The sequence below is a fragment of the Pleurodeles waltl genome, chromosome 3_1 (genome assembly GCF_031143425.1).
Source record: "Pleurodeles waltl isolate 20211129_DDA chromosome 3_1, aPleWal1.hap1.20221129, whole genome shotgun sequence".
Lineage (NCBI taxonomy): Eukaryota > Metazoa > Chordata > Amphibia > Caudata > Salamandridae > Pleurodeles > Pleurodeles waltl.
The window spans coordinates 1,121,908,879-1,121,980,967 of NC_090440.1; positions in this window are offsets into that span (position 1 = coordinate 1,121,908,879).

The window sequence follows — 72,089 nt, forward strand, 5'->3', positions numbered from 1 at the left end:
GCATGCACCACCTGGAAACAGTCGAGAAAGCTGGCAGGATGAAGCGATACAAGGTTGCTAGTAGTCGTCTTGCTACTTTGTTGCGGTTTTGCAGGCGTCCTGAGCAGTCAGCGGTCAATCCTTTGGTAGAAGGTGAAGAGGGAGATGCAGAGGAACTCTGATGAGCTCTTGCATTCGTTATCTGGTGAGATCCCCAAAGCAGAGACCCTAAATAGCCAGAAAAGGAGGTTTGGCTACCTAGGAAGGAGGATTGGCTTCCAAGAGAGTTAAGAGCCTATCAGAAGGAGCCTCTGACGTCACCTGCTGCCACTGGCCACTCAGAGCAGTCCAGTGTGCCACAGACACCCCTGTTTCCAAGATGGCAGAGGTCTGGGACACACTGGAGGAGCTCTGGGCACCTCCCCTGGGAGGTGCAGGTCAGGGGAGTGGTCACTCCCCTTTCCTTTGTCCAGTATCGCGCCAGAGCAGGGCTGAGGGATCCCTGAACTGGTGTAGACTGGCTTATGCAGAGATGGGCACCATCTGTGCCCATTAAAGCATTTCCAGAGGCTGGGGGAGGCTACTCCTCCCCAGCCCTCACACCTATTTCCAAAGGGAGAGGGTGTTACACCCTCTCTCAGAGGAAGTCCTTTGTTCTGCCTTCCTGGGCCAGGACTTCCTGGACCCCAGGAGGGCAGAAACCTGTCTGAGGGGTTGGCAGCAGCAGCAGCTGCAGTGGAGACCCCGGAAAGGCAGTTTGGCAGTACCTGGGTTCTTTGCTAGAGACCCGGGAGATCATGGAATTGTCCCCCCAATGCCAGAATGGCATTGGGGTGACCATTCCATGATCTTAGACATGTTACATGGCCATGTTCGGAGTTACCCTGGTGACACTGTACATAGGTAGTGACCTATGTACAGTGCACGCTTGTAATGGTGTCCCCGCACTCACAAAGTCCAGGGAATTTTCCCTGAACGATGTGGGGGCATCTTGGCTAGTGCCAGGGTGCCCACATACTAAATAACTTTGCATCCAACCTTCACCAGGTGAAGGTTAGACATATAGGTGACTTATAAGTTACTTAAGTGCAGTGGTAAATGGCTGTGAAATAACGTGGACGTTATTTCACTCAGGCTGCAGTGGCAGGCCTGTGTAAGAATTGTCAGAGCTCCCTATGGGTGGCACAAGAAATGCTGCAGCCCATAGGGATCTCCTGGAACCCCAATACCCTGGGTACCTCAGTACCATATACTAGGGAATTATATGGGTGTACCAGTATGCCAATGTGAATTGGTAAATGTAGTCACTAGCCTGTTAGTGACAAATTTGTAAAGCAGAGAGAGCATAACCACTGAAGTTCTGGTTAGCAGAGGCTCAGTGAGACAGTTAAGCATCACACAGGGAACACATATATATAGGCCACAAAATTATGAGCACTGGGGTCCTGGCTAGCAGGGTCCCAGTGACACATAACAAACATACTGAAAACATAGGGCTTTCACTATGAGCACTGGGCCCTGGCTAGCAGGATCCCAGTGAGACAGTGAAAACACCCTGACATATACTCACAAACAGGCCAAAAGTGGGGGTAACAAGGCTAGAAAGAGGCTACTTTCTCACAGAAATGCAGGGGTGCGCCGTAATCACTTAAATATGGCGCATCCTAGCATTTCTAAAGTGGCGCAGCGCTGCCAATTTTGGCGAAGCTCCGCGCTGCGCCACTTTTCCTTAACTGTGGCCACAAATTCAGCAAAATAGAAGGGGTGAAGGCAAAAGGTATGGGCCAGTCTCAACAATATTCTATTGAAAGACAGTGGTACTAAACAAACAACATTTATATGTCATATCGTTGATCTGAAGTCATCCTTTGACCTCTAAATACACTCAAAATTGTGGGCTGTCTAAGGTCAAGTTAAGGTCCTGAAACATTCTCTCAGTAAATACAGGATGGCCTTGTGTGGCTTGGTAAATCTCATTTAGGTTTTTGCGTCACCCTTGCGTCCCCTTGCACGTGGTGCAATGGCAATGCAACACCTTGATAAATGTTGGCCCAGATGTTCCTTGATACTGGGGCAGTTAATAATTATGAATGCTCTCATTATCTGTGTTCAATTATTTTTAATCTGTTACTTTGTTAAAAGTGTTTGAGACGGAATGGTTAATTAATGCCTTTGTAATTTCCAGGCTGATGTCTCGGATGAATTGCAGCTCTGCATGGAAAGCTCCAATTGGCAATTGGTTAAATGAAAATGTATTCAACAGCAACAGTAGAAAGAACTTCTTGACAAGCAGCAATTGTTTTTTTAACATATGAGATAACTTTTTTGATTTATAGCAGTGGTTCTTAACTTGTGGTCCAAGGACCCCAAGGGTGCATGAAGCCTTCTCAGGGGGTCTGCAACTGCTTAGAAAATTTAGGCCCATATTTATACTTTTTTAGCGCCGTGTTTGTGCCACTTTTTGACGTAAAGTCAGTGCAAACTTACAAATACAATTGTATTTTGTAAGTTTGCGCCGATTTTGTATAAAAGAACGACGCAAATGCGGCGTTAAAAAAGTATAAATCTGGGCCTTAATATTAACAGACCAGTAAAGTGGATATAAATAAAGAAGCAAAATGTATAATTTAAAGCATTAAAATGTTCTCGAAATGTGAAGGAATTTAATATTGGAGGCTAAAAAGTAAGTTAATAACCTCAGACTGATTTGTGGGCGTGGTGGAAATGCATCAAACAGAACATAGTATGGACAATGAGTGGCTTCAAATGAACTACGAAAAGCTTCAACCTTTTGTGTATTGTTTTGCATTTCAAATCATCAACAATGCTTGGCCTGGGTCACCAATGACTCAGATGGGGTACCCGGAATCCAACAATGATTCAGCAAGGGTCCTCGGTTCCAGTAATGATTATGTGGGGGGTCCACAGAGGTCAAAAGGTTAAGAACCACTGATTTATATGATTAATTAGATTATATCACTTTACTGTAAACTTCAGTACTTTAAGTAATGTTTTTTATTGATAACGTATTTCTGGCAGTTTTGTTATTTTAGTGGGTTGTAAAGAGTAGGTTTTAGTTTATAAATTATTATTTTACCAGCATTATACATGCAGTATAAGTGCTCTAATTTTACCCTTTTTGCCTGTTAAGCTTTTAAGGAAATCCTGTTCTATGCTTTGCTCTGCTACTGCATTCAAACACTTTAATAATGACATTTCAAAAACAAAGGAGCTTGGATGGGTATTCCATGCGTTTCTGTATGCCTTCCAATGTGAAAATAACAGAATCTATTGTCAGTTGTAAGATAAGTTCTCAAGGAGCTAACAGGCCTGCATTTTTACCACAAATATTTCCCTCTAGGCTTTGTATAAAATTATTAATGGAATCCATACCTGTTGAGTGAAGATGACCATACTAAGGGAACACCCATTTTGAAGGAAGCTGAGGATCCTCTTTGGGTCACACAAAGAATGATCCATAATCTTGTTGCAGCATCAAAGGAAACAAGCATTTGGAATGCAATAGGTCTCGCAGTAGCGAGAGTTAGAGCTGTTAGCATTGTAAATGATGATGACAACCTCACATTTGGGACCTTATAAATATTTAGCCATGCAGTACATTAAGGGGCAGATTTATGAAAAGTGGTGCTGCACCTAGTGCAGTGCCACTTTTCTTACACCCTTTAGTGCCCCCCTAACGCTACTATGTGTGTGCCGTATTTAAAATACGGCGCACCATGGCGGTAGGCAGGGGAACTAGCGTCATAATTGTTTACGCTAGTTCGGTGCTTTGTAGGGCTAGCATAAAAAATGATGAGGCTAATTATGCAAAGCACCCATTGAATGTAATGGGAGCTCATTTTAACACCTGCTCTGAGCAGGCATAAAAAATCCCAGAAAAAAGAGGCAAAGAAATCTTTACATTTCTTTGCGCCATTTTTTCAGCCCCCCTAGCGCCAGAACGCCGCCTTACATACATTATGCTTGGTGCAGGCATAATGTGGCGCAAGGGGTTACAAAGTGGTGAAATGCAAGCATTGTGCCACTTTGTAAATATGGTGCTGTGTTTTGTGCCTTCCAACGCCACATTAGTGTCAAAGAAATGAGGCTAATGTGGAGTTGGAATGGCGCAAGGCCCTCTTAAATCTGGGCCTAAACCTTTATCAGAATTTGCGTCATTTTTTGTGACGCAAATTCGGTGCAAAACTAACTTCATATTTACACTTTGGCTGTAGACCCGTCTAGTGGCAAATGTATGGAGTTAAAGTCATTTTTTGGAAGTGGAAACCTACTTTGCATTAATGAGATGCAAAGTAGGCGTTCCCGTGCAAAAAATGACTCTATGGCCTTAGCGCCATATTTATCTCCTTGTGCTAAAATCACGCACAGGAGGGAGGAGGAGTCAAAAAAATTGTGTAAAACTTGCTTTGCCTCATTTTTTAACACATGGGTGAGGGCAGACGTTAGGGGACCAATGGGCCTATTTTCATGGTGGAACACCATGGAATCACCCCACAGGTGCCCTCTGCAGGCCCCAGGGACACCCCCACCCACCCCAGAGGGACAGCGGAGGATGGGGGACTACATCCCAGGTAAGTATAGGTAAGTACAGGTAAGTATTTTTTTTTAAAGTGCCATTGGGGGGGCCTGAAATGGGCCCCCCTACATGGCACTGGGTGCAATGGCAATAACCAGGGGGCCCTGGTCCCCTGTGCTGGCCATTGGGGTGCTGGGCATGACTCCTGTATTTTCTAAGACAGGAGTCATGTGGTATGGATGGTTTTGCGCCCTAAAATGACTCTAGGCAGGTTAGAGTCATTTTTTTACTCTAACCTGCCGAACGTCATTTTTTGGTGCCAAACCACCCCCTTGCATACCGCCAGCCCCACCTGACTAACGTAATTTGGCCCATATTTTTTTTTTTTTGTGCTGCTTTTGCGTCATTTTGAGACGCAAAGCAGCGCAAACTTACAAAATATAATTGTATTTTGTAAGTTTACGCCTCTTTTGCGTCAAAAAGCGATGCAAATGCGGCACAAAAAAAGTATAAATATGGGCCTGAGGGGCATATTTATACTCTTTTTGCACAGAATTTGCATCAAAAGTTTTGACACAAATTTGACGCAAACCTGATACCATATTTATACTTTGACGCCCGACCCCGCGAACGTCAAAGTTCAGCAGTGTGCGTCATTTTCTGGATGCATGAAACCGCCTTGCGTTAATGACTTGCAAAGTAGGCATTCCCGTCCAAAAAAATGACTTTGAGGCATGTGCACCTTCTTTATACTCCAGCGCCATTTTGACGCATAGGAGGGGACGGGCCTCAAAAAATGTCGCTCAGCCTGATTCACGCCTGGGTGAGGGCAGGCGTTACGGGACCTGTGGGCTTATTTCCATGGTCTCTGACCATGGAAGCAGTCCAAAGGTGCCCTTCCCAGCCCCCAGGGACACCCCCTGCCACCCTTGCTCACCCCTGGAGGACACCCATGGATGAGGGGGCCCATCCCAGGTAAGTACATGTAAGTTGAGGTAAGTAATTTTTTCTTTTTTTTTCAAGTGGCATGGGGGGGCCTAACTTGGGCCCCCTACATGCCAATGTGCCCAATGACCATTCCCAGGGGATAGAAGTCCCCTAGGCATGGCCATTGGGCATGGGGGCATGACTCCTGTCTTTCCTAAGACAGGAGTCATTTCAATGGGGGTTGTGCATCACAAAATGGTGCAAGTCCGGTTAGAGCCATGATTTTTTACTCTAAGCTGACTTGCACCACGCTTGTGCTGCCCGGTTAGAGTAATTTTTTTTAAAATCTAACTAGCCCGCAGCGCCGGCTAACGTCAATCCATAAATAAGGCGCCCGCCTGATGCATTGGAATGGCGTTAGTCAGCTGTACATTTTTTATTCTGGTTTGCGTCAAAAAGTGTTAATATGGGCCTTTGGGGCATATTTATACTCTGTTTGCGCCGGATTAGCGTAGTTTTTTTTTCTCGCAAATCCGACGCAAAACTAACTCCATATTTATACTTTGGCGTTAGACCCGTCTAGCGCCAAAGATCTTGGAGTTTGCGTCATTTTTTAGCGTGGACACCTTCCTTGCGTTAATGATATGCAAGGTAGGCGTTCCCTTCTAAAAAATGACTCCGAGGCATGTGCGCCGTATTTATACTCCCGGGCAAAAATGACGCCCGGGAGTGGGCGGGTCCCAAAAAATGACATCCAGCCGCTTTTGCGTCATTTCTTAACGCCTGGTCAGGGCAGGCGTTAAGGGACCTGTGGGCTCGGAAGGAGCCCAGAGGTGCCCTCCCATGCCCCCAGGGACACCCCCTGCCACCCTTGCCCACCCCAGGAGGACGCCCAAGGATGGAGGGACCCATCCCAGGGAACTTAAGGTAACTTCAGGTAAGTATTTTTAAAAAAAACATTTTGTGGCATAGTGGGGCCTGATTTGTGCTCCCCTACATGCCACTATGCCCAATGACCATGCCCAGGGGACAGAAGTCCCCTGGGCATGGCCATTGGGCAAGGGGGCATGAATCCTGTCTTTGCTAAGACAGGAGTCATGTCAATGGAGGGTGGGAGTCAAAAAAAATGGCGCTAATCGGGTTGAGGCATATTTTTTGCCTCAGACCGACATGCCCCATTCTTTGACGCCCCAGCTCCATTTTCCCCTACGCCGGCGCTGCCTGGTGTGGGTAATTTTTTTTTTATGCACACCAGTCAGCTCCGCCGGCTAACGTCATTCCATAAATAAGGCGCCCGCATGGCGCTTTGTAATGGCGTTAGCTGGCATTAAATTTTTTGACGCAAAACTGCGTTGGCGCAGTTGTGCGCCAAAAAGTATAAATACGGCCCTTTGTTTTTTATGCTAGCCTACCCTTTGCACCAGCTTGCACCATTGCATAAATATGGTGCCTGGCTGGTGGACAGAAATGGTGCAATCCGGTGCTAAAATTTTGGGGCATATTTATACTCTGTTTGCACCAAATTAGTGTCATTTTTTTTTTACTCTAATTCGGTGCAAAACTAACTCCATATTTATACTTTGGTGCTAGACCCCTCTAGCACCAAATTTATGGAGTTAAAGTCATTTTTTGAAAGTTCCCGTGCAAAAAATGACTCTATGGCCTTAACACCATATTTAGGGGCATATTTATACTCTGCGGCGTATTTATACTCTGTTTGCACCGAATTAGTGTCATTTTTTTTTACTCTAAGGCCCATATTTATACTTTTTGACGCAAAACTGCGCCATCGCAGTTTTGCGTGAAAAAAAATTGCGCCGTCTAACGCCATTTGGATGCGCCATTCGGGCGTCAAATTTATACTTTGACGTACGGCGGCGCAACCAACAGGTGGGAGTCATTATTTCGTGACGCAAACAGCGTCGGTCTGTCGTAAGGCAAACCCACGTAAAAGTGACGCAAATCACTGTGGGTCGATTTACGACAGCGCTATCGTGAATACGCCGTTTTTTTTACGCTATTGCGTGACATTTTTGCGCGAAAACTGCACTTACAGGAGAGGAGACCCAAAATGGATCCCAGATGCCCCAACAGACCCCAGGAGGATGAGAGCAGACCAGGACCCAGCCAGGAGGAAGCACACAGGAACCAGGACATGTTAAAGAAAAAAAGAAAGTGTCGCTTCAGTGCAGAGGAGCAGGAAATCCTGGTGAAAGAGGTGACGGAACACCAGCACCAACTTTTCATATCCTCAAAATTGCAACTCAGTAGGAGAGAGGCCATCTGGAAAGAAATTGTGGACAAGATAAACAGTGTGGCTGAAGAACGCCGGACAGTCACCGAGTGTAAGAAACGCTGGCATGACTGTAAACGTAGGACCAAAGAGAAAATGGCCAGGAACAGGAAGGCAGCAATGCAGACTGGAGGGGGGAGTCCAGCACAACAGGAGGCTCTGGACCACATGGAGGAGATGGTGGCAGCCGTCATCCCAGAGGAGATCGTCACAGGGATACAAGGACTGGACAGCGCAGACTACCACGACACTACGCACATGCAGGGTAAGTCGCATGGGGAATTACAATGCAATAATGGGGACTGTAAGCAGGGGGGGGATACCTACTACACAATGCATGTAACTTAGCACATATATGAAGTGGCATGGGGAAAGGGGCACGGCAGGGGGGAATGCCCAGTACTGACCATAGCCGGGGCACGACAAAATACTGCCACCACTACAGTCCCATGGGGACATCCTGTAATTACAACAAGAGAGCCAAGGGAAACCAGTGACAGGTGGGAAGGACACTACCCTGAATCCACATCCAGGCACTTGTTTTGCACAAACTATTCCCCATCAACTAGGTCCCTACCTGTAATGCAGTAGCAAATACAACAACTGCAACTTAACTGCCACCACAGTTGACAATAACACCTCTCATCTCTGGGCAGCTATAGTACCAAATGGCAGGAACCCCACCCTGGAACATACATTCCTAAATTAGGGGGTGAGGATGACATCTGCAACTACTCCTAGAAATAAGACAAAGCTACCAGTACACTTAAATGCCGAATGTCCATAACTGACACATACATAAGCCTAAGTAAACAGCAATAGGAGCCACACAGCACTAACGACACACACATGCTGCATACGTCAGGGTCCCTCACGTGCCTGCCTAACAATGCTACATCACAAATGTCATACTGCTCAGACAACAACATTGACGAGGGGACACAGGCAACTGGTCAATGAAACACATCTGCACAGTCTAACCAAAAAATAGGACATTCATACGATAAACAGGCCAATCCAGTAAGACACACATGAGACCCCATCAGATACAAACATCAACAATGTTTACATCCATACCACATCCTAACATTGACATACATAGGTCATGCCACCTAACATGTACAGATCATGCAATGTGAATAAAAAGTGTATGGTGCAGGGCCTGTGAGGCAAGTGTGCTGGCAGGGCAGTCACAACACCCACAGTCAGTCAAAGTGTAGCGTGGCAAGTGAAACGTATACTTTGCGCAATAGCCTCAGGCTGGAGGCCTTTGTGCATCTTACCCTGAATGTACTTATACTCATTTGCTCACATCTAAGTGCCTCAGAGCACTTTGCACTAAATGAATCTCATTGCCCTTCCTATCAGTTAATGTAGCAAATAGTCAGTCCTAAGGTGTTGGCAATTGGTCAAATCACCTTGTTTTGCCTACTTCTGCACTGGAGTTTGCCAGAACATATTCACTCTGTGGCCCAGTCAAGGATACCGTCTGGTTCGTTGATGATAGATGTGGTAGGGGTTAAGGTTTGCCATTCCTGCGTAGGGAAACTTTGTCATCACAATGACATATGTCTTTTAAATTCACTTCCTCGTCCCAAGACACGCATGGGGGAGTTTACAAACAGAAAATCACATCTAGATGCTGCCTGCCTTGCTGCTGATGCACAACCAGATCCCAGCCCATTCCTCTGATATGAGGGATGATGTCTCCCCTGTGATTCAGACAGCCAAGCTCCAAACTTAACATGCAGTGCTATATATAGAACAAGCAGAGGGAGAGTAGAAACTGTTAGGCACCATGATAGCTGTGTACCAATGTATTACTCTCCTGCGGACTATTTCAGTTCTAACTGTGTGTATTGTTTTGGTTATTGGGGCTCACACCGAAATTCCTACAAGTCAGTTGTACAATGAAACTTCATATCCAACAAATACTGTCTGTGTCATTTGTGTATGGGAACATACCGGAAAAGATAGAAATGTGTAGGACCTGAGTGACCACCACTTCCCTGAGAAGTCCCAAAGATGTCATGGGCTTGGACTTCTAAACATTCCTCTGTTGTGGGAGACCAGAGGCACTGCTAGTCTGTCTGAGCTAAATACAATATCTGGGTGACAGAGTTATTTACAAGTGGGTCAAACTTAGTCCCCCACACCATTAGCTATCCTGCTACGTAGAAAGCCAAGAATCACATGTAGGATAATGAGAGCCCACCCAAACAAATGTCCCTCCATAACAATAGTGAAACACCGAGGGAGGAGTAGGACAAAAAAATGCATATTCCAAAATAATTACAAATCAACACCTAGAGATGACCTGGCAGGCATGTCTGATAGCTCCATATCATATATGTGACACACAGGTGGGCCATAGGCCTACAACAATGCCCTATGACAGACAGCAGATACCAAGACAAAATCAGAGTACAAAGTAAAGGCATCCAAAGGCTTGTATCTTAGTGCTAAATGATCTCAACACAGACACACTAATTGTACCCTGTTTCTTTGCAGAGGAACACGGATCTCCTGCCGATATGCCTGTCCATGAGTTCCCTGATGACATGGATGACGAGAACATCAACCTCACACAAGAGACCATTGACATGGTCCTCGAAAGCCTCCAAACCCCCCCTTCAGTAACAAGGAGGAGCCAAGATGAAGCAGCCACCACAGTAGAACCACCCGCCACCCCAATTGTAAGACCTGCCAGCTCCAACACAGCTGAGGACTCTGACGACACTGGCACCAGCTTCGAAAGAACAGTCGTTGGGGTCCAGCGGGAGCTGGCCAAGGAGGTGCGGGTGGGGATGCAAACTATGGCAGCCAGCCTTGAGGGGGTGCGTTCGTGCATGCTGTCAACTGCTGATCAGGCAGCTGCAATGCAAGCCAGAACATCGCTGTTGGAGGAACTTTTAGTAACACAGAAGGCAATCTGCACAGCTGTCATCCAGTTGACCAAACAACTCCAACAGCAAGCCAGTCAGCGTGTGCACAAATGCAACATCGAACCCCTCAGGGCAGACCTGGCTGCCTACCATCGGGATGTGGCTGCCATTCTGAAAAACCAGCACGCTCTCCTTGCTGCAGTACTGCCCTTCATAACTGGACAGGGATCAGCCCCCGGGATGTCTGCCTCCATGTCTTCTGACACTGAGGTGTGTGTTGCCCCTTCAAAACCAACAACAACAAGGACACACCAGGCAACACACACATCAGAAGAAGAAGACATGGAACAGATAACATTCACACGCAAGAGTACCCGGAAGCCCTAGTCCCTGCACCATGCCCCACTCTGACCAAGGTCCTACGTTTTGACACATGCCAGCCTCACTCCAACTACCCTCAATGACTGTTCGGCAATCTACTGTTTAACTTGTCCACATTGGCTGTAAATGTTTCTCTCCTACCATTTGGCAATTCCTGTTCCTCTGCACCGTCTGTGACATCACCCCAGCATGTCAGGAGCATCATCCACACCCTGTAAATAGGATCACCATTTAAGAATGCACCAGAACGGACTCACCTAACATTGTTAATGGACTTTTTGCACTACTCCACCTAAAAATAAATATCACTTGCACACCAATTGTGTCTCTGTGTCATTTCACACTTCAACTGTGCAGTACATAACTCCAAAGTGGCTGTGTGGCAACCATGTTGATTCTCTAGACTACTGTCCTGATTTCATGTATACTGAAACATCTGTGCAGTGGCCAGGATTGCATCATAGCTTTACTAGACTGAGGAAAATAACTGATGTAGGGACTAAGCACACACAATCATGCTGTGTTGGACAGAATGAGGCCCCATCCATAGCTATTCTAGACAACTAATGGTGGATGAGAAATGTAGGCACCTTGCGATACTAACACAATACATTATGCTGTAAAATGAAAGGAATGATAACCAAATTACACTGCATCAATCACCCTTACAGCGTATACTACCATGAAGGAAAGTCATGCTCAAGCAGTACACACATGATGTAGGTCAGCAATGACAGCAACAAGACAAGAGTGTGAACAAATACTCATCTACAAAGCTCTCCCTGAACTTCACAATGCTGTCCGACCTATCTATTTACCTACAAAATCAACTCTGGAAGCACTCTTTGTGAAGTAGGATACATACCAACCCCAAATCTTGATGATCTATGCACACTACCAATGGTGGCTCTCCCACACGGTGGATACTTACCAAGTTAGCACACGGGTAGCTGGCATGTTAAACCTCAATAGCCTGGGGATAGCGAGCATAGGACACAAATGTCTTACTAAAACTTTCTGCTACACTGATGTCAAGGCCATGAAAAGGTAGCACCTAACGCATCTGGTAAAGGGTTAACAAATTTTTTATTTCCAATAAGTAAGAAAAGAGGCAACTAAGGGAAAGATAAACCTACACTAATCTAACCTGACTGCTACTAACCCACAACTGTCCCTAACTAACCTAAGCTAAACTTACTCTACACATGTAACGAAACGATCTAAACATCAACCCCCCACCCACCATTATGAGACAAGACACATGCAGGACAACACTTACTAACCTACACACATACTATACTATCCTAAACAAAGATATATTTTTTTGTATTTTTTTTTTTTGATATATATATATATATATTTTTTTTTTTTATCAAACAGGAATCCCAACATTGCCCCCCACCCACCCACCCACACAAAAATATTAGATAGAAAGTATAAGGACCCCCCACCCTCTTACCTAACACTAACTAAGCTAATTACCTATACTTATCCTACAACTAACCCCCCAAACCCAACTAACAGTATGAAAAGAGGAAAGAGGGGAGAGGGGAGGGGTAAAAGTTCAGGAGGGCAAAATAACTAAGGATTTGCCCTCTGAAGTGTGCGCCGGATGGAGCGCACCTTCTTTTTAACCTCCGCCATGTCCTCCGTCAGGTTGTCAACCTTTTGAATTAACCTGTCCAGTTTCCTAGACAATGCCTGGAAGGCTGCAGGGTCAATTGGAGGGTCACTGCTGGTCTGCGTGCCGGTGGAGATTGTCGCTGGAGTGGAGTGGCCACGGGACAGCCCTGCTCCCAACACACGGCTGGGTCCAGGTCTTGAGGAAGATGGCTGGTCCGTCGCTGGGTCCCCTTGGGCAGACCTGGTGGTTGTAGGTGGCACCGTTGGTGGAGCCTGTGGTGTGGCATACCACGCCCCGGAGGCCCGTTCCGAATTGTATCTGCGGGCCATCCTCCGATACCCACACTGCACCTGCAGGATGTGCCTGTACCTCATTGCACGGCGCTCAAACTGGTTGCGAGCTGCGGCACTCAGGTTTGCAGCTGTGAAGGGAAAAGGCAAATATTGAGCATAGAATTTACAGTGGGTTGAATACCACAATGGGTAATTTGACCATTACTAGCAATGTATTGGTTGCAGCAATTGTTACAACATATTTCACGGGAAGGCTCAGAGGAAGTTCATGTGAATCATGCATACTGAAGGGCATATCACATATAGCATATCCATGTCTCTACATGATGGATGACATCACCCAAAACTACTCCTACAATTCATACCTAAGCCATTATACATTATGGCACCAGCTCGTCCGCATACTGACTTCACTACATATGTCATTCTATGTGATAAGAATCACACTCCTCACTCAATGGCATTTCGAAATAGTTGTGTGCTAAGATTGAACCCCTGGCCATGAATCATATGTCGACACTATGGGCCAGATGTAGGAATTGATGGGAAATCAACTAGCAAATTGCAAAGCTGAACGGTGTCTCTGACACCGTCTGCGAGTCACTATGTGGTCCCTAAATCCCACCTCATGAACATCAATGATGTGGGTTCCAACTTGCACCACCTTAACAACTATGGGCACTCACGGGGATGGAGGCCTGCTGGGAACAGCAGAACTCCATAGACGTGACTGCTTTTAAATGAAGCAAGTTATTTTTCACCAAGTGTAGGCCCTTTATCTGAAAGGAAAATGAGCTGCGATTTGTTTAAATTCACAACAATTGATTGTTCGTAATTTACACAATAATTATTGCTCCCCTAGACCACTGGCTGTTTTGTGCAGGAGTATTTTGGTCCACTCACAAAGGTGAAGGTTCACAATGAGGACCCCTTCCAGTCAGCAAGTTGGTTAGCAGCCACTTCAAGTGGATGATAACAGCTACTCACTTTGCAACCACGTACTCGTTAGCAAATGGGATTGCCTAACACTGTGATTTGCAAGTAGGGCTGGTAAACTCCTTTATTTTTTTACTTTAGAAAAGCATTTTGCGAATATGTACATGACCACCAAAAACATTTCGGATTAGGAAACAGACGTTTGCAACTCACTAACATCAAATTATGCTATTTGCAATGTGGAGACATTTTGCTACATCTGGACCTAGGTACAAACTCAAGTCACAAAAGGTGTTAAGTACGTGTAACATACTGGTTGCTACAGTCCTAGGTACCCTGTTTCACAGTAACATCCCAGTCTTTGTGGGTGGTGTGGGAAGAACAAACAACAATCCCATGATCAATGCACAACCAGGAGTGTACAGAAAGTGCAACAAGCATGTGCCTTCACACACAACACCTATGAAGGGCTAGCAACACGTTGGAGTCAGCCCAACCTTGTCACATCCCAGGTCCACACATGTCAAAATGATATGACTTAGCCAAACATAACATACTATTAGTGAGGCATGTTTTACAACACACACAGAGGAGGTAGAACACCCATTCACATGATTCAACAGAACACCTAGGCCATTGCACTCAAGTCACACACACTTCGAGGTCACCTTGTGGAAGTACATGCCCCCGGAAGATCCGACCTACAGTGTACACAGTCCATCCTCAACTAGGAAGAAGCACTTGTCATCGAAGCCATGTGCCTAAGCTATCTGGGAGACTGTCAGTCTGATTTGCTGACTCAGTTAATGGCAAGTTCCTGACCAAGTCTAACATTGACCAGTGTGTTCAAAATGAGTCATGCTATTCCCAATAGTCGCACTAATTGAATGACCTACTGCCCCTCAATCTGAGAGATGACTAGGGATTGCTTTACCGAAACATTATTCCAATTTGATATCACACCAAAACAACAAAGCCAATGAACGGCCAGCACATCATATCATGAATTGTCCTGAACACACAGTAATCCATCATGCTTCATTTCCAAACAATGTAAATAGCACTTAGGCAACACTCACTGTAGGTATCGGGGTCGTCAAAATGGGCTACCTCACCAACGGTGTACGGGGCTGGTCCACCTGTAAAGCATGAAAGGAAGATTATACTCAGACTGGGTGAACAGACAAATAATTTCTGTTACAATGACAGTGTGTGAATATTACATGGTAATGATACACTTTCACACATGCTCATCCTGCCTGGCTGACTTTGTATTCTAGATTATCATTGGATGAGTCTCCTGCTCCAGTGACACACCCTACTACACTCATGCAGTGGCCAGGACAGTCATGTGTCGTCCAAGTTACTCCTCCATTAGTAGGCCCGAACAATCATGTGATCCATACATCTCAGCATGTGCATCCCAGAGAGAAACATTTCACAACTGGTTCCATGAGGACTGCATGACCACTCACAATCAAACAGGCTATGGGGACAGGTTCAACACACAGCAACCAGACACACATGTGACATATGTGTGGACAACATGACTAACTTCATGTGACGTGAAGGCAACACACAGGTGTTGCATCATCATGTGTTTGCAATTTTCGGTCTAGCTATGGCGTCTACATATGTAGGTATGTTGTTTCTACATGACGTACTCACTGGCCATTATGACCAGTAGAGTACAAATAGAGCAGTTCACGTGTTGCTTTTCAGACACAAATGCAACACTACATTCCATGCAGCTACAGCCATCTGGTATGTGTTGCAAAGATAAGGCATCGGCCTGGTAGCATAGGTCTTCATACACACCCGGCAACAAATACACATTTGGACACATATGTATACCTTTGTAGCGCAGCATTTGCATCATTTTGTGACGCAGAGAGGGGGCTACTTAGCAAAATACAAATAGATGTTGCATTTTACTGCTGTTATTGGGTGTACATGTGTAGCAAAAATGGGGATTTATGTGTATGCCCATGGGCCTAGGTTTCCCTAGTATAACACGCAGTCAGCTACTTATTTTGCAGATTGGCTACCAATCATCACATGTTCACGCACACATTCCTATTATTCCCATGTAATTGATTATTACTCACCAACATAGCCACCAATCTGGAGTCCCAGGTGGTCCAGCAGGTCCTGTTCCCTGCTGATCAGATCTGCCCAGCGGTGCTTGAGTTGATGGACATTCCTCATACTCCCGTAGACCCGGACCAGGTGATGGCGCACCTTCTCCCAACGTATTTTCCTCGCCTCCGTGTGATACCCCTGTATCACACGGCCCCCAGCCTCCAGCATCAGTGGGAGGAAATGGCTTACGAGCCATATGAAGCCCCCCAATTCGTCCTCACCCATCCTGGACAGGCGAGGCCTACCTGACATGATGCGAGGTGTAAAAAAGTACCAAAGAAAAATGAAAGAAAAAGTGGGAAATGGGGAAAGGTAGAGGTGTGAAAGAAAAAGAAGAAGGAGAAAAATAGACCAACTAACACCCCAAACTATGCTACCCACAACAGACTCCCACAGACAATACAAACTATCACAGGTATAGACAAAACAACACTAAACAGACTGAGACAATGTTTGACAACAATAAAAGATTGACACAAAGACAAAATACAAGGCACACAGGACACTAAAGCAGTAAAACACAGGACAACACCTTTCACACAACCACACAGTCTAGATAACTCTGAGACTGCAAAGTGAAAGTGAAAGTCAACTCCCAGTACAGATTTGGTAAACAGGATATCCTATTACATCACTTCCTGCATAAAATGGCCGCCGTTTTTATTTTAGCGTAATCCGTCATATTTTCACGCATACACAGATGTGCGTCATATTTTTTTGACGCATTACAGTGCACATGATGCGGAGTGTAAAAATATGCAATGAATATTAAAATTTCAAATTGTACATGAGATGACCAACATATTGTGCATGTAGCGTCAATTACACCACGCATACATCATGGGCGTCGTTTTTTTTACACGTACAGTGGTGCACATGATGCGGAGTCAAAAAATATGATATGAATATTAATAATTGATAATGTACATGAGATGACCAACATATTGTCCATGTAGCGTCATTTTGACCACGCATACATCATGTGCGTGGTTTTTATTACACGTACAGTGGTGCACATGATGCGGAGTCAAAAAATATGATATGAATATTAATAATTGATAATGTACATGAGATGACCAACATATTGTCCATGTAGCGTCATTTTGACCACGCATACATCATGTGCGTGGTTTTTATTACACGTACAGTGGTGCACATGATGCGGAGTCAAAAAAAATGGTATGAATATTAATAATTAATACTGTACATGAAATGAGCAATATATTGTGCATATAGCGTCATTTTGACCACGCATACATCATGTGCGTGGTTTTTATTACACGTACAGTAGTGCACATGATGCGGAGTCAAAAAAAAATGCTATTAATATTAATAATTAATACTGTACATGAAATGAGCAATATATTGTGCATATAGCGTCATTTTGACCACGCATACATCATGTGCGTGGTTTTTATTACACGTACAGTAGTGCACATGATGCAGAGTCAAAAATATTGTGGATGTAAATAATAATTTGAAGGTGAAATATCAAGACACTTTTGGATACATTTGTATCTGACTCTGCATTGTGTGCACTCATGTACATAAACAAATTATGACGGCCATGCTGTATGCTTAGAATATGGAGCAAATTGATCCAAATGTCTTCATGTGTTTAGCTTTGGAAAGGTGATTTGTCATGGTAAAACGGTGCGATGTGAGACACATTTGTGTTTGTATCTGACAAATGTCCGTACTTTTATGTATAGACGGCCTTCACACTGTGATGTTTGGGATACGTTAACTAATGTATTGACCATATTTGACAACATATTTGGTGTAATTGCTGATGGCTATTTTGAAATGAGGTTTTTGATACCATTATGTATTCCGTCTCCAAAATGTCCCCACCTTTATGATGGGGATGCTTTTATCTGTAGTCCTAACAGGGAGTGGGAGAGTCACTTTCAGTTTTTAGGGGGCTGACCATGTCCCATTATGATTTTGTGTTTCATATTTGTGTAGGACTTGTGACATTGAGGCCACATATGTGCCTTATGCATGTGTTTAGTTCACAAGTACATGATTCCTGTATGTTTTGGGGGTGGTAGAGGTGGAGTTAGTCCCCCAGCACCCTAGGATTTGACCATCCAGAATAGCTACTGTATCCATGGAGTATTTTTATCATATCCTGGCAAACCTGCAGCAGCGGGCGAATGTAAGGCCATATGGTATGAATGACTGTTGACCATTTATTCATCTCATTAGCCCATTTGACGTTTGCAGTATTGATGATTTGGAGCTAAGTTGCATACCATTTTCATATGACTAAGGGGGTCATTCTGACCGCGGCGGGCGGCGGTTGCCGCCCGCCAAGCGGTTCCCGCCGAAAGACCGCGGCGGTCATTCTGGCTTTCCCACTGGGCTGGCGGGCAACCGCCAAAAGTCCGCCCGCCAGCCCAGCGGGAAACACCCATCCCACGAGGACGCCGGCTCAGAATGGAGCCGGCGGAGTGGGAAGGTGCCACGGGTGCAGTTGCACCCGTGGCGAATTTCTGTGTCTGCAAAGCAGACACTGAAATTCTTTGTGGGTCCCTCTTACGGGGGCCCCTGCAGTGCCCATGCCATTGGCATGGGCACTGCAGGGGCCCCCAGGGGCCCCGCGGCACCCCCTACCGCCATCCTGTTCCTGGCGGAAGACCCGCCAGGAACAGGATGGCGGTAGGGGGTGTCAGAATCCCCATGGCGGCGGAGCGCGCTCCGCCGCCATGGCAGATTCTCAAGGGCAGCGGGAAGTCCGTTTCTGGCCGCGGCTGAACCGCAGCGGTCAGAATGCCCATCGGTGCACCGCCAGCCTGTTGGCGGTGCTACCGCCGACCTCCGCCAGGGCGGTAATTACCGCCAGGGTCCGAATGACCCCCTAAGTTTGCAAGACTCTCAGCGTTCACGATGTGATAATGCGAAGATTGTTTTGCTTGTCTGTGTCCCTTTCTGCATAAACTGGTTTAGTGTCATGTTACAATCTTCCTGCTAGGTTCAAACTGGGACACAACTGTGATGGTCTACTTTCAAATATTAGGTTGGTTGTATGACATATGTGTACATGTGTGTGGGAATGTGGATCCAGTATGACCTGTCTGTGTGTATGTTGTCACTGTAACTTCAAGGTCTCCTCCTGAGTTAGTGGCAGCTGATGTTGTTGCAATTGTGTATTGCTCACATCATACACTTGAGAGAAGCCATTGATGACATGTTCACGTACACATGGATGGTCCCACCCTGTCTCTGAACCCGTGTGATGTGACTTTCAAATGATCTCCAATTTTGGGCTGGATGAGAGACTGTTTCAGTTGTTTGGATCGGCATGTCTAATTGTCACATTTGTACTCTTGTTGGGCTCTGTGTATGGTAATGTAACATGTCACATCCTACCCTCTGTGCATACAGTTGTGATGTTTATTTTTGGTGTGATGATTTTTAATGGCATTCTTGATCAATGAGACGACATTCATCTTCAGCTATTTCAAACTAAAGGTGGTCAGAAATGAATAGGCCAAAGCATGATGTGGTGTTTGTGATCTGTGTTTATTTACAAGTGTGGAATACTAATGATTATAATGACTTAAGTAAAAAAATTGTTCACAAGCTGTTGGCGCCTACGCACTCCTGCTGCGGTGTTAGGTTGTTCCCCCTCCTGTTGCAGGCCAGCATCCTCCTCATCATCATCCTCAGGCATGTCTGGGTCCGGTTCAAGGAGGGGAATGTTCCTTTGTACACAAATATTGTGTAATATGGCACAAGTGAGTATCATTTTGCATACCATCTCTGGGGAGTATAGTAGGCTTCCGCCAGTGATGTCAAGGCAGCGGAACCTTGAATTTAGGATCCCAAAGGTCCTCTCCACAATGCTGCGTGTCCTCTTGTGGGCGTCATTGTATGCCCGCTCAGCAGCAGTATTTGGGTTCCCATATGGTGTCATTATCCAAGGCTGGATGCCATACCCCTGATCAGCTGAAAGAGAAACACAGAATGGTATCAATTAGATGTAGGAGGCACTGTTGTACGTATCTTTGATGGCAGTAGTTGTGTTGTGTTGTCTGTGACTATTTTGTGTACTAATGTGACAACCTATGGTTGTTGGTGGAAACTTTGGCATTGTTTTTTTTCCTTGGCTGAGCAAGTGTTTGTTGTCTAACTGTTTGTCAGCAGGATGTATTGGTTTCTCAAGTACAGTGTGCCCTCCCTTGCATTGTGACTTGTGACACAGGTGTCCGTGTGTCCTCACTGGGGGTGTGATGATAGTTCCATGCAGAGTTGAAACATGAAAGGGTATTAGAAACGTCCATATGAACATAGCCAGGCCATCCCATCCCTTAAAAGTTATGCATTGTATTAGTGTACAGATTATTGTGAGACTTCCAATTTGCAAGGTGACATTTAGGCAACCACAGTCATGAATGTCTTCACACTAAGCTGTGGAGTAAATTCAAATGTGTGAGAGGTTCAATGGTGACTTGTGACACAGGGCTAGTGATGTGAGTACCTCAGTGTGTTCCTGTCTAGGTGTTGCTATTGTGGTGTATGTGTTGTTTATCCTAGAGGGTTTCTGTGCAGTGAGTATATAAGTAGATTTTTGTCCTTACCAACAAGTAGTCCATTGCCATACCGTCCATCCTGGAAGTGTTGGTTGATGGTGCAGTGACGGAAGATGAATGCATCATGTACACTCCCAGGATATTTAGCCACGATGTTGCTGATCAGTCCTTGGTGATCGACTATGGCCTGCACGTTGATGGAATGTGTGTGCTTCCTGTTGCGGTAGAGGTGTTCACTCGCAGCAGGTGGCACAAGGCGTACGTGTGTGCAGTCGATTGCACCAAGGACGTGCGGAAAGCCACTGATGGCGTAGAACCCCTGTTTTGTTTCCTGCTGCTTCTGCAGTGTGTTAGGGAAGCAGATGTGGCGGGGTGTCAGTCCAATGATGGCATCCAGTACTTTAGGCAGGAATGCGGAGAAAGATGGTTGTGAGATTCCACCAACCAGGGCACCAGTTGTCTGAAAGGAGCCACTTGCCAGCAGGTGAAGTACGGCAAGCAGCTTTGTTTCTGTGTTACATAGTGCGTGGAGTCACTAAAGTGGGGGCCAATTGCTGTTCAATATTTGTAGCAGCTGCTGAATGGCCTGCCAGTTCAACCGGTACCTCTGGATGATGTCTCGTTCCCTGAGGCCATGCAGGGTTGTTCTTGGGCGGAATATCCTCTCCTGCCTTCTGCGCTGTCTTTGGGGTCCCTGCTGTTGTTGTTGTGGCTGCTGTTGTTGCTGCAGGGCTCTGCGTCTACGTGCACGTTGAAGAAAAAGCACCTCCATGTCTCCCTGTTGCTGCTCTGCTGCTCTGTTGTTTGTTCTGTGTGTTCTGATTAAGTACAGGTGTGTTTGCCCCATTTTAACGCCTGCCCTGACCCAGGCGTTAAAATTTCACGCTATTCATGCTTTGCGCCATTTTTTTGCGCCGCCTGCCGCGCGGGAGTGATTTTTGCCCTGGAGCATAAATACCACGCACCGCTATGTGCGTCTGTTTTTAGACGGGAACGCCTTCCTTGCATCTCATTAACGCAAGGAAGGCGTTCACGCCAAAAAATGACGCTATTTGCCCATACTTTGGCGCTAGACGCGTCTAACGCCAAAGTATAAATATGGCGTTGGTTTTGCGCCAATTTTGCGTCGAAAAAAACGACGCAAATTCGGCGCAAACGAAGTATAAATACGGGCCTAATTCGGTGCAAAACTAACTCCATATTTATACTTTGGTGCTAGACCCATCTAGCACCAAGGCCCTGATTTAAACTTTTTTTGCACCGCATTAACGTCATTTTATGACACAAAAGTGGCGCAAACTTACAAAATATTGGCCCTTATTTATACTTTTTGCTGCAAAACTGCACTAACTCAGTTTTGCACCAAAAAGTTGAGCACCGGCTTGCACCATTTCTGTGCACCAGCCGGGCACCATATTTATGGAATGGTGCAAGCCGGTGCAAAGGGTAGGCTAGAGTTTTAAAAAATGACTTTAGTCGGGTGGGGCTGGCAGTATAGAAGAAGAGGGTTTAGCACCAAAAAATGGCTTTAGGCAGGTTAGAGTAAAAATAAATGACTCTAACCAGATTAGCGTCATTTTATGGTGCTAAACCTACCATGCCACATGACTCCTGCCTTAGGAAAGGCAGGAGTCATGCCCACCACCCCAGTGGCCAGCACAAAGGACAGGGGTCCCCTGGGCATGGCCATTGCACCCGGTGCCATATATGGGGGCCCATTTCAGGGCCCCCTATGGCACTTTCAAAAATAAAATGCACTTACCTGTACTTACCTGGGATGTGGTCCCCCATCCTCGCAGTCCCTCTAGTGTGGGTGGGGGTGCCCCTAGGGCCTAGGGAGGGCACCTCTGGGCTTATTCCATGGTGTTCCACCATGGAAATAGGGCCACAGGTCCCCTAAGACCTGCCCTGACCCAGGTCTTAAAAAATGGGGCAAAGCAAGCTTTGCCCCATTTTTTGACCCTTCCTCCCTCCTTTGCACCATTTTTACATGGGAGTATAAATATGGTGTTAAGGCCATAGAGTCATTTTTTTGCACGGGAACGCCTACCTTGCATCTCATTAAGGCAAGGTAGGTTTCCACTTCCAAAAAATGACTTTAACTCCATAAATTTGGTGCTAGATGGGTCTAGCACCAAAGTATAAATATGGAGTTAGTTTTGCACTGAATTAGAGTTGAAAAAAATGACGCTAATTCATTGCAAACAGAGTATAAATACGCCCCTTAGCGTCAAAAAATGATGCTAATCTGGTCAGAATCATTTATTTTGACTCAAAACTGCCTAACGTAATTTTTTTTTTAAGCTAGCCTACCCTTTGCACCGGCTTGCACCATTCCATAAATATGGTGCCCAGCTGGTGCTAAAAAATGGTGCAAGCCGGTGCAAAACTTTTTGGGGCAAAACTGCCTTAGTGCAGTTTTGCACCAAAAAGTATAAATAAGGCCCTTTGGGTGCAAAACTGCATTAGTGCAGTTTTGCACCAAAAAGTATAAATCAGGGCCATAGTCATAAAACTATATATTCAGCCCCTAGAGGGCATAATCACATAAAAAAGAATTCTAACGAACATTGCAGTGTAACCATATAATCAGCAACTTGAGGGCACAGTGTATTACACATTTTCAGGCCTAGCAGGCCTTTTAAATATCATTTAACTATGGAGTCAGTGGCACAAGGGTGCTGTGCCGCAGGTGATTACTAGATGTCCCTCTAGAGTCAACAGCAGAAGGTGCAGTACCACTGGTCATGGCTAGATGTCCCTGTAGGATCAATAGTAAAAGGTACAGTACCACTGGTTATAGCTAGATGTCCCTGTAGTCAACAGCAGAAGGTGCATTACCACTGGCCGTGGCTCGATGTCCATGTAGAGTCAACAGCAGAAGGTGCAGTACCACTGGCTGTGGATAGATGTTCCTGTAGAGTCAACAGAAGAAGGTGCAATACCACTAGTTGTGGCTAGATGTCCCTGTGGAGCCAAAAGCGCTGAGAGTACAGTGTCACAGAACACTGCCAGAACTTCTTTGACGTCAGAAGCTCAGAATGTCCCCCAAACCTGGAAACAGCTGGAGAAGTACCAGGTCCTGAGTGAAATGGCTGAATTATTTAGCGATGCTGTACATTAAGGGGCATATTTATACTCCGTTTGCGCCGAATTTGCGTCGTTTTTTTCGACGCAAATTCGACGCAAAACTAACTCCATATTTATACTTTGGCGTTAGACGCGTCTAGCGCCAAAGTTCATGGAGTTAGCGTCATTTTTTTGCGTGAACACCTTCCTTGCGTTAATGATATGCAAGGTAGGCGTTCCCGTCTTAAAAAATGACTGCGATGCATATGCGTCGTATTTATACTCCCGGGCAAAAATGACGCCCGGGAGTGAGCGGGACTAAAAAACCCGCATTTGCGCCGGATTTTAGCGCCTGGGTCAGGGCAGGCGTTAAGGGACCTGTGGGCTCAGAATGAGCCCAGAGGTGCCCTCCCAAGCTCCCAGGGACACCCCCTGCCACCCTTGCCCACCCCAGGAGGACACCCAAGGGTGGAGGGACCCACCCCAGGGACATTAAGGTAAGTCCAGGTAAGTATTTTTTTTTTTTTTGTGGCATAGGGGGGCCTGATTTGTGCCCCCCTACATGCCACTATGCCCAATGACAATGCCCAGGGGACAGAAGTCCCCTGGGCATGGCCATTGGGCAAGGGGGCATGACTCCTGTCTTTGCTAAAACAGGAGTCATTTCAATGGGGGATGGGCGTCGTAAAAAAATGGCGCAAATCGGGTTGTGGCGAATTTTTTGCCTCAGCCTGACTTGCACCATTTCTGGACGCCCATACGCCATTTTCCCCCTACGCCGGCGCTGCCTGGTGTACGTCGTTTTTTTAACGCACACCAGACAGCGCCGGCGGCTAACGCGGGCTAACGTCATTCAATAAATCCGGCGCCCGCATGGTGCTTCAGAATGGCATTAGCCGGCGCAAATTTTTTTGACGCAAAACTGCGTTGGCGCAGTTTTGCATCAAAAAGTATAAATATGGGCCTAAACCTTTATCAGAAATAAACTGTGTTTGTGCATTAGCAGAAGGTGCAATACTACTGGTCATGGCAAGTTGTCCCTGTAGAGCCTGCTGAATTAGTAGTGCCTTGGGGCAATTATCATTGTCCAACCCTTGGAGAGCATAGCGCATTACACATTTGCACACCAAGCAAGGCTGTCAGAATATTGTTACAAACAAAACCTTTACAGCACAAACTCCTCTTAGCTATATATATATATTTTTTTTAAAAGGCCCATATTTATACTTTTTGACGCACAACTGCGCCAACGCAGTTGTGCGTAAAAACTTTTACCGCCGGCTAACGCCATTCCAAAGCGCCATGCGGGCGCCTTATTTATTGAATTACGTTAGCCGGCGCTGCGGACTGGTGTGCGTAAAAAAAAATGACTTTCACCAGGCAGCGCCGGCGTAGGGGAAAATGGAGCATGGGCGTCAAAAAATGGGGCAAGTCAGGTCTGAGGCAAAATTTTGGCCTCAACCCAATTTGCGCCATTTTTTTTGCCGCCCAACCCCCATTGAAATGACTCCTGTCTTAGCAAAGACAGGAGTCATGCCCCCTTGCCCAATGACCATGCCCAGGGGACTTATGTCCCCTGGGCATGGTCATTGGGCATAGTGGCATGTAGGGGGGCACAAATCAGGCCCCCTATGCCACAAAAAAAAAACAGGAAAAAAAAAACGGAAAAAAAAACTTACCTGAACTTACCTTAACTTCCCTGGGATGGGTCCCTCCATCCTTTGGTGTCCTCCTGGGGTGGGCAAGGGTGGCAGGGGGTGTCCCTGGGGGCATGGGAGGGCACCTCTGGGCTCCTTTTGAGCCCACAGGTCCCTTAACGCCTGCCCTGACCCAGGCGTTAAAAAATGGCACCCATCAGGCTGGGCGCCGTTTTTTAAGGCCTGCCCCCTCCTGTGCGTCAAAATGACGTCACAGTATAAATAAGGCGCACAGGCCTTAAAGTCATTTTTTGGAAGGGAACGCCTACCTTGCATATAATTAACGCAAGGCTGGTTCCCCCTTCCAAAAAATGTCGCACATGGTGGAACTTTGACGCCCGCGGGGTCGGACGTCAAAGTATAAATATGGGGCAGGGTTTGCGCTGATTGTGCGTCAAAAATTTTGACGCACATTCGGCGCAAAGAGAGTATAAATAGGCCCCAAAAAGTTCCAACTATAAGAAAGTTCAAACATGCACTGAATGGTGAAAGAAGTTATGATTTTTGGGCTCCCAATAACCTAGTGTTATCCACATATGGCAGGGACAAAAGGAGCACATTGTTCAAAATGTTTTAGTGGTGATCCCATTTCCCTAGGACCAACACAGGCTCAGTAATGGGCAAAGGTTTGCTGTAAAAGAAATGCCTGCAAAGCATTATGGGGTGAGTTTCCGTGCATACATTAAACCTCTATCAAAAATACACTTTTTTGTGCATTAGCAGAAAGTGCAATGCCACTGGTCGTGGCAAAAAAATTGCTGTAGAGCCAAATGAGCTAGTAGTGTATCAGGACAATTATCATCTTTCAGGCTTTGGAGAATATAGCACAATACACATATACAGATTGAACAAGGATGGCAGAATACTATTACAAGCAAGGACTTTAAAACACAAACACCTCTCAAATGCATCTTAAAAAAAAATAATTCTAGCTATTCAAAAGCTTAAATAAGCAAGGAATGCTGGGAGAGGTAATGATTATTTGGGCCACCTCTAACCTAGTGTGACCCACAAGATGTCCTGGACAGAAAGAGCACATAATTCTGAATGTTTTGGTGGTGGTCCCATTGGCCTAGGACCATCACAGGCTGAGTTATGAGCAGGATTGCGTTGTAAAAGGAAAGCCTGCAAAGCATTATGGTGTGAGTTTCTATGCATACATTAAACCTTTAACAGAAATAAACTGTGTTTGTGCATTGGCAGAAGGTGCAATACCACTGGCCGTAGCTAGATGTCCCTCTGGAGCCAACTGAGTTAGTAGTGCCCAGAGCAATTATCATCCTTCAGCCCTTGGAGAGCATTGTGCATTACACATTTGCAGCCAAGCAAGGCTTTCAGAACATTATTACAAACAATGCCGTTATAACACAAACTCCTCTCAGCTGTATAAATAAAGGTTCACCTATACTCCAGCTATAGGAGAATTTAAATATGGTGGAAGCGGTTATGATTTTTTGACCCCCAATACCTAGTGTGACCCGCTAGATGGCCTGGATAGAAAGAGCACATTGTTCTGAATGTTTTAGTGGTGGTCCCATTGCCCTACAGCCACCGCAGGCTGAGTTCTGGAAAGAAATGTCCTCCCTGGACCAGAAACAAGAATCCTGAGACCGGTTTCAGGGTATCATTCTTCATCAGACAGGCTAGCTTGAATCCAGTGGCACAGTGAGCAGGGGACCCACGTCTGGGCATACCCTTCCGACTTAGGACGCCTTATTTATCCTCCCATGCAAAAATGGTGCACGGGAGGAAGGTGGGCCTAACTAATAGCGCTAAGCCTGCTTAGCGTGATTAGTTAACACCTGGGTTGGGTCAGGTGTTAGGGGGCCTGTGGACCCATTTCCATGGTCAAACACCATGTAAAGAGCCCACAAGTGCCCACCCCAAGCCCCAGGAACACACCCACCCACACCAGAGGGACACCAGAGGATGGGGGGACCCCATCCCAGGTAAGTAGCATGAGGATAGGTAAGTATGTTTAAAAAAAAAAAATAAGTGCCACTGGGGGCCTTAAAATGGCCCCCTCTATATTGCACTGGGTGCAATGGCCAAGCCCAGGGGACCCTTGTCCCCTGTGCTGGCCATTGGGGTGGTGGGCATGACTCCTGTCTTTTATAAGACAGGAGTCATTACTTTCAAATTGTTCCAGTCTATTCTGAAGGGCCTGTTCAGAATCTTTCAAAGCCTGAATGTCGACTTTGTTCACTTCAATGTCCTCTTTCAAAGTCCCCACCGTGGCTTCCAGGGCCTGTGTTCTTAATGACAGGAGATCCAATTATTTTTCCAAAGCCTCGCAGACCTCTCTAATCTCTGCCTGATTTTTTTCCGAAGTAGAGAACCCATTCCAGATATCCTTCGAGAGGGAGAATAACATCGCTTCTACTGAAGGCTCCTTGGCAGAAGCCTGTCGAGGAGGACCCGACTGATCAGCCGGAACCTGACACGGGATACCACCCTCCACAGAGCTTTGTGTTACCTTAGCAGGAGGGTCCTCGCTGCCAGTAGCCTGAGGAGAGGGGACCCCCCCGCTGGACTGACTATACACCAAAGTGTTTTGGGGTCTCAATTACTTGAGGGGGGCCCCCTAATCCACAACACCTTGTATCCGATTGCTCCTGCATCTCACTAGTGCCTTGGGAATCCCTTTCCAGCATGGACTCTAATGGAAAAGCGTCCACCGCAGGCTTAAGTTTAAAGAAGGATCTCACGGAGGGGGTGATTTTAGGGGCAGCGCTGTTATTATTTTTTTTGCCACACAGCCGTCCAGACCGTTTTTAAAAAGTCAGGCCCCCACCTCAGTGGTATTAACTTAATCCCCAAGGCTCCGAAGCGCTCCACTTTCAACTAGACATGCAGAGTTAGGGAGAGGATCAACAATCTCCAAGCAAACCGAGTCCAAGACCTTCCTACCTTGTGGTTGAGCCCCACTCCACGTGTTCCACAGCAAAGTCCATCCTTGTTGGGCCCCTGAAGACTTTTCAGGCCCTTCCGGCACTCCACTCCCACCCCTCACCTTCCTGCAGCCTCCTAGGTGGGCATTGGGGCGACTGGGGCTGAGCCAGCTTTTGCCTGTGCTGGCTCTGCCCCTGCCTGCTTCTCACCGGAGGGGGGCCTGTGCAATGGCCCTCTGCGAGCGCCGAAGCTCCAGGGCTCTCACCTCCATACTGCCCCTGGGGAGCCAATCTGCAATACCCGAACCGGCTCACAACTCCTGCGGCACGTGAAGTCGGAGAGATCCGGCCGACAAATTTGGCGTGAGGGAGCTCTTGCCCGCCCCCTCCCTAACCCGGAAGACGCGACGCTTAGAGTGCAGCAGCGCTGCTGCGGCCCGCCATGTCCTCTCTCTGGTTTTGTGTCAGGAAATAACGCTTGGGCTGGTTAAAGGCATTTTTTTGCCTCTAACTAGCCTATCGTCATTTTTTGGTGCAAAACCCCCCTCCCCCATAACGCCACCCCAACTCGGTTAACATCATTTCCCCACACGTTAGCCCACCCTTAGCGCAGCTTGCAGGATTCCATAAATTTGGCACCTGGCTGGTGCTTTGTAATGACGCAAACCGAGGCTATACTTTCTGACACAAAACAGCATTTGTGCAGTTTTGCATCAAAAAGTATAAATATAGGCCTATAACTCCTTGCCTAAAGTTACTTTCTAGCACGAGTGATAGTTTCTTCAGATAATGTGAATTTACATGTTTTTTTTTAACTAAACATAAAATCAAATTACCACATGTTATACACCTACTGCTGTGCACTGCGCCTGCATGCACCCAAAACCATGCAGCACCCAGCCAATTGCCATGCGCAGCAAGTTTTGATGTTTTAATGGCTGTGGGTTTTTTCATTTTTTTTTTATCTGAAGATCCTTCATGATTTTACACTGGGGACCTTGTTGATCATTGGGGCAGATCCATGGATCGTCCGAAAAAGAAAATTGTCAATTTTATGATCACGAGGGAACCCTAAGGAAATACTCCATGTGTCCTGGGGGGCCAGAATACCTACATCATGGACCCTTATATGTTTTTACACTGTGTTTTTCCCATGCCCCAACCACTGCAAGAAACAAAATGGCAGCCGCAACGTTTCTGTCAGCTTACAGCCAGCCAATCATGGCCTTGCTTTTCCCCAGGATCCCGGGTCATCCGTGAGTGGGTCAATCGATAACTATATTTTTTAACTTTAAATAACTCAGGAACTACAGAACAGATTTACTCCAAATCACTGAACGCACTAAAATCTGCAACCAAGTTCTAGCTTCTTGCCAAATTTGGTGTAATTCCATTCAGCGGTTCAGGCTGTAGTAGGTGTGTATAAATGCAAAATCCCCATGGAACAGAATGGGGAAAAAGTGTTTCGGGATCTCCCCTTACTCTCAACCCTCGCTTGACAAATCACTCCAAAACTGCTGAACTGACTGTATCAGTTTGGCAAATTTGTGAAGATTCATAAAACTGCACCAAAGTTATTGGCAAAACAAAAATTGCTCTGTCTATGGAAAACATTGGTTCTAACCAGAACTACCTGCTGCCGGTCTCTAGTAGGGAGTTATAGCTAGGACCATGTTTCCATAGGAAAAGCATCTTTTGACTTTCCTATATCTATGGCGCCATTTGGCAGATCTTCACAAAATTTTTCCTAAAAAGTGTGCCGGTAATTCTTGTTGAGCATGGAAAGTTTCGGGGTGATCCGTCAAGCGGGGCTGAGGAAAAAAAGGGAGGGGGCATGTAAAAGAAAGTGCATTCTCGTGTTGATTCCCATAGGAGTTTTGAACACAACTACAGACTGAACCACTGGATGGAATTACACCAAATTTGGCACAAAGCTAGATTTTGTTCTGCAGATTATGCTTTGTTATTTGGTGTCAATTCGTTTAGTAGATTTCAAGATAATAAAGGGAAAATAAATTTGTATATCAAGGGCTGCAGTTTCTTAGTGACGTTTTCACATTTATCACATTCCAACAGGAATGCCTGTATTTGGGTAGCCGCAACCTGAGCAGAAAGATCCAGCCGCCATTTTAGGTAACAGGACAGAGTCCCTGGGGCTGAAAATTAATATCAAAAGCACTATAAGGGGTTAGGGTAGAGGTATCCTGACCCCATGACTGGAATTTAGGGGTCTTTGAGGGCCCCCTGATGTGTATCATATGTCGAAAAACAGGCCTTTTGTGAGATATTCGTGAATTTGTCACGAGCGCCAGCATGGCCCCTGTGTGCCGGTGCAACTAATTTCTGATTGTTAGCAAAAAAAATACATTTCAAGACTCATTCAGACCCTTATACATTCACTCATAGGTGCACCCAACGACTCAGGCACCCACTCACGCACTAACTCAGAGACTCATGCTCACTCAAACACACTCTCACAGACCCACTCAGAGACTCACACACCAACTTTCAGACCCACTTAGACACTCACGCACCCACTCACAGGCCCACTCAGAAACTCATGCACGCACTCACATGCCCTCACATACCCACTCACAGACCCACTCAGACACTAAGATACTCATGCACACATTCACCGTACCACTCAGAGGCTTATGCATGCTGGGTTGGGTGGTTTTAGGGAGTGCAGCCAACCCCGCCATGCATGGGCAAAGGACATGCATGGCATGGGATCGGGTAGTTGTAGCGGGCTGGCAATGCGGCCAACCCCCTCTGCACACAGCCAAAGACTGTGTGCTGCAGTCATTCCATTAACGAATAGTAATTAAAATTACTTTTAGGTTAAAAAAAACATCGAAATTCTCTAAAAAACAAAGCTTACATGGACATTATAGTTAGGAGATAGAATTTAAAAAAAACATAGAAATTCACTTAAAAATCAAAGGTTACTGGGATGCTATATTTTGGATCTGAATTTACTCACACAATGCCATAGAAATTCAGCAGTTATAGTTATGGTTAGGTCAGGAAACTATAACTCGTGCCCTAAGGTAACTCTAACCCATGCCCTCGCCATGCACTGGTAACTACCCTACATATTACATCACTCATGACATCTTTGATAACATCTTTGATAATATCAATATAACATTTGCAGTAAAACTGCTTAGCAGAAAACTGTGCATAGTGGAGGTCTAAATTATAGTTAACTTAGGGCACAAGTTATAATTACTTGAGCTTACCATAACTATAACTGCCGAGTTTCTATCAAAAACGAAACTCTCATTAATACACAAGAGTTTGCCACTCCATCAGTGGCTACAATATAAAAAACTGCTGTTATTAGCTGCAACACTGACAACACGTTTTGGCTTGCACCTTGGTCACATGAGCCAAACTCTTTTGCATTCACAGGAGTTTCTTCTTTGATGTTCAATATGTAAGGCAGGGGCGGTGGTGGCACCACCAATGTGTAAGCGCAATGATAGTCCCACAAGCCAGCAAAAAGCGCTATATATATATATATATATATATATATATATATATATATATATATATATATATATATATATATAAATACATATATACATTTCAGGCTTAGAGTGACGCCTAAATTATAGAAAAAAAGAAGAGAGAACTCTGGGTAGTTCTCAGGTTTAGGTGGAGAGCAGCACCAGTACAAATCACCCAACAACACCAGCAACACTCTAAATTTGCTCACCGCAAATGTCTGTTTCTCTAGCAATGTTTTTAAGCATAGGATTAGTGCAGTGACATCCACCCTGATTTACAACTCTGTGCAGTGGTTACTTTGTCACAATGGTGACAGATATCCCTTCTGCAGAAATCTAAATCCCATTCTATCCTATGGGATTTAGATTTCGGAGGATGGCTTATCCGTCACTATTATGACAGAGTAACCTGTCTGCTGAGTTCTAAATCAGGCCCAAAGTCTTTTGCCATTTATACACAAATTCCTTAAGCATAGGAACAGCACAGTGCCATCCTTGTCAAGCTCTTCACTACTCCAGGCACAGTATTACAGTTCTGGATTGGTAAAATACCATCCCACCCAACCCACAATGAGGAAAACCAACCCCTAAGAAATGTTTCACTATCATTATAGCTCTTCAGAGAGCATTAGCTTTATCCAGACACAAGGGAGCAAAAGTCTAAATCAAAACAATACCATTTCAGGCTTAGAGTGATGCATAAACTATGCAAAAAAAGATAGAACTCTGGGTAGTTCCTGCATTTAGGTGGAGAGCAGCTCCAAGATAAAGCACCCTACAACACCAGTGACACTCTAACTTTGCTCACTTCATTTTTGAATATGTTCACATTTTACACAAAAAAACAGAATTTCAGCAGTTATTGTTAGACTTATAGTTATAATTCTGTAAAGAAACTATAACTCATAGTCTAAAGTTACTTTCTGACACGAGTCATAGTTTCTTTAGATGTATCACAATAAGATAAAATTGTATGTGAAAAAAGATGCATTCACTGAAAAAAGGTTAAAGAGGAGTTAAATGTAAGTAAAGTGTTAGGATTTTAACTTACGTTAAAAAACTTTATACATTCACTGAAAAAACCAAAGGTTAAAGTGGGGTTATATGTAGGTATCCTAATAATATAAACAACTGTTTTAAACCCTCAATGAACACTGAAATGCACCCGTTATACATATATAATCGAAATGAGTATAACTTGCACAGCGATGATCTATTGCTTATGACCTGACCTCATGTACTACATCACTGCTGAGATCTGAAATCTATGACGGGGCAAGTTATATATATGTAATATATCAATATTACCTAGTGGCGTTTGCCATTAGGAAGGTATAGTTAGGATCATATCTGCATAGTTAAAGTGATTTTTGACTTCCCTATAACTTTGGTACTATTTGATGAATCTTCCCGAAATGTTTCCCAAAAAAAGTGCCCCAGTGATTGTTTTGCACAGAAAGTTTTGGGGTGATCCATCAAGTGGGGGTCGAGAAATTGGGGGGGGGGGCGAAAATGTTGTGTTTTCCATGTTAATTCCCATTGGACCTTTAGACAAGACTACAGAACAAACCACTGAATGGATTACACCAAATTTTGCGGAAAGCTAGCTTTCCGTATACAGATTACGCTTTTGCTTGTTTAGTGCAAATCTGTCAAGTAGCTTCGGAGATATTAAAGGGAAAACAAATTTGGATATCTCTGGTCGTGCCAACTTTGAGAAGACTTCACAAATAATGACGAGCTCGTGCAGGGAAATGCACAGCTCTGATTGGCTGCCTACACTTTAACCAGGAAGTATTGGCAGCTATCTTGGGACTCAGCTTCATCAGAGTCCAACAAAAGAGTAAAAAATAAAAAATAAAGACAAGTGGCCATGGCAGAGTCACTCTGACCCCTTAGCTCTGGTGCTGGGATCCCAGAGGGACCCTCCTAGGGCTTAAAAACACTTTCAAGAAAAATGTTTGCTGCCATTTCGCGACATAGCAAATTTGCTGAAAAATGAAAAAAGAGAAGCGGGTGAGCCAGGTCCCGGGGGCATTCATATTTTGGATGCAGGGAGCACCTGCTCCCCCCAACCACAGCCTCGGGGACTGCCACCTCCCCAGTGTGAATTACAAAATAGATGTGGGAGAGCTGCCCAAGCACCCCTGCAGCCCCAGGGACCACCACCTCCCAGGAGCGATTTACAAAATGGATGCATGAGGGCCGCCGGGCACCCTCCTCGCAGCCCTGGGGATGTCACCTCCCCAGGGCATTAATAAAATGAGGGGGGCCTGTTTTGAACCCAAGCAGCCCCAAAGACCACCACCTCCCTGTGGCTTTAATTAAATAAAGATCGGGAGCTGCATGCCCTCCCCCCCACAGCCCGGGGGACCACCACCTCCCCAGGCCATTAATAAAAAATGAGGGGGGGGGTAATTTTAGACCCCTGCAGCCCCAGAGACCACCACCTCCCCGGGACTTTCATTAAATACAGTGGGGGGGAATGCACGGGGGACCATCAGCACCTTCCCAGGGCATCAATAAAATTATGAGGGGGGTCCATTACAGACCTCCACAGCACTTCATGGGGCATTAATAAAATGAGGGGTGTCTGTTTCTGACCCAGACAGCCCTAGAGACCGCCACTTTCCCGGGGTTTTCATTAAATACAGTGGGGGGGACTGCACGGCTCCAGGGACCACCACCTCCCCATAATTAAATAAATATTGCGGACCGCATGGCCCCCCACATCCTGGGGGACCGCCACCTCAATGAGGCATTTATAAAATAATGAGGGGGGGGCCGTTTTGGACCCCTGCATCCCAGTGGGGGCAAAACACATTGAAGGGGTCCGTGAGCCCCCCCCATCAAGGAGCCATATATGGCCCTGGGGACCTCCACTTCCTCAGCCCTGCGGGTGCCCACCCTGCTACATACCTGTTTGTTCTGGTTCTGCGTGAGCTTTGATAGCTCCCTCCAAGTCAGAGCAAACACTTCACTTTCCGCAAGTGAGAGCTGTCAAGCAACTCTCACTTGCGGAAAGTGAAGTATTCTTCTGTTTTCCTGCTAGCAAATATGTGATGAAAACATTGGTCACACAAGCAGGGAGCTGCTATTTAAAACGGCTCCCTGCTTGTGGGAGAAATGCCGGCTCCCACAGGACGCAGGGAGCAGACTAGAACCACAGGGACCTTGAGGCTCCCAAAGCTGTCATGTCGCGCTCTCTCTCTCTCTCTCTCTCTCTCTCTCTCTCTCTCTCTCTCTCTCTCTCTCTCTCTCTCTCTCTCTCTCTCTCTCTCTCTCTCTTTGTCTCTCTCTCTTTCTCTGTATCTTCCATCCCATAATGGGATGGAAGAGAGAGTGAGACATGGTCTTTGCAATGTCTCTCCATCCAATGACTTCTAAAAGTTAAAGGTTCAAATCACAGTATGACATAGCAGTGTGGAACATTCACATGTCCTCCCTATTAAAATCTTTGGGTTGACTGTCATACATATGTCTGGAGACAGCATAGTAAGGAGTCACCTGTAGCATAATGTTGAAGGTCTCAGACCTTTACACAGAAAGTTGAAGGTTCTAGTCCAGGTGTGTCTGTGGTTATTGCCCTACTTTAATTTGCTTTCAACTTCAAATGTTTAATGTTCATACTGAAATAAGTTTTCCCTCATTTTAATTGACAAATACACTTGTCTTTTCAATTTTGCCTGACGCGCAACAATGAGTGGCTATGGGGATGGTGATCACACAGCAGTTGCACAGCGGCGGTTGGATTAATTTATAGTAATGAAAATTACTTCACACCAAAAAAAAATTAGAAATCCACTGAAAAAAACTAAGGTTACAGGGATGTTATAGTTAGGAAATAGAATTTAGAATTCATAGAAATTCACTTAAATCAAAGGTTATAGGGACATTATAGTTAGGCTCACATTTTAAACGTACAAAACCATGGAAATTCACCTGTTGTAGTTAGAGTTATCTCAAATAACTATAACTCGTGCCCTAAGGTAACTGTAATTCACGCCCTCTCCATGCACTGCTAATTACCCCACCAATAACAGCACTCATGACACCTTTGATAACATCACCGATAATATCAATGTAATATTTGCACTCACATTTTTTACGAAAAAAACTGTGCCTGGAGGGGGCACAAGTTATAGTATAACTAGAACGTCCCTGTTACATTTGGATTTTTGGTGAATTACAAAGGTTTTTTTAATTCTATTTTCAGTGAATTTTTTGTTTTTTAATGTAATGTAATATTTAATTATCATATGTTAATCCAACCGCCCCACATGCAGCTCACTCCACGCACCCAACCCCTGAGGGGGGTCCCATCTCTCAGGAACAGATATATTACAAATGGGGCAGGCAGCCATCCTCCCCTGATGAATAATAGCCCCTGGAACTCCATCCCCGGGACCTATCAAATTATTAATTGGGGTGGGGGCTACTTGCCCCCGGCTGATTTTGGCCACAGGGACACCATCTCCCAGGGGCTGGCCACTGGGCCAATTCCCTTGTGACCTTTGTTTATTTAAGTGCATTTTTAAGGTATTTTTCATTAAATTTCATAACTATAACTTCCCTGTAACCTTTGTTTTTTTTCAGTGAATTGCTATGAGTTCTTTAACGTAAAGTAATTTTCATTACTATATTTCGATTACTGTCCATAGATTTGGGGGCAGGGAAACAGATGAAACAATTGCTTTGGCAGATAAGTAGCATCTTTAGCAGCACCCTGTGTGCAAAAGCAATTCCAGCATCCGCAGGAGGGGGGGAGCTGTGTGGGACCGTGTCCCCCTCCGATTCCATTGCACACTGGATGCCCTGCGGGGCACCCAAGACTGATGGTCAGGCCCTGGACTATAGGATCCCTGGGGCTGAGAACAGGGATGAGGCTGCATGACCCTCCCCTCCCAAAATAAATTAAATATATTAAGTCTGGGCCCTGGGGCCCAACACCCACAAAATATAAAAAATGTATAATGCTGGGCCATGGGGGATGGGGTCCCTGGGGCCGAAATCAGCTCAGGGAGGTGGGCTACTTGGCCCCGCCTATTGATTTGTAGCAAATCCTGGGGAATGGGGTCCCTGGGACAGAAAAGAGCTGGGGTAGAGGGGCGGTGTGGCCCCCTCCCCCACACTAGACATTGAACCAACGAGGTAGAACTTACTAACTAACCCATAGAAAGTGCTCCAGTAGGATAAACATTTTTTTTGCAAAACTGTGGACTCTTGTTGGATAAACCAGCAGGTGAACTTCCATTCTGGCCATGATGCTCATTTCCCAGGAATTAAACCTCACCAGGATTCACTTACAAATATAAACAAAGCAAGTGCCCCAGTTGAAGCTCCACTTCTGGAAAGGACAAATGATCCTAACTCTTGGGAGTGGCGAAGGCAAAGCAAGTGTGTTTTTTGGCAATTCCATGTTGATAAACAATCTGAAAGCCTTCGAGGAGGTGAATGCATTGTTGATATAGTTCAGCACTATCTGTATGTGACTGTGACGATTGGGTTCCTTCTTGTCCTCTTTTGGTGACAGCAGAGTCCAAGGTTCAAAATTGTTGTGAATATGCGAATGTGTAAACTACCTGGAAGCTTCACCTGCTTGGCCCTGTGCCATCCACCTTCGTAGTATGCAAAGATCTTTCTGCATTTTGCCAGGATGATAGACAGCTTACCAAAGGGCACCCCAGTGTGTTTTCCGCCAATATGGTTGCTGGTGCGTTCTTGATGCTGAGGAATATGAGGACATCTCACAAAACAAAGAAGCACTTACCTCATATAACTAAAAGAAAGGACCCTGGTTTGGTGGAGATTCACATCTTTGTAGCCTTGTTGGTGTCTCTACAGGAGGATTCATATTATCACAAAATTTTAGAGAAAGGCGCACCAGGAACAATCATGTTGCCAAAACTCACAGAACGTCACTGTGACATTTCCTTGTGCTCCATTACATAGCTGCAGTGTAGCATACATACTGGACATTTACCCAAGGAGGCAGAAGGAACTCTACTTAAGTAGATTTTTTGTGAAAAGCTGTAGACTCTTGTTGGATAAGAGGGCATGTGAGGTTGCTCTGTGGCCAAGTCACTCACATAGCTAATGAGATACCCACACAGACACTCACATACCTACTCACAGATGCACTCAGACACTCACTCAGACATTGATGCACCCACTCACAGATCTTTTCACAGACTCATGTATTCACTCACAGACCCACTCAGACACTCATGCAGCCACTTACAGGCCCATTTAGACACTCATGTACCCACTCACAGACCATCTTAGACATTCATGCACTCATTCACAGACCTACTCAGGCTCATGCACCCACTCACAGACCCATTAGGAGACTCATGCCCTCACTCACAGACTCATTAAGAAACTCAGACACTCACAGACCCACTCAGACTGTCACGCACCCATTCACAGACCCAATCAGACACCCACTCACAAACCCACTCTGACCCTCACTCACCCATTCACATACCCACTCAGACACTAATGCACATAATCATATGCACACTCAGACAATCACGTACAGAATCAGAGATCCATTCAGACAGTCATGCATCCACTCACTGACCTATGCAAAGAGTCATGTATCCACTCAGAGACTCATGCACCCACTCAGAGACCCATGCACCCACTGGCAAACCCACTGAAGTACTCTAGCACACGCTCACAGTCCCACTCAAAGGCTAATGCATGCAGGGTTGGGTGGTTAAAGAGGTTTAGTGGCAGTCCCTCCCGTGCATGGCCATAGGTCATTCATGGTGAGGTGTCGAGCATTGGGTTGTGGTAGGAGTTTGGTGGCAGGGCCTGGCATGTGGCTAACCCTGCTGTGCATCGTTGAGTGCCATGCATGTCATGGGGTTGGGTAGTTAAAGCAGGTTGGCCGCATGGTCTGGCCACAGGCCAGGCATTGCGGCCTACCCAACCATGCACAGCCTAATGCCACGCACAGTGGTGCTTGGATTAACGTATAGTAATTAATATTATTTTATGTTAAAAAAGCATAGAAATTCACTGAATAAAGGACGTTATAGTTAGGAAATAGATTTTTATTTTTAAATATAGAAATTCACTTAAAAAAACAAAGGTTACAGAGATGTTATAGTTAAAATCTGAATTTATGTGCACAAAACCATAGAAATTCAGAAGTTACAGTTATGGTTTGCTCAAGTAATATAACCCGTACCATAAGGTCATCCTTTTTGCCCTGGTCGCCTCGAAACGTTTTGACTGATACTGGTGGTTACTGACTCTGACTGTGCCCTGGACCCTGCTAAACAGCCCCAGGGGCAGTGCTCTGTTAAAAATGGTGTATGCAAAGTAGTCTAATTGTAATTGGCTCTGACAACCTACCTATAAGTCCCTAGTATATGGTAGGGCATGTATGTTTAGTGACCCCAGTATAGCTGGTGAACCTATAAGACCACTGCTGTGGTGTCCAGTCTCATTTTAAAGACAGGCCTGCATTGCTGGCTGCTTTTAAGTTATGGTTAAACCAGAATTCGACTTTTGAATTAAAAGGTCTTCCAAAGTCTCAGACTACCTTATTTTTGCATATAAGTCACCTCTAAGGTCTGGCCTAGGTGTCCCCAGGGCTGGTTGCAATGTGTAAATATAAGCAGGGCCTTTATAAAAGATGTTTTATAAGCCCTGGTGAGGAAATATAGGCTACCATGAGGAGACTTTATTTTCAAAATAATAAAGTCTTATTTCCAAAAGATATGAGCCAAATATAACATGTTTGGCACCAAATAAAGTTTTATAATAAATCCAACAACTTGTCAACGTTAAATGTAATATAAATAGCACAGGGAAAAAGTTTAATAACTCTTTCTGAAAGTTACCAAATTCAGCCCTCTAGTGCACTTTCCTGACTGGTCAGCCACTGGCAGCCTGAGCCGGGCTAACTTAATGAGGTGTGAAGTGTCCTGAGCTGACACAAAGGAAGCATCTTGGAGGCGAAGAGCTGCTACAGCAGATGGCAGTGCTGGATGAGGGAAGGGCAGCCAAAATTGTCTTCAAAGGAGGAAACCCCACTTGGGACAGAAAATGGACCTACCCCATTTCCTGCATCCCCAAGGGAGCCCCACTGATTAGATTAAGAGAGGGTCTGGAAGGGGTGTCTTAGGAGAACTTAGCCACACCAGTGGGTGGACTCAGCCAGATCTAAAATCTAAGGATGAATCTTTTCCATCTTTGATTTTTGGAGAATGTTGCTCCCTGGGATTGATTTTTGCCACATTTCACCTGGACACTGCACTCACTCACAAGGACTGCACCAGCTTCACACTTTGGGCATCAACAAGAAAAAGTCCTTGCCTTGCTTCAGGAGTGGACCCACTGTAAGATACAGGATGTCCAGAGTCCCCTGCATCAAGTCGTACAGGAAGAGCCCAGCTGACCAATGTCCAATGACCATTTGAGGATTCGGACCAGATACATTCTGAAAACTGTAGTCCCAGCTTCCAAGGAGCAACTCAGAGCTTCCGGAACCTTGGATCAAGTTTGTGGACACTTCAAGGACCCACAAAGTACTCTGGAAGAAGATCCAGAAGTTTGGAGAAACTTTGGAAAAAAGCTCCAAATGTGGACCGACCCATTGCAGAGTCAAGCCGGCTATTTTCAACCGTGACCCAGCCTGAATATCAGGTTTGTGCAGCTGAAGAGCTCCAAAGCTCCAGACTTCCAAGATTTGACCGGGGCTCGCGTAAAGGCAATTCAATACCACTGCATTGAAATTGGCTTGCTGAGGAGGACTGCATTCGTTGAGGAACAAAATCTAAAAAAAAGTGACTAAGGGCCTAACTGTGACCTCGGCAGATGGGTTACTCCATAACAAATCTGATAGATATCCTACCCACATTTTTACAAGTCCCATTGGATATAATGGAACTTGCTAAATGGCGGACATAATATCCATCATGTTTGTGATGGAGTATCTCATCTGCCAAGGTCGTACTCAGGCCCTAACTCCCAAGGTAAAGATTTGTTGGAGGCCTCCCGCTAAGTGTAGCTAAGCAGGGCTCTAACGTGGTCAGCCTTTACTTTTGACTTTGCCCTCTGACCAGATGCCCCCGGTTAGCGCTTTCGGTTTGTATGCTGCAGAGTTCCACAGGGCTCCTCCCTGAGCCCCTCACTCTTCAACATCTACATGGCCCCGCTTGCATCCATCGTCAGGGACCACAGACTGAACAACCTCTCCTACGCCGACGATACCCAGCTGATCATCTCACTGACCGAAAACCCCACTACTACCAAGAAGAATCTCCACAATGGAATGGAAGCCATCACTGCCTGGATGAAGGACAGCTGCCTCAATCTCAACTCTGACAAGACCAAGATCTTCATCCTGGGACAATCAACCTCAGCCTGGGATGACTCCTGGTGGCTTTCGCCCCTCGGCAGCCTCCCCCACCCCAAAAAAACACACATGCATCCTTGGCTTCATCACGGACTCATCGCTCACCATGACCCACCAAGTGAACTCAGTCACATCTTCCTGCTTTCACACACTCCAACTTCTCTGGAAGATCTACAAATGGATTGCAAATGACTGCCACAAAAGCATAAACCATGCCCTTGTTACCAATAGACTCGACCATGGCAATGCCCTCTACACCAGTACAACCCAGAAGAACATGAAGAAAGTACAGCACGTCCAAAACACCTCCATCTGACTCATCCTGGACATCCCCCACTGCGAACATGATCTCCAATTACCTAAAAGACCTTCACTGACTTCCTATTGAGAAAATAATTACCTTCAAGATCCTAGTCCATGCTTAACGGCCCTCAACGACGTGGGACCCATCCACTTCAACCACCACATCACCTTCTACTCCCCCACCACACGTCTCCGCTCCGCTCAAAAAGCACTAGCCACCACACCCCCACATACAAAAGACCTCAGCTGGAAGATCCTTTGCCTGTCTCATGGCAAAGAGCTGTAGCACCCTGTCCGTGCACCTCAGGCAGCCACCATTGCTACATCAATTCAGAAAAAGACATTAACCCCTTCGCTGCCAGGCCTTTTCCCCCTCCTGTGCAGAGCCTTTTTTTGGCTATTTGGTGCAGTTCGCGCTTAGGCCCTCATAACTTTTTGATCACATAAGCTACCCACGTCAAATTTGCGTCCTTTTTTTCCAACATCCGAGGGATTCTAGAGGTACCCAGACTTTGTGGGTTCCCCAGAAGGAGGCCAAGAAATTAGCCAAAATACAGTGAAAATTTCATTTTTTTTTTTAAATGGGAAAAGGGGGCTGCAGAAGAAGGCTTGTTTTTTCCCTGAAAATGGCATCAACAAAGGGTTTGCGGTGCTAAAATCACCAGCTTCCCAGCTTTCAGGAACAGGCAGACTTGAATCAGAAAACCCAATTTTTCAACACAATTTTGGCATTTTACTGGGACATACCCCATGTTTATGACTTTTTGTGCTTTCAGCCTCCTTCCAGTCAGTGACAGAAATGGGCATGAAACCAATGCTGGATCCCAGAAACCGCAACATTTCTGAAAAGTAGATAAAATTCTGAATTCAGCAAGGGGTAATTTGTGTAGATCCTACAAGGCTTTCCTAAAGAAAATAACAACTGAAAAAGAAAAATATTGAAATTGAGGTGAAGAAAACATCAATTTTTCTCTACGTTTTACTCTGTAACTTTTTCCTGCAATGTCATATTTTCGAAAGCAATATACCGTTATGTCTGCTGGACTCCTCTGGTTGTGGGGATATATAGGGCTTGTAGGTTCATCAAGAACTCTAGGTACCCAGAGCCAATAAATGAGCTGCAGCCTGCAGTGCGTTTTCATTGTATACCGGGTATACAGCAATTCATTTGCTGAAATATAAAGAGTGAAAAATAGCTATCAAGAAAACCTTTGTATTTCCAAAAAGGGCACAAGATAAGGTGTTGAGGAGCAGTGGTTATTTGCACTTCTCTGAATTCCGGGGTGACCATATTAGCATGTGAATTACAGGGCATTTCTCAAATAGATGTCTTTTTTACACACTCTCTTATATTTGGAAGGAAAAAATGTAGAGAAAGACAAGGGGCAATAACACTTGTTTTGCTAATCTATGTTCCCCCAAGTCTCCCAATAAAAATGATACCTCACTTGTGTGGGTAGGCCTAGCGCCCGCGACAGGAAATGCTCCAAAACGCAACGTGGACACATCACATTTTTTGAAAGAAAACAGAGGTGTTTTTTGCAAAGTGCCTACCTGTAGATTTTGGCCTCTAGCTCAGCCGGCACCTAAGGAAACCTACCAAACCTGTGCATTTTTTAAAACTAGAGACCTAGGGGAATCCAAGATGGGGTGACTTGTGGGGCTCTGACCAGGTTCTGTTACCCAGAATCCTTTGCAAACCTCAAACTTTGGATAAAAAAAACACATTTTCCTCAAATGTTGGTGATAGAAAGTTCTGGAATCAGAGAGGAGCCACAAATTTCCCTCCACCCAGCGTTCCCTCAGGTCTCCCGATACAAATGATACCTCACTTGTGTGGGTAGGCCTAGCGCCCGCGACAGGAAATGCCCCAAAACGCAACGTGGACACATCAAATTTTTTGAAAGAAAACAGAGGTGTTTTTTGCAAAGTGCCTACCTGTAGATTATGGCCTCTACCTCAGCCGGAACCTAGGGAAACATACCAAACCTGTGCATTTTTTAAATCTAGAGACCTAGGGGAATCCAAGATGGGGTGACTTGTGGGGCTCGGACCAGGTTCTGTTACCCAGAATCCTTTGCAAACCTCAAAATGTGGCTAAAAAAACACATTTTCCTCACATTTCGGTGACAAAAAGTTCTGGAATCTGAGAGGAGCTACAAATTTCCTTCCACCCAGCGTTCCCCCACGTCTCCTGATAAAAAATGATACCTCACTTGTGTGGGTAGGCCTAGCGCCCGTGACAGGAAACGCCCCAAAACACAACATGGACACATCACATTTTTTTAAACAAAACAGAGGTGTTTTTTGCAAAGTGCCTACCTGTAGATTTTGGCCTCTAGCTCAGCCGGCACCTAGGGAAACCTACCAAACCAGTACATTTTTGAAAACTAGAGACCTAGGGGAATGCAAGATGGGGTGACTTGTGGGGCTCTGACCAGGTTCTGTTACCCAGAATCCTTTGCAAACCTCAAAGTTTGGCTAAAATAACACATTTTCCTCACATTTCGGTGACAGAAAGTTCTGGAATCTGAGAGGAGCCACAAATTTCCTTCCACCCAGCGTTCCCCCAAGTCTCCCGATAAAAATGATACCTCACTTGTGCGGGTAGGCCTAGCGCCCACAACAGGTAATGGCCCAAAACACAACGTGGACACATCAAATTGTTTCATAGAAAACCGTGCCTACCTGTGGATTTTGGCCTCTAGCTCAGCCGGCACCTGGGGAAACCTAGCAAACTAGCACATTTCTGAAAACTAGAAACCCAGGGGAATCCAAGATGGGGTGACTTGTGGGGCTCCGACCAGGTTCCGTTACCCAGAATCCTTTGCAAACCTCACAATTTGGCTAAAAAAACACGTTTTTCTCACATTTCGGTGACAGAAAGTTCTGGAATCTGTGAGGAGCCACAAATTTCCTTCCACCCAGCGTTCCCCCAAGTCTCCCGATAAAAATGATACCTCACTTGTATGGGTAGGCCTAGCGCCCGCGACAGGAAATGGCCCAAAACACAACGTGGACACATCACATTTTTTCATAGAAAACAGTGCCTACCTGTGGATTTTGGTCTATAGCTCAGCCGGCCCCGAGGGGGGGGGGCAGAAATGGTCTACCCCAAACACCCAACCCCCCCCCCCGGGAGCGATCCACAAAAAACACGAAACACAAAAAAACAATTCGCCCTGGCGCCTAGAGGTTTCTGCCCCCCTTGGGGGCAGATCGGCCTAATAACAATAGGTCGATCTGCCCCCTGGGGGGGCAGAAATGGCCTAAAATAAATTTGCCCCTCACCCCCCCGGGAGCGACCCTTCCCTACGGGGTCGCTCCCCCTGCGTGACATTGGCGCAAAAAAAAATCCCCGGTGCCTAGTGGTTTCTGCCCCCTTGGGGGAGATTGACCTACAATCGGCCAATCTGCCCCCAAGGGGGGCAGAAATGGCCTAAATACAATTTGCCCCTCAGGGGACCGACCCTTGCCTAATGGGTCGCTCCCCATCTCTAAGAAAACAAACAAACAAACAAAAAAAACACAAAAAAACTATTTGCCCTGGCGCCTAGAGGTTTCTGCCCCCCCTGGGGGCAGATCGGCCTAATACCAAATAAATTTGCCCCCCCCACCCCCTCCGGGGAGCGACCCTTGCCTACAAGGTCGCTCCCCTTGCGTGACGGCGCAAAAAAAAGATCCCTGGTGCCTAGTGGTTTCTGCCCCCCTTGGGGGCAGATTGACTTACAATCGGCCAATCTGCCCCCAAAGCGAGTAGAAATGGCCAAAATACAATTTGCCCCTCCAGGGGAGCGACCCTTGCCTAAGGGGACGCTCCCCATCTGTAAAACACAACAACAACAAAAATCACTGTGCCTAGTGGTTTCTGCCCCCCATGGGGGCAGAAATGGCCTAAAATAAATTTGCCCCCCAGGGGAACGACCCTTGCCTAAGGGGTCGCTCCCCACCTCAAAAAACAAAAACGAAACAAAAAAAACAAAAACAAAAAAATTATCCCTGGTGCCTAGAGGTTTCTGTCCCCCCTGGGGGCAGATCGGCCTAATAATAGGCCGATCTGCCCCCAGGGGGGGCAGAAAAGGCCTTCAAATAAAATGCCCCCCCTGGGAGCGACCCTTGCCCAAGGGGTCGCTCCCTTTATGCCAGTTTCATTTTGTAAATGACATCCCTGGTGTCTAGTGGGCGTTTTGACAGCCGGATTGCTTTACAATCCGGCTGCCAAAACCCAGAGAGAGACTTCAAAGGGAAGGAAATACATTTCCTTCCCTTTGAAGCCTCTCTGCCTCCTCCCCGTGATCGGAAGAGAAATACAAAGCATTTCTCTTCCGATCATCACGCTGGAAGTTCAGCTTTCAGCGTGATGGGAGGAGGCTCTGTGACAATCAGCGCGCGCTCGTGCGCTGACGTCACAGGGGGGGGTCGGGGGTGGAAGGTGAAGGGCTTCCCCTTCCATCCCTGACTTGAGGGGTTGGGGGGGAACCCCACAGAGGGAGCGCTAGCAGCACTGTGCCGCAGGACGTAACCATTACGTCCTCGGCACAGAAGGGGTTAAGTACTGGCTCTTCAACTGAAGCTCAGAGGACAAAACCCCTTAGTGCCTTGAAACCCTTAAGGGTGAGTAGTTGTGCTTTATAAACACCGATTTCATTTTATTTGAGGCACTAGAAAGCATTTTTTTCATTCAATCTTTAAAAATTCATGACTCCAATTACCTATATTGGGTTTTTGTCATTTTGGTGTCATTTTAAAGATATAAATATTTCCTATTCTCATAAGTTGGTGTTGGATTTGTATTGTATATTTTGTTTTACTTATTCACTGTTTTGTTGATATTAAATGCTTTTCACACCTGTCTCCTAAGTTAAGCCTAACTGCTCATGAGCCAAGCTACCAAGAAATGAACAAGAATTAATTTATTTAGACCTTGACTGGACCTAGTGGGGATTTGTGTCTTATTTCTAAGTGTAGGTACCTACCTGTCCTTGTCAATAATCCACTTTCTAACACTGTCTGTTTATCTATCTCTCTATCTGTTGGACCTGGCCCTTTTTGCATTGTCATCCCCAAACCTTTTGCCTCCTTCCTCCTATTTTTCCGGACCTGTTTTGATGGCTTTTGGACTCTGAGCACTTTACCACTGCTAACCAGTGCTAAAGTGCATATGCTCTCTGTGTAAATTGTACTGTTGATTGGTTTATCCATGATTGGCATATTTGATTTACTAGTAAGTCCCTAGTAAAGTGAACCAGGGGTGCGTAGGGCCTGTAAATCAAATGCTACTAGTGGCCTGCAGCACTTGTTGTGCCACCCACATAAGTAGCCCTACAATCATGTCTCAGACCTGCCACTGCAGTGTCTGTGTATGCAGTTTTAAACTGTAAATTCGACTTGGCAAGTGTACCCACTTGCCAGGCCTAACCCTGCCATTTTCCTACCTGTAAGACACCCCTAAGGTAGGCCCTAGGTAGCCCCATGGGCAAGGTGCAGTGTATGGTTTAGGTAGTACATATACTATCGTGTTTTATATGTCCTGACAGTGAAATACTGCCAAATTCGTTTTTCACTTTTGCAAGGCCTGTCTCTCTCATAGGTTAACCTGGGGGCTGCCTTTAAACATGATTAAAGTTTAGATTCCCTTTGGGAGCAGATAGACATGTGGAGTTTGGGACCTCTGAACTCACAATTTAAAAATACATCTTTTAGTAAAGTTGATTTTGAGATTGTGTGTTTGAAAATGCCACTTTTAGAAAGTGGGCATTTCTTGCTTGAACCATTTTTGTGACTCTGTCTGTTTGTGGATTCCCTGTCTGGGTTAGTTTGAAAGTTGGGCTGTTTGCACCTCTCTCCAGACAGTGAGACAAAGGGGGCTGGGGTGTAGTCTGCATATTCTGATGAGACATCTGTGCTAGGAGTGAGGGGAAGAGTGGTCACTCATACCTGAAAGGGGTGTGCCTGCCCTCACACAATGCAGACTCCAACCCCCTGGTGTGTGTGTGAGGCCTTGCCTGGGCAATGCAGGATTTCACAAACAAGTGAGACTTTTCTTTGAAGTAAGCCTACTTTAAAGGCCAAAATGGGTATAACAAGAGGACCCAAAACCAGTGCTTAATTTGTCAATAAAAAGGTGCCGGTGCCCAAAGCCCTCCTCTTAAACACGCGGCTGCTGCAATTATATGTGCGAACACGGAATACTGAGGTAGCGTAATCCTGAAGTCACCTCGGACCTCTTCAATTCATTTACATCCACTACCTCCCCTTCAGCTCACACCTGCAGCTTTCTCTCATTGTGACGCTTTTTTGTTTTTCTCTTCCTCCATTATTCCCAAACGTGTCTTTTGTTCGCAGCAAATGCTTGAGGCAGAAGACTAAGAGTCGGCCCTAAAAAATAAGTGCTGGTGCTCAGCACCGGAAACAACAAGTACAAATTAAGCAATGCCCAAAACCACAGACTTTAGACACTTCTTGGGGTAGACACTCTACCTCACAGACACTTCTGGACAAGAAACCTGCTGATGAAGAATCCCTGAACCAGACCTGCCAAGAGGAACTGCGTGGCTGCCCAAAGACTCACTGGGACTGCTTTTCTGACAAGGACTGCTGCCTTGCTGGTGCCCTGCTGCCTTGCTGCTCCCTGGCTGTGCTGAGAAGTGCTCTCCAAGGGCTTGGATAGAGCTTGCCTCCTGTTGCCTGAAGTCTCGGGACCAAAAAGACTTCACTCCTGTAATTGGACTCCTTGTGCTGTGAAAATTCAATGCACAGCCTGCTAAAAACGACGCACAGCCTGCTGCGCGGTGAGAAATTCCCTGCACGCCGAACTGGAACGAAGCAGCGCGACTTCGCAAGGAGAAGATTGATGCGGCGCCTGCGTTGTAACCGGAATTCGACGCACGCCCACCGGATCGACGCACAGCCAACTCGGGACAACGCAACCCGACTTCCAGAGAGGAATCAACTCAGCGCCTGCCGTGCAGGAGAAATTTCCACGCAACGCCCACTGGATCGACGCAGCCCAGGATTCCACGCACAGTCCCCAGGGCACCAGAGAACCCCGCAACCCAAAGAGGAACCGAGTCCGCATTTTGGAAATCGATGCAAAGGCTTCCCCTGCGTGGAAAATAACGACGCAAGTCGGTGTGTGAAGGGACGCAACCAACGCACACCTCCCCGTTTTCCACGCATCGCCTCCTATGCGGTCCCTTGCAGAGATTTTGAACGCGAACCAGGTACTTGTGCTTGCAAGAGACCTTTATTGTTTTTAAAAGACATTTACTTGTTTTTCAAAGACTTAAGACGCTCAAGAGTGATATAAGGTGCCACATTAAAATAGCTGCAAAGCACAGGTGCTTCTCCAAGAAAATGGGCAATTTAAACATCACACAAATTTAAGCATCACGCAATTAAGTATAAAAATAAACGCTTTTTAAACAGTGCCAGTCAATAGTAAGAAGCATTTAAAATCTATAGAGTAGAAAAGGTCATGGAGCACGGAACAACCAAGATTCCAGAAAGTGCAAATCCTAGCTATTAATTGATAACAATAAAATACCAATCAAATTTGGGCACTGCTAGTACTCTTACAAATAATCCAAGCAAATAATAAAAACTTAGAAGCACTTGTGAAAATCAGTTCGTTCGTATCAGGTGGCATTATTCACATCGTCAAGCTTAATCCACTTCTTACTAGATAAGCGTTACAAAAGATACATATATGTATATATGTATGTGTGTGTGGTTTTCACAAAAAAAGTTAATGTGGCGTTATATTAAATAAATATGTTAATAATATCTAACTCTACATTAAAAAATAGAAGCTCACTGAAAATATAAAGGTGAAAGTGACGTTAGAAGTAGGTGAAAATGTTAGTCGTAGTGCCACGGTTTAAATGCAGAAAACACTGAAATTAACTAGTCACTGAGCCTAGGATAACTTGTGACCCCGCCATACCTTGCTTAAGACCTCTCATATCATAGGGCAGAGACTTTCTGCTCGAGGGGCTTGGCCACATGCGTCTGGTTAATTGCCACATGAGTTCAGCTATGCACAAAGTTGTTGGTACTGGGCGAAGGTTTTGGGTAGGAGGACTCCGGTTCCTTTAGGGGAGCTTGTGTGTGAATGGTAATTTATGATTTGCAAGATTCTGTGCCATCTAGTACTTCATTTTCTATCTGAAATCATGTACTATTGTCTGATCCGAGTCTTGCTCACGACAGCACACCTTCAGGAAGGCTGAAATCAGTCACAAAGCATCATGAAGTTGTGACAAGCATGGCATAAAATGTATACCATATAATCCTGAGTGGGCGCAGTCTTTAAAGTGTGCTTGGTAAAGTAATTAAGGGCCTGATTTATACTTATTTTAGCACCGCATTTGAGTCATTTTTTGAAGCAAAAGCGGCGCAAACGTACAAAATTCAATTATATTTTGTGTTTGCACCACTTTTGCTTCAAAACATGACGCAAATGCAACACTAAAAAAGTATAAATCAGGCCCTAAGATTTTAGAATGAGCTGTTCGGATATATATATATTGGTGACAAACTTATAAATATGTTTTTTATTTACTAATAAGTATATATTAATTTTATTGAATTATTGAATTAAATACATGTTTGCTAAAAATAAAAAATAAATTCTGTTAGTGAGGTTTTTTAAATTAACATTTGAAATATAGTATATATTAATTAAGTTGCTATATTTTAATTAATTCATACATTCAGTTATATGCATTAACGTGTTGTTTATTTCAATAGTGCTATGTTTATAACATATATTTATAATTACGTGAGATATACATTTTATATCAAATATTTTAAACATTGATGAAATAATAATAAACGGCACTTAGGTGTAAATCTACACTCGGAAATAGTAAATAGCACAAAAAAAATGCAGATTTACACCCAGGTACAGTAATATTTTTACACCAACATGTTTATATTTACCAATGCGAATCAGGCCTAAAGTGAGTGCATAAAACCATCATTTACTGATGATGTACTTTCATTTGTAAGTTAGACTTCTTGGCATTGCAAATACCTGTTTTCCATCCCACCTGTAGTGCGGGGGTGCCAACTCATCTTGGGCGTGCCAACCGATGTAACGGTTGGGTGGAGCATCATGGTCATGACAGTGAAGGGCTGCATTTTTTCTCTAATTAACTCTTGTTCTAACTTGATGTTACAATTGCTGGTTTTCCAAAAAACGCCTTATGAGTTAAACTGTATAAATCTTGTCTATTAGAAGTAAACAAAACGATTAAAGAACGTTTGTTCGATTTGGGATGCCTAGTAAATTGCTGCCATTGTAAATCATTGTACATAAATAAATAGTCATGTATTAGCTACAGTAAAGCTACAAACAAGTCAGGCAAAAAACCTGCACGCATATCTTCAGCATATCCACGATTTGAAAACATACTTTGGGTCTCTTTTCATGTCATGGGATAGAATCAAGCTCAATAAACATCATTTAAAACACCAGTTTCAAAAAGACCAGGGTCGATTCTCGCTTAAATCCAAATTGTGCATAGTGCAATGGCAAAAAAACATCAGCAATGACTTGAAACACAAAGGTAATTTGATCGAACCCTTAAGATTACAAATACATTTACAATTTTTATACCTGACACGAATTCACAAAGGGATTTTTGGGAGGAGTGTATGTATTTACAAGTGCGGATATCTCTGACACGAGTGCAGAGAAATTCTCACTAGTAAATCTCACGTTGAGAAATGTGTTTTTCAAGAGGTAGTTGATCTTGGACGTTTCGAAATGGCCATAAACCATGAAGGCATCTTTCAAGGCAATTTTCTGAGAATATTTGTGATATCTGTGAAAAAGTGCCAGAGAAATGCAGTCAGTTAGAGGTTCAAAACCCCACCCTTATTTTTCCATCTTTTTTTTACTTTTTGACATCACCACACTGTTTTGCACAATTTCCTCTAATTTGGATCTAAAGGAAATTGTGCATGAAAAAACCAGGCCGATACTGACCACATTTTGCGCAAACCCTGGGATACCTGCTAAGCTTAAAACACTTGTCTTGGATTTCAGAGTGAGGCCTGTTGTGGTCCTATGCCTCTAGAAGGTGAATTCAGAGGTTAACGACATAAATAATTGCTTTCTTCTATTCTATATACAAAAGGTTGTTGACGGCCACATATCTACATGTTTGATATTGTTTGTTTCACTGCCCTAGCTGGGCTTTTAGGTTTCATGGATTAATCTATTAAATTGTTATTCACATTTTGCTTCACCATATCATTTAGCTTAGAGCAATGGTCAGACCACTTTACCCAATTACTTCCTTCACTTTGAGTTCCAGCACAAAGTCATGGCACAACGTTTACATCCTCCTAAACCAGTAACTTTGTCTTTATCTGCAATGCTGGTTCAAAGTGTGCTTTTTAATGTTATTTATTTTATTTTAACTTTACTGGCTGTCTATGTTACCTGCACCCTTTTTGAAGTTTATATTATAAAGTGTTAATTTGACATAGCGTAGTTGTCTGTGATTTGAGTATTTGGTTAGATGGTGATATATTCTGCGCTATAGGAGCGAGAGACAGGATATAAGGTACATCTAGTCGAGAGGTTCATGTTTTGTTTCATTCTGTAATTTTTTGCCACTGCTCTGGGTTGTAGATGTGACAGCTGTTAAAACTTAACGTACAGATTTGATCCATTAAATGCAGCCAGTCCATTCACATGTTCAGCAGCTTTACTAATACTTAACAGTGGAAAGGCTGGACGCTTTGCTGTAGGATGAATGGGAGACTAACAACCCTCAAAATAGGATGGGGAAACATAAAAGTATTTGTCTCCCTGTTTTTTTAGGAATCCCCATTACCATACTCTTTGAGGACTCATTTTTCATTATCAGACTTTGGCCAAAAGCAAGAGAGATAAAGCAGAAAAGGTCGAAAGTAGCAAAGTAATGGAGTGATTGCAAACTGCAGGGGTGAGTTTTGTGTCCTGCAAGTTTTAGGCTCTGAATGGACTCCATATTAGTGTGACGTATTCGCTAAAACAGAATGCAATTAAAGTTTGGTCACATATACACATAGAGGAATAAAGACATGTGATTTGCAGCTCTCTGTGTGACATACTCATTGAGGGGTACCGAGATTGGGGAGGATGCTACAACTGGCGACAAGATAGGGGATAAGTAACCTGAAGAAGGACAAAGCTCTCCCAGAGAATTTGCCGTGGTCCAAGGAAACTGCTTGTTCGTGCCACTTGCTTTTGTCAAAGTGATGAGTCGATGGTTGGCGTATGTGGTGTCAAAGCACAACTCCCGGTAGTGTAAAGCAACTGAAGATAAAGGAAACTTCACTGAGAAGTCTACGCATCATTGGATAAGGAACTACGACCAAGGCCATACTAAATGGTATTGTACTGCCAAGTAAAATAAAGTTATACATAGTATGCTGCGTTAATGCTAAAGGCAGATAAAACCAGAATTATAAAGCACAATCAAAGACAAATATAATTCACCAAAGAAAGTTGTGATAAACCAGGTATTAGAAAGTGCAAACTGACTTGTAGAAAGAAAGGAATAAATAACTTACCAAGCTCGCTAAAGAGAGTCATCGTGCCACAGCTTTCAAAAGAGTGTGTCAAGGAGAAGTGCTCAGGGTTGTGCTTACAGAGCTGTGCATAGCCAATGCTGTTGCCCACCAGGCTGCCCAGTGGGACTTAGGACAACTTAATAAGTCTTTAAAGTGCATAGAGTTGAAGGCAACCGTTGGATTCGTGAAACTGGCTAATGGCATCTAAGACAGGATACACACTCCAATTAATGATAAAGGCGATCCTAAGACCCACAAATCAAAATACTTTGGTGAAAGCTTGCATAAATATGATCATTAAACAGTGTCAGAGAGCATGCTACTCTCAACATCAGTAAGTCCACACAAGTTTACAATGCTGCCACCTTCCTGAAACAACCACCACCTTTTGATACTGCCAAAAAGCAGAATTTTGGCAATTGGATGGACTGCTTGGATAGTTACCTTTGAAGATTTCATTGATGCACTTGAAGAGACTGATAGAAGAAAGATCATCCAGTATCTCAAAAATGTTGCTTGTGTAAAAGAAGTTATGAAGAAAATTCGGAGAAGGACGAAAAAGTCATGTACTGTCAGATTAAAGATGTGTTGAATCTCAAATTCAATCCAGTACCAAACATTGATTATGAATGATACATTTTCAGTCAAAGAATTGGGGAAACCATCAATGAGCTTGTAAAAAGACTTGATGCACCCATCAAACACTGTCAGTTCAATGAAGGTAAAGACAATTAAGTTATGTGTTTTATAGTTAATGAAGGATGCTTTTCAGATTCATTCAGACAACAAATGCTGAAAGAAACTCTTAGTCCGGAGTGAGTATTGGTGGCTGCCAGCACTGAGTAGCATGCTGAAAGACAAGCTGCTGGCATGGAGGCCAGAGGTGCCCAGAGCAACTCAGTCATGAGTGAGAAGCAAAAGACTGAACAATACAAAGTAATGTTCACCCGTAAAAAGAAGGTATGTTTTAGATGTGTTTTTTTGTTTCCACACGAAGGAACTTGTCCCGCCATTGGGCAGGCATTGAAAGGCTGTGGAAAAAAGAACCATTTTGTGATTATGTGTAGAGCAAAGGAAAAAGTAAGGGCCATATTTATACTTTTTGATGCAAAACTGCAACAGCGCAGTGTTGCGTCAAAAATATTACCGCCGGCTAACGCCATTTTGGTGCGCCGTGCGGGCATCAAATTTATACTTTGATGTACGGCGGCGCAAACCACAGGTGGGAGTCATTTTTTTACGCATACCGCAGCGTCAAGTCGTAAAGCAAAACAGCGTTAACGCAGCGGAAATGACTGTGGGTCGATTTACGACCCCGCAAACCGCATATGTGCAGTTTTTTGACACAATAGCGTAAAAAAAAAAAATGCGAACACTGCCATTTCATCAGAGGAGAGCCCAAATGGATCCCGGATGCCTCTACAGACCCCAGGAAGATGACAACAGACCAGTAACCAGCCAGGAGGACCCACACAAGAACCAGGACACTTATAATAAGAAAATAAAATGTTGCTTCAGTGCAGAGGATAAGGAAATTCTGGTTAAAGAGGTGACGGAACACCAGCACCAACTGTTTGTCACCTCAAAGTTGCCAATTAGTAGGAGAGAGGCTATATGGCAACAAATTGTCGACAAGATTAACAGTGTGGCAGAAGTACGCAGAACAGTCATCGAGTGCAAGAAACGCTGGCATGACTGCAAGCGCAGGACAAAGGAAAAGATGGCCAGTAACAGGAAGGCAGCACTGCAGACTGGAGGGGGGAGTCCAGCACACCAGGAGGCCCTGGACCACATGGAGGAGATGGTCGCAGCCATCATCCCTGAGGAGATCGTCATAGGGATTCAAGGACAGGACAGCGCAGACTACCAGGAGACAACGCACATGCAGGGTAAGTCGCATGGGGAATTAAAATGCAATAATGTCAACTGTAAACAGGGGGGATACCGACCACAAAATGCATGGAAGTCATCATATACATGGAGTGGCATGGCTAAAGGGGCACAGCATGGGGGCATGGCCTGCACAAACAGAAGCTGGGACACACCATTACACTACACCAACAACAGTCCCATGGGGGCATGCTGTCGTGCCAACGATGGAGCAAAGAGAAAGCCACGCCAGGAGGGAAGGGCACAGCGTCAAACTGACATCCCGGCACACGTCAGCCACCATACCCCCTACATTAACTAGGGCCCTCTTAACAACCTCTAGCCATACCGACAACTGGAATGGAACTGCAACAACAGTTGCCACTACCGCCTCCGCTCTGTGTGCAGCTCAAGTAGCCAATGGCAGTAACCACCCCATGGATCATGCACACCTAAATTAGGGGGTTGAGGATGACAACTTCAACAATCCCCAGAAACAAGACAAAGGCCCCAGTAATGTTCCAGTCCTTTCAAATGTGAAGTAGGACAAGAAGGTGGCAATTCTCTAGTTGACCTAAACCAACACCTAGAGGCGATAATGCCGACAAGTCTAATAACTCAATAACATACATGTGACATGCAGGTGGGCCATAGGCCTGGAAGAATGCCCATCTGAAGGACTGGAGCAATGAACATGAAAGAAGATCACAATGTGAATTCATCACAAGGCAGGCATGTCACATCAAAAATGCCACAACACTGACACACTAATTGTACCCTGTTTCATTGCAGAGGAAGATGGATCTCCTGCGGATATGCATGTCCCAGACTACCCTGATGACATGGATGATGAGCCGATAAACATTTCCCAGGAGACTATCAAAAAAAGGTCCTTGAAACCCTCCAGACCCCACCTTCAGTCACAAGGATGAGCACAGAACAAGCAGCCATCGCAGAAGATCCACCCACCACCCCAATTGTAAGACCTGCCAGCTCCAACACAGCTGAGGACTCAGACGACACTGGCACCAGCTTTGAGAGAACTGCAGTTGGAGTACGGCAGGAGCTGGCCAAGGAGGTGCGGGTGGGGATGCAAACTATGGCAGCCAGCCTAGAGGGGGTGCGTTCGTGCATGATGTCATCTGCAGATCAGGCAGCAGCTATGCAAGCCCTAACATCTATCCTGCAGGAACTGCAAAAAACCCAGAAGGAAATCAGCACAGCTGTAATACAGTTGACCCAACACCTACAACAGCAATCCTGTCAATGCGTGCACGAATGCAACATTGAATCCCTCAAGGCCGACCTGGCTGCCTACCATTGTGATGTGGCTGCTATTCTCAAGAACCAGCAGATACTCCTTGCTGCAGTACTGCCCTTAAGACCTTCACAGGGAGCAGCGACCGGGATGTCTGACTCCACGTCTTCTAACACTGAGGTGTGTGTTGCCCCTTCACAACCAACAACAACAAGGACAGAGGAGGCAACACACACATCAGAAGAAGACATGGAACAGATCACATTCACAAGGAAAAGTACCCAGAAGCACTAGTCCCTGCCACATGGCCAACTATTACCAATGTCCTGCGCTTTGTAACTTGCCAGTCTTGCAACAACTGTACTCAAGCACTGTTCTGCAAACCAATGTATATCTTGTCACCCAGGCCAATGATTGTCTCTCTCCTACTCATTGGCAAATTCTGTCCCTCTGCACTGTCTGAAACTATCAACCCCAGCATGTCAAAAGCATTTCAGTAAACCCTTGTGTAGGATCACAATGTAAGATTTCACTATAATGGACTCACAATCATGGACAATGTACAGATAGCACTACAGCACGTTTCAATAAATAGCACTTACACAACAAATCTGTCTCTGGGTAATGTGACATATCAGCTGTGCAGTAGATAACTGAAATGTGCCTACTGTCAAATTACGTAGCTTGTCAATACAACTGCCTGATATTATGTAGTCAGATAAATCAGCACAGTGCCCATGATTGCATCATACTCTGCCCTTCCTGAGGGTAAGATCTGATGAAGTGAGAAACCATACACCATCATGCTGTGTTGGACAGAAGAATGCTTCCTCAAGGGATATCTAAGTCATCAAATAGTGGCCACAAAATGTTGTCACCATGCAATAATAACACATATAACAGTGCACATTCATCTAAGCAAACACTACAAAAACTGCATAAATGAAGGTGTCTGAGTTTACATACAAATAGGTAATCATGCTGAACTGTGTCACAAATGACGTATGAGAGTCATGAAGACAAGAATACAGGAGTGCCAATGAGAACTCATTTTATAAGGGTGTCCTTGATCATCACACTGCAGTCAGACCTAAAACTGTTCCCCCAATACCCAGTTTGGAAGCACTGTTTGTGACTTTGAAAACACACTTATCAACAGAAACACATTGTCATCCATATTAACTGTGATATGTGGTTGCAACGAAGAGTGGACACTTTGCAAGGTAGCTCTGGGCTAGCTGCCAATCGTACAGCTCAGTTGGGATTTGTTTGTAGCATAGGGCACAAATGTAATAGTACAAAATTCATGTACACTGAATCCAAACCCAGGATCAAGTACCATTTCGCACATACTATTAAGGGTTAACCAAATATTTATTAAATGCTAATCACAGAAGAGGAAACTGGGAGAAAAATCTTACCTACCCTAATCTACCATGACTACTCATTACCCACAACTGTCCCTAACTAACCTAAGCTACACTTACTTATCACATGTAACAAAACTTTCTAAACATCTACCCCACCACCCCCCTTATGAGACGGGACACATGGAGGACAACACATACTAACCTAAACACATACTATACTATCCTAAACAAATATATATTTGTTTGTATTTTTTTTTTTTTTTTTTTAAACACACAAGAACCCCAACATAGCCCCCCACCCACCCACACACTTAATAAGTAAAACTAGAAAGAATCAGGACCCCCCACCCTCACCCAGTAACACTAACTAAACTAACAGCCTATACTAACCTAACACTAAGCCCCCTAAGCCCACTAACAATAAGAACAAGGAAAGTGGGGGAGGGGAGGGAATCATTTCCATTTCAAATACAGTCTAGAGGTTGGCCCTGTGGAGGGTCCTCTTGATTGACTTAACACGCCGGTTAATGTGGCGCACATCCCGGCTCAGGTGGCTTAACTTGCACAGCACACGGTCCATCTTCCGTTCCATGTTGTGGAAGGCTGCAGAGTCAACAGATGGAGCTGTGGCAGTCTGGGTACTGGTGGAGGAGGTCTGTGTGCGTGTGGAGCCAGGCCGAGTGGGCTGTCCTGAACCTGTAGCAAGGCTGGGGCCTGGAAGTCCAGCAGATGTAGGCACAACCGTCCCAGCTGTGGGTGGGGCCACCTGGCTTGAAATGGTGGTTGTGCTGGTGGTGGCTGTGGTGGGCAAAGTAGGCCCACCCTGTGGGAAGGCTCTCCAAGCCCCGGAGGCCCGTTCATGGCGATATCTCGGGCCATCCTCCTGAACCCCGACTCCACCAGCAGGATGTGCTGGTATCTCATGGCCCGGCGCTGGAATTCATAGACCTGGTCTGGAGTCATGTTTGCAGCTGTGAAGACAAATGCAAATATTCTACATTAGTAACTGCATTGTGTGAAATGGCACAGGAAGTTAATCAGACAATACATCTACAGTACTTGTAACAGCTCATATCACAATACAGATCATTGAATGTCCCTGAGGAAGTACATGGCAGGCCAGCCTACAAAGGTCACATCACACATAGCACACCCATAACCTACAAGATGGGTAACAACTGGCTTTGACTTGCCATCTGAGTTCTGCCAGTTATCAGCTAAGAATCATGCTGCATATCCTCCTCCAAGACCTGGGCTACAAATGTCAGTGTACTGAATGCAAAACTAAAGCCACATGGTCTTCAAGTTGTAACTGGACTTGCCAGTATAGTACCAAGTGCCATACCTGAGCGTGTATACTAGGTCCCAACCAAACAATCACTTATTCACATGTATGTGTAACATACTGATAGCATCAGTACTAGGTACCCCATTCACAAACCCATGCCCGTGTTTGAGGGTGGGGGGGTGGATAAACAACTAACAATTTCCAACAACATGTACACCGAGGAGTGTATAGAAAACTCCACACGTGTTTGGCTCTACACACACACCGCAGGTAAGGTCTATCAACAATTAGGAGTCAGCAAACCCTAGACCAATCATAGGGCCACACATGTCAGGAAATGCAGAACTTGGTACACAACATATACTTCCAGTAAGGCCTGACTTACATCAGACACAGAGTTGCAAGAACACCCATGATCATGATTTGCATGCACACCTAGGCCATTGCATAAAGTTCCACACACTTGTAGCACTACATGTGGAAGTACATGCTGCTAGGAGGTTCTACCTACAGTTTCATAAGTACGTTGGTAAATAGGGAAGCAGAAGTCTATTGGAAAGCAATTTGCTGTACCAATCTTGGAGAGTGTGGGTCTGACAGGCTGACTAAATCGGAGCTGACTTCCAGTGCGACTCTTGTTGATACAAGTGTCATCCACATGACTAACCCCAGTACTCACAGTGGGGCCTACAGGAATATCCTACAATCCCTAGATAATACCATTGGATACACATTGGCCAACTCAAAACATTTGAGAAACTGAAATCCCACTCATGGAACAAGAGAAATGATTGCCCAACGCATCACACCTTGCTATGCGTTCAACACACACGAGTCCATAACCAGCAAACACAACACATAACAGACATATCAACACTTTCTGGAGTGGTCGGGGTCCTCAAATGTCGCCACCTCTCCCACAGTGTAGGGTGCTGGTCCACCTGTAAGGCATGGAAGGAAGAAATGTGCTCAAAATCTGTGCACAGAGCAACAGTTTCATAAACATATACAATGTGTAGGCTGAATAAGGAAATAGCAGCCATTCAGACATGATGATACTGTATCTGATATATCACGGCCAACTTGTACATAGCATTGGTCTCCTGTGACAGTTACACACATATCTGCACACATACATTGGCCCTAACTATCATGTGGTTGCAAACATGCCCCGTAATTGGTGACCAGAAAAAAATATGGAGTGTAATAGTCTCATCATGTGCATCCAAGAGAGACATCCAAAGCGTGGTTACTTGAGGAGTGCATTACCAGTCAAACATGCCTTGTGGCCATGACACATTTATTACACATAGGTACAATGTACAGAGGGAGGGGCAGGGACTTTTGTAAGCCCTCCTGTTGTTATATTTGATTCAATTGATATGGCCCAGCTGTGGTGATTTGCACCAACCATGGAGATGTGAAGCCATGTGAATACCTTTGGACTGCCATCCATATTTGGAATGTGGCACAACTAACTCCAACAAACATTCTAAGATGTTAGCTGAGGGCACCTTACACCTTTTCACGATGTTTTCAAATCCAGATCTGACATGTATCCAAAAAGATAAAGGAACACAATAATCCCAAACATTCATAGTACTTCCGTGAACGCTTTCCTTCCACACTCACCAGATTCACATGAGACATATGTCTGAGCCACTTTGCTATTATCAATTGACGTGAAGGCAGCACTAATTTTCTGCATCATGTAGTGATTCTAAAGTCAGTCTAGCTATTGCGGCAACAAAGATAGCCAATATGTTGGTACATCTTTACTTCTCTGTCAAAAGTGTCCTATATAGACATGATTGCCTCCTATTTTGTTTGATTGTCTGACACAAATGCCGCACCAATTTACATCATGGAAAGGTATCCTGCAAGTTTGCTGAGCATGTGCTACCTGACAGCTAGCAATTGTGATCCTTACCATAGTGCATCAATTATCCCTGTATGTTTCCCCAGCATTACACATGGTCAGCAAGTTAGCTGGCAGACATAGTACAAATCCTCTTATGTCACTACAGAGCATTTAATCGTGAACATTTACATGATTAGTACTCACCAACAGTGCCACCAATCACGAATCCCAGGTGGTCCAAGAGATCATGCTCCTTGGTGATGAGGTCAGCCCACCGGTGCTTCAGCTGGTGGTCACTCCTCAGGCTGGCATACACAAGCTGCAGGTGATGCAGCACTTTGTTTGATACCCCTGTATCACCCTGCCCCCTGCCTCGATCATGAGTGGCAAGAAATGGCACATAAGTCATATGAACCCCCACAACTCCTCTTCACCCATCCTGCCAAGACGTGGCCACCAGACATAGTGGAAATGTGAAAGGGAATAGGGGTTAAAGAAATAGAAAGGTACAAATACAGATACAAATACAGATGAAAAGTAAACTTAACCACTAAAAGAGCCCAACTATCCCCAAACTACCACTACCCACAACAGACTCCCACAAACAACAAAAACACTAGGTAAATGGACAAATGTACACAAAACACAGTAGTACAGTATACACCAACAATATTTATTTCACAAATTGACAATACAGATAGCACACAGGACAAAAAAGCACAAAATCTCAGGACACCACTCTCTACACAGCCACACAGTCTATAAGAATCATAGACTGCAAAGTGAAAGTGAAAGTACACCCACTGTACATGATCTGTAAACAGGATATCCTATTACATCACTTTCTGTATGAAATGTCCGCCCTTTTTCGCGTTATGCAACATTTTTTGTCCACCTATACTGTATTTGCGTCATTTTGTTTGACGCACAGGAGTGAAAATTAGCCCGCATCCAAATAATAGTACATGGCCTGTACAAATATCTGGATGTGGCCTAATGTTCACTCCTGTACGTAAAAAAAAATTACGCAAATACAGTATTGGTGGGCAAAAAATGACGCATAACGCTAGGAACGTCAAAATTTCAGTGCATTAACTGGTTTTGGGTAATTTTTCAGTTTTTTTGTTATGTTACATTTGGGACACATCAGAGATTGTCTGATTGAGCCCACTATGGTGTTGATGGTGTATGTTCACATGTGTGACATCATACTGCAGCGGACCATGATCCGCTTCTCCCTTCACAATATTTTTACCGTTGGCTGACGCAATAGATGGTCATAAGTGTGGCCTACATATATGTGTTGCACAACATGGGCATGTTTGGCATAAGGAGAGGATAGCAGTGTGACGCACATATGTACAATACCTAAATGGCTTTGGTTAAAAGTGTGTGCTTTGGCAACTAATGTATTTGTTGACCATGTGTGTGTGTCTCACATGGAGCATTATTGCACATATGCTTGTATGAATGTGACGTCCATGTGTCTAATCCTTAGATGCAAGTCATTGTGGAACTGAGAGAGGGCATGTGTTAGTCATACATGTAGCAACATCCGTAATGTGGACTTCCAAGATTTAGGGTAACGTAGACACCACATGTGACACTGCATGCACCAGTTAGATGGTAGACGCTTGTTCATGTCAATGGTCCACATTTTCAACGTCCTATGTCCTAGAGTTTTGGTAACAGCTTCCTAGGCACTAGTTGGTGAATCCCACAGTGAGTCCTACACATGCATTGAGGAAGTGGGTACCATGTTGTTTGCACAGACAGACAAGAGTGAATCTCAAATGTATGATGACACCACAGTTGAGGCCATAGAAGTGAGCCACAACTATCAAGTGGCTGTGGTGGACCAGCATACAAGACAGCACGTGTCCACATATTTCCAGTGATCAATTGCACATAGGTGTCTTGTTCATGTGTGTGGTCCAATGAAGATCCTGTATATAGTTTGGGGTGTAATTTGTCACAGTTTGGTCCAGGACTCATCATGAGTCAGTGGCAGCTATCCCTGTATCTACTGAGTATCCTTGGTTGATCAATGTGAGTAAAGTGGATGAGGACATGTAAACCTAAATGGGGATGGTCCCACCCTGTCACTAAAGACGTGTAATGAGACAGTCAACAGGGCAACCTTGGTGTGCTGAGTGAGATAATGTCTCAGGTGTCATGTTCCGGGAGGTGTCATTACAACATTTGTACACAGGTTAGCCTCTGCAATTCCCACTGCATCTGGGAACATCAGAGCCTCTGTGCAGATTATTCTCGCAGCTATTAACCACACACAGCCCATCAATATGTTGTGAGCACTGTGATTCTGTGTGTGAACTGTCATGGTCCTGACATGTGTGGATTTTTCATGGACATTATCAGAGGTTGCTGGTTCTGCTGAAGGCCCCGTACCCAATCCCTGCATACGGCCCTGGAACACTGTCACGCTTTGTCATTCATGCATAAATGAGACCAAGACAAGGGATGGGCCATGAATTTTGCTTTTCCCAGTGGATTTTACTCAAATGGTACAGTTAAAAGGCAGATGATGCTATACAATGTATTTGGGTATGCATTGTAGAAGCCCATGCCCAATACCCCCTGATGAATGAGAGGTTTCCTAACACAAGTGTGGTACAGATGTAGACACAGGGATACTTTAGTGTGACGCACAGACAGATGCCAGTCAGGCTGACAGAATGCAGGGTGATTCAGGATCCAGCAATTTGACAAGTTACATAATCAGTGGTCTGACTCAGACTGTTTGGATGACGAACTAGACAGTTGACATGTCAAACTGTGTATGTCGTGTGTTTTAGAAGGTGACAAATGAACCCAAGGGCTGTGTTACACGGCTTAATTAGTATCAATGCTTAACGGTGTATTTGACAAAATGGCAACTCCTGTGCTGTTCAAGGCATCATCAGGGGCAGGGCTTTTTGAAATGGGTGTTGTGCATGGAGGTGATCACAGGTGTGGGCTGCATCTGTTTCTCACCAGTCCTGTAGGTGAGACTTGCATTCTAAGGGCCAACAGACATTTTCACAAGGGGAAGCAATCTAAAGGTGCTAACAGGGCTTTGAAACTAGAAGACAGTGTATAAATTGACCTGACGTCGATGCAGTCAGATATTATATGACAATGGCATACCTTAGGAAAGGGTGTAGCACACTGGTTTGCTAATGTTGGTCTGTGTGTGTAGAGGAGGTATTATCAGGGTACCCATCTTAGTATTCCAGGGACCTCTTCCGACAGGTGGGTTGTGACCATGTGCATGGGTGTGTCAGGAGTTAGGAAATGGGCTGACATGTGCATGGGATGTCATGTGCGCAATGCATGTCATATGTGTGGCACTTGTGCTGTCTATGTTCTTCTTCTATGGAACTCTAGTCACAGATATTCCTTGCAAATATTGGATGCAGTTGGGCTAACTGCTGTCAAGGGTCTGGTCAGACATTCCTGTTAGTGATGCAAAAGCACATTGACTGCCTCATGTATGAGGTTTGTTTTCCCCTTATTGAGTGATGGTGTCATAGTTGTGTGCCATATGCTGCGTTGGACCTTGCTTTCAACATGTATGTGTGAAATAGTTGTGGTCCTCTGCTATTGGCCTTCAAAGGAGATATGTACATGATATATGTCATTAAGAGTGTGTGTGTATGTGACCATTGTATGTTAGGCATCACATTAGCTCTGGGATGTTCCGTGTCCTACTCAGTATCTCAGCAATGCTCCATGAGGCAACACTCTTATTCTGATAAGTAGAGATGAAGGTGTGCAAAAAGGAATAGCCAGACCATGATATGGTGATTAGAATAGGTGTTTATTTAAATTAGTTAACTAAAGTGGTGAAGGTTCATATTCAGAAGAAATAATTTACAATCTGTTGCCGCCTGCGTATACCAGCAGCTGTGTTCTGTAGTTCCCCCTCCTGTTGCAGGCCAGCATCCTCCTCTTCCTCCTCTTCAGGCATGTGTGACTCTGGTTCCAGGAGGGGAATGTTTCTTTTGATACAAATGTACATGTGAGGATGATCCTACAGACCATCTCGGGGGAATATAGGAGGCTACCAGCAGTGATGTTGAGGCAGCGGAACCTTTACTTGAGGATGCCGAAAGTCCGCTCAACAATGCTGTGTGTCCTCCTATGGCCCTCGTTGTATGCACACTCTGCAGCTGTACTTGGGTTGCCATATGGTGTCATAATCCATGGCTGGATGCCATACCCCTGATCAGCTGCAAGAGAAAATGAATGGGATCATGTTGATGTAGCTGGCACTATTGAAAAGACCTTTAATGGCAGTAGTTGTCTTGTGTTGTCTGTGACTCTTTTGTGTACTAATGTGACATCCTATGCTTGTTGGCTGTACCATCTGCATTGTGTTGTTTCCTTGGCTGAACGAGTGTTTGTCTGCTAACCGTTTGTCAGCAGTATGTTTTGGGATTTGCAGTACAGTGTGCCATCCCTAGCATTGTGACTTGTGATACATGTGTCTTCACTGGGGGTGGGATGATAGTTCCATGCACAGTTAAAATTGAAAGTGTTGTTAACACGTTCATATCAAAGTACCCTGGACATCTCATATCTTGAAACTTATGCAATGTATTAATGTAAAGGTAATTGGGACACTTACAGTTTGCAAGGTGACATTTAGGCAACCACACTCATTGACGTCTTCACATTAGGCTGTACAGTAATTTCCAATGTGTGACAGGTTCAATGGTTAGCTAAGAAACATGGCTAGCGATGTCACGACCTCAGTATGTTCCTGTTCACATGTTGCTGTTGTGGTGTATGTGTTGTGTGTCCTAGAGGATTGCTGTGCAGTGTGTATATAAGTAGGTTTTTGTACTTACCGAAAAGTAGTCCATTGCCATACCGTCCATCCTGGAAGTGTTCATTGATGGTGCGGTGACGGAAGATGTATGAGTCATGTACACTCCCAGGATATTTAGCCACGATGTTGGTGATCAATCCCTGGTGATCGACTATGGCCTGCACGTTGATGGAATGTGTGTGCTTCCTGTTGCGGTAGAGGTGTTCAGTTGCAGCAGGTGGCACAAGGCGTACATGTGTGCAGTCGATTGCACCAAGCACGTGTGGGAAGCCACTGATTAGGTAGAACCCCTTTTTTGTTCCTGCTGCTTCTGCAGTGTGTTAGGGAAGCAGATGTGGTGGGGTGTCAGTCGAATGATGACATCCAGTACTTTGGGCAAAAAGGCGGAGAATGATGGTTGTGATATTCCGCCAACCAGGGCACCAGTTGTTTGGAAAGAGCCACTTGCCAGCATGTGAAGTACGGCAAGCAGCTTTGTTTCTGTTGAGATGGTGCGGGTGTCACCAAAGTGGGTGCCAACTGCTGTTCAATGTTGCGCAGCAGCTTCTGAATGGCCTGCCAGTTCAACCGGAACCTCTGTATGATGTTGTGTTCCCTGATGCCCTGAAGGGTTGTTCTTGGGCGGAATATCCTCTCCTGCCTTCTGCGCTGCCTTTGGGGTCCCTGCTGGTGTTGTTGTAGCTGCTGTTGTTGCTGCTGGGCTCTGCGTCTGGGTGCACGCTGGATTAAAATCACCTCCATGTCTCCCTGTTGCTGCTCTGCTGCTCTGCTGTTTGTTCTGATTAAATACAGGTGTGTTTGCCCCATTTTAACGCCTGCCGTGACCCAGCCATTGATTTTTTATGCAAATCAGACTGTGCGTCATTTTCTGGCTCCGCCTCCCAGCCGTGCATCATTTTTGCCCGAAAGCATAAATACGACGCACGGCCCTTTAAGCCATTTTTGGGACGGGAACGCCTACCTTGCATATAATTAATGCAAGATGGGTTGCTGCATCCAAAAAATGACGCACACGGCGGAATTTTGTCGTCCGCGGGCGTCAAAGTTTAAATACAGGGCAACGTTTGCGCTGATTGTGGGTCAACATTTTTGACGCACAATCGGCGCAGACGGAGTATAAATATGCCCCTAAACATTTCTGAAAAGTAGACAAAATTCTGAATTCAGCAAGGGGTAATTTGTGTTGATGCTACATGGGTTATCTACAGAAAATAACAGCTGAAATAAAAAAATATTGAAATTGTGATACTCTTCTGGTTGCGGGGATATGTAGGGCTTGTAGGTTCATCAAGAACCCTAGGTACCCAGAGCCAATAAATGAGCTGCACCTTACAGTGGGTTTTCATTCTATACTGGGTATACAGCAATTCATTTGCTGAAATATAAAGAGTGAAAAATAGGTATCAATAAATCCTTTGTATTTCCAAAATGTCCACAAGATAAGGTGTTGAGAAGAAGTGGTTATTTGCACATCTCTGAATTCTGCGGTGCCCATACTAGCATGTGAATTACAAGGCATTTCTCAACTAGACATCTTTTTTACACACTGTCATACATTTGGAAGGAGAAAAAGTAGAGAAAGACAAGGGGCAATAACACTTGTTTTGCTATTCTGTGTTCCCCCAAGTCTCCAGATAAAAATGTCACCTCACTTGCGTGGGTAGGCCTAATGTGTGCGACACGAAACACAACATGGACACATCACATTTTTACATTGAGCTCCGACAGTTTGTTTTGTAAAGTGCCTAGCTGTAGATTGTGGCCTCTAGGTCAACCGGCACCTAGGGAAACCTTCCAAACCTGTGCATTTTTTAAAACTAGACACCTAGGGGAATCTAAGATGGGGCGACTTGTGGGGCTCTCATCAGGTTCTGTTACCCAGAATCCTTTGCAAACCTCAAAATCTGGACAAAAAGAACACCTTTTCCTCTTATTTCGGTGAAATAAAGTTCTGGAATCTGAGAGGAGGCACACATTTCCTTCCACCCAGTGTTCCCCCAAGTCTCCTGATAAAAATTGTACCTCACTTGTGTGGGTAGGCCTAGCGCCCGCAACAGGAAATGCCCCAAAACACTATCGGGACACATCAAAATTATCAAATACAAAACTACCTGTTTTTGTGAGGGGCACCTGCGTTTTTGGTCCTGGGCTCAGCAGCCATCTAGGGAAACCTACCAAACCCAGACATTTCGGAAAACTAGACACCCAGGGGAGTTCAGGGAGGGGTGACTTGTGTGGATCCCCCAAAGTTCTCTTACCCAGAATCCTCAGCAAACCTCAAATTCAGCCAAACAAATAACTTTTTTCCCACATTTCTGTGTGGGATCACTGCACCGGGACAAATTTCTTACCACCCAACCCAACTTGTATAAGTGGGCCAAGTGCCTGTGACAAGGAAGAGCCAGAAAAACAAGTCAAAATTAATGAGGAACCAAAGCGGGTCCAAAAGGGCAGTTGGAAAAAAAACATTTTTAGGCTGACAAGTGCTTCCGCAGTTTTATCAGTATAGATGAGACAATATTGGATGGTAGGAATTTTGTGGATTCCTGCAGATTCTGGAAGGTTCGATCACAAAAATGTGGGAAAAATTTGTGATTTCCAGCTAAGTTGGAGGTTTGCAGGGTATTATGGGTAAGAAAATGGTGCGGGGTGCATGTGAAGCACACCACCCTGGAATCAACCAGATGTTTAGTTTTCAGATGTGTCTAGGTCTTGTAGATTTTTCTACATAGCAGCATCTCAAAGTCCAAAAACTGCAGCCCTCACCATTCCAAGTGGGATGATTTTGAGAGTTAGCCAGGCTCTCATGGCCCAAATGTAAAATCAAGACCCAAAATAATCAAATGTCTTCTTGCTTTCCATGGGATAAGATGTTTTAGTGTGTGGGTAGATAGCTGAAAGACAGTTACCCTCGTCAGTTTGGGTAGGGGCATAGCCAGGCCCATACTGGTTGGTAGCCACCAACCCACTTTATTTTTTTTATTCCCTTGCATCTAGTAGACTTTCTGCCCCTCGGGTGTGGATCGGGAGTAATTGCTCCTTCTGCCCACCGGTGGACAGAACAACTTTGGCCCCATTTATTTGGGGTGGGGTTGTGGCCATACCCCCACTCTCTTATTTTGAAAAATAATCTTCCCTGGTCTCCTGTGAGCTTTCTTCCCCCCTTGGGGGCAGATGGGCCTTCCAAAAATAGGGCCAACAGTAATGTACTCCCATGGGGAGCGACCCTTGCCCAAGGGGCTGCCCCCCAAACAAAACACACACATACACACACACGCCAATCCCTGGTGTCTAGTGGGTTCTGCCCCCAAGTTCTGCCCCCCTTGGGGGCAGATTGGCCTAACAAATATAGGCCGATCTGCCCCCAAAAGATCCAGAAATGGCCTAAATACAATTGTCCCCCAGGGGAGCGACCCTTGCCTAAGGGGTTGCTCCCCATAAATTAAAACATAAAGTAAATAAAAAAAAAATATATATATATATATCCCTGGTGTCTAGAGGTTTCTGCCCCCCTGGAGGCAGATCAGCCTAATTATATTAGGCCGATCTACCTCCAGGGGAGGTCAAAAAGGCCTAAAAATATTTTGACCCCCTGGGGCCGCCCTTGCCCAAGGGGGCCGCTTCCGTTATGCGTTAGTATAAAAACAAAAAAATTCCCTGGTGCTTAGTGGCTTCTGCCCGCCTAGGAACAGATCTGCCTAATGATATTAGGCCGATCTGCCCCCTGGGGGGGCAGAAATGGGCTAAAAATAATTTGGCCCCCCGGGAGCACCATTGCCCAAGGGGGCCGCTCCCCTTATGTGTCAGTATAATAAATAAAAAAAACTCCCTGGTATCTGCCCCCAGTGGGTGACCCTTGCCTAAGGGGTCATGCCCTACACATAAAATAAAAAAATTAAAAAAATATATCTCTGGTGTCTAGAGGTCTTCTGCCCCCGGGGGGGGGGCAGAAATGGCCTTAAAATAATATGGCCCCCTAGGGAGCGACCCTTGCCCAAGGGGCCACTCCCTTTATTGATAATCACTAAAAAAAAACAATTCCCTGGTGTCTAGTGGGCATTTCTGGTCTTTCCTTTCCTTTCTTGTTTCTCCCGCCCCACCTCCCGGTCAGAAGAGAAATTTAAAAGCATTTCTCTTCCTGGATCACGCTGGAAGCCGAGGTGACCTGATGAGGTCAGCGTGTGATTTGTGTGCTGACGTCGTCAGACGTCACTGGGGGGTGGAGGGGTTGGGGGTGGAAGGGGATGCAATTCCCCTTCCATCCCCGACTGAGGGGTGTGGGAGGGAGGCCCATGGGGGGAGCGCTAGCGCTTCCCCCGTGGACCGGGTGCAGGACGAGCTGGTCTCGTCCCAGGCACACAGGAACCGTGTGCCTGGACGAGACCAGCTCGCCTGCGTCACCCAAGGGGTTAAATCCAATTTCAAAAAGCAAGTGGCTAATCACAAATAGCACCCTATTCCAAAACAATTATGGGGATGCAATTATAGGGATGCAGAGCGTCGCAGCTCTACGCGACAGAAGCGACAGAAGCAGTACTGTGATTGCCTGGCCGCAACCTGTGCAGAAAGTTATGGCTGCCATTTTATGAACCGGGGCACAGTCCCGGATATAAAAAAAGAGGCTGAAAAGGAATTAAGGGATCAGGGACCCTTAATTAAGTTAAAGACACCCAAAACCTTTTTTTTTTAAACATTCGTGCGGGGTCGTGACTCCGTTGCGTCGCTCAGCGTGACTCCCCACATGTAAAGTCACCACAGATCTGTGAACCCTGCCGAAAAAAAAAAATACATTAATATATTCTCACACTAATGCATGCACACTAAGACCCACTAAGACACTGACACACCCACTTACAGACCCACTCACACTCATGCACCCACTCACAAACCTACTCAGCTGCAAACCCACTCACAGACCCACTCACACCCATGCACCCACTCACAGTCCAACTCAGACATTCATGCACCTACTGAGAGACCCACTTACATGCTTTTACACCCACTCACAAACCCAGTTGGACATACCCACTCAAGAACCACTCACACACTCATGCACCCACTCAGAAAGTCACAAAGCCACTCACAGACCCACTCACACTCACGCACCCACTCATAGACACAGTGACACTGATATACCCAGTCGAAGACCCACTCAGACACTCGCACACCCACTCATAGACCCACTCGGACACTCATACCCCCACTGAAAGACACACGCAGACACTCATGCATCATGCATTTTGGGCATAGTTCTAATGTAGTGATGTCCCCCAATCTCAGAGCTAGGAATCTCTGTTTTATTTTCCAATGATAAGTGGCTTCCACAGAGGTGATTCTTTCACAGCGGTATATGATTTTAAAACTAGCCGCCCATGGGATCGCTTCACCACCTGTCTTTCATCGGCGACTGTTTTACAGCTTGACAGATTTGTTCACTACCTGTTGAAAAGCTGTAGCAGATATACCATTGTTCCATATGTTACCCAACTCAAGTAACTCAATACTTTCTTCCAAATAGTTTTCGTATTCGGCGTCCCCTCATTTCAAATTAATTTCTACCCAGACCAAATAGGCCAGCATGCTCTCAGAGGCAGTTCTCAACTTATACCAGCTCTTAACAAAAGCTGCAGGCCTGATGAGTGACTGTTTCGTTAATGAGAACTCCAACTTCACCTGAGCTGGTGATGCCCATCTGAACAGCTGGAATACTTGTTTATATGATCTCATCAAGATTTTGTCCAGGAGTGGACCTCAGCTTCTAACATTACTTCTGCTCCATAGGACAACATTGGTAACAATTTAGGCCCTCATTATGAACATGGCAGTCCGTTCTGCACCGCCGGCGGTGGAGGTAGAAACCGCCAACAGTGGAGCGGCCCCAACCGCCAAATAATGAAGCAAACGAAACACACGCATCCCACGCACCACCCACGCCAGGAAAGGAGTCCCGCTGACGACGGCAGAGTCCGCCCACAGGCCGTCAGAAAGGCCCAACCCGACCATCAAATTATGAACCACCATTCTGCTGCCAGTTCCGGGGCGGGAACCACTGCCACGCAAAGCCAGGTGGAAAAGAAACAAAAAGAAGGAAACACTCACCGGAGGTCATCAAAATGTGCAGCGGCAGCCAAGGACAGAGAGCTGCAGATCATGCCAGCCTTGCTCCTTGCCATATATCTACACAACCGAGGCCGCAGACGAAGACGATGATGGTAAGTACCGCAACCTACGACACAAGGGAGGAAAGGGCAAAGTTACATACCCACCCACTCCACCCTCCCCGCAACGCCCACCCCAACCCTTCCCAGCAGCACAAGTCAGACACCCCACACCAAGAGGTACGTACCCGACCGAAGGCCACTGCAACTTGGCCATAGTACATACATTCGCCCCATACCCATAAAGAATGTAAACAAACACCAGGGTGGAACTGCGTGCAGCCCAAACACAGGCCACACAGAACCTTTATTATGTAGCTCAGTGAGCGAAATGGTGCCAAAAGGGCCAATGGGCAGTCCTTCAAAAGTAATTTGTCCTTGGCCACAACTGGCCACACCTGACTTCCACAAGTGCTGGGTACTCCACTGAACGGGGCACCATATGGGGATCCAGGCACCTCACGGAAGGGGGGCAGGGGGGTGGGGGTGGGGATTTACGT